Source organism: Pristiophorus japonicus, chromosome 23, assembly GCF_044704955.1.
Source record: "Pristiophorus japonicus isolate sPriJap1 chromosome 23, sPriJap1.hap1, whole genome shotgun sequence".
In the NCBI taxonomy this organism is placed as follows: Eukaryota; Metazoa; Chordata; class Chondrichthyes; family Pristiophoridae; genus Pristiophorus; species Pristiophorus japonicus.
The window spans coordinates 21981568-22053656 of NC_091999.1; the positions used below are offsets into that span (position 1 = coordinate 21981568).

At 46.9% G+C, this 72089-nt stretch overlaps 5 non-coding genes across 5 annotated transcripts; all 5 read left to right on the forward strand.

Annotated features, from left to right (window-relative positions):
- The first annotated feature begins 2403 nt into the window (after positions 1 to 2403).
- On the forward strand, positions 2404 to 2484 carry trnas-aga (transfer RNA serine (anticodon AGA)). The gene has a single exon. It is a non-coding gene; the product is annotated as a tRNA-Ser (tRNA).
- An 8359-nt stretch (positions 2485 to 10843) lies between these two features.
- Positions 10844 to 10924, forward strand: trnas-aga (transfer RNA serine (anticodon AGA)). The gene has a single exon. It is a non-coding gene; the product is annotated as a tRNA-Ser (tRNA).
- A 1877-nt stretch (positions 10925 to 12801) lies between these two features.
- On the forward strand, positions 12802 to 12882 carry trnas-aga (transfer RNA serine (anticodon AGA)). The gene has a single exon. It is a non-coding gene; the product is annotated as a tRNA-Ser (tRNA).
- Positions 12883 to 14761: 1879 nt separating this feature from the next.
- On the forward strand, positions 14762 to 14842 carry trnas-gga (transfer RNA serine (anticodon GGA)). Its single transcript has one exon. It is a non-coding gene; the product is annotated as a tRNA-Ser (tRNA).
- A 5343-nt stretch (positions 14843 to 20185) lies between these two features.
- trnal-uaa (transfer RNA leucine (anticodon UAA)) lies at positions 20186 to 20252 on the forward strand. Its single transcript has one exon. It is a non-coding gene; the product is annotated as a tRNA-Leu (tRNA).
- The last annotated feature ends 51837 nt before the right edge of the window (positions 20253 to 72089 follow it).

Here is a 72089-nt window from a genome sequence, read left to right on the forward strand (position 1 = left end):
TTCTGTCTCTCGTTGTCTCTATGTCGCTGTCTGTCTCTCCCTGTTTGTTGGTTTGTCTCTGCCTCTCAATGTGTCTGTCGACTTCTCATGGTGTCCAGTTCTGTTCACAGTGGCTCGATTATGCTCTGGCAGAACTGGTACACGTCAGTTCCTTGTTAGTTTCGTGGTGAGTATCCCCGCCTGTCACGCGGGAGACCGGGGTTCAATTCCCCGACGGGGAGGCAGTTGTTTCAAAATATAGAACTTTACTTCTGTTTCTTGGAAGAGATTCATATTAAAAGTTCCAGAGCAATATCGAACTGTAAAAATACAGATAGAGGACATTGCCTCGTCCAGATTTTTAGCAAACGGAGAATTTTTCAGGCGTCTTTGGCCGTCTGCTGCACAGAGATGGATGACTGAGTTTTTTCTGATTGACGTTTGAAATGGCAGCGACACAGTAGTCGTGGCCGAGTGGTTGAGGCGATGGACTAGAAATCCATTGGGTTATCCCGCGCAGGTTTGAATCCTGCCGACTACGATTCTCAGCATTTTTCATTCCATTTCACAATTTAATCGGTTCTCTGCCAAACTGATCCTGAGATAGATGGAATAACGTCCCACACCTTTCAACACTGAAATTTTTTTCTCATTTTTATTAATCTGCAATATTCACGATACATCCGTTTCAAAAATCGCAAACATCAGTCAAAGTTTCGACAGTGATTCAGCCTGTCTATCCCTCGAGACGACGAAGGCATCTGTGCATGCCCGTTGGTGCGTGCACATTTTTGGTTATGTGTGTGTGTCTCTGTGTCTGACTATCTCTATTTCTGTCTCTGCGTCTGTGCAACCGTCTGTGGAATCATCACCATGAATTTGGTATGTCCTGGAACTTATAAAACAGACTTGGGGGAAATAATAAGGTTGTGAATTTTGTATCGGCTTTGTTTCAGTGGCAGCATTCTCGACTGAATCGGGAGTTTGTGTGTTCAAGTCTCACTTCTGAGACTTGAGCATTATCATCTTGGCAAACACTCAAGTGCAGCACTTGGGGAATTTTGCAATGTTGAAGCTGTTGACTTTCGGATGAAATGTTAAATTGAAGCTCGGTCTGCACCCTCGGGTGGATATGAAAGTTCCCAGTGCATTACTCGAAAAAGATGAGGAGAGTTGCCCCCGTCTCAATATCACTAAAAATGTTCGTAAATGCTCACTGAAAGCCGATGTGCATGTGTTTGTATGTGGGGTTGGGGTTGAAGCCCAGATTCTCACCGAGACAGAATGCGGGCTTTCACAGAACCAGGATAGCCGAGTGGTTGAGGCGTTGGCCTTGAATTTTAATGGTTTTTTCCCGCGTGGGTTCGCACACCACTCCTGGTATCTCTTTAATTTAACACGGATTTCCTCCCATTCTGATCAGTGAGACCGGATTTTCATCGGTTGAATCAGCAATTTTCTGTAACAATGTGACACTCTGAACCGATAATGAAATGAAATTGTGAAATGCATCTGCGTCGCTCGGTCTCTAACTCTCTCTCTCTCTCTTCAGTGAGTTGTGTATGTGTTTGTATGTTTGAGTCTTTGTCTCTCTCAGTCTGACTACTCTGTCTGTCCCTGTTTCTCTGTTTGTCTCTGTCTCTCAATCTGTCTCTTTCTCACGGTGCCACGTCGGTTCCAATGGGATTCTCTCAGAATCTTTGTCGGACTGGATCTATCTTTCCCATCATTTCGGTCTGTCCATGTCTTTGCCTGTCTCTGTGAGTCCCTGCCTGTAAGCGGAGAAGTATTTCCATCCTTTTCTGTTTTAGTCTCTATCGCTCTCTCTCCATCTGTCTCTCTCCTTGTAACTGTCTTTATCATTGTCTTTCTATCACTCTTTCCCTCTCTCTCTCATAATAGATCACACACACACATCTCTGTATATGCAAATGTTTGAGTCTTTTTCTCACTCAGTCTGCCTCTCCTTCTCAGTCTCACACTTTCTGTCTCTCGTTGTCTCTATCTCGCTGTCTGTCTCTCCCTGTTTGTCGGTTTGTCTCTGTCTCTCAATGTGTCTGTCGACTTCTCATTGTGTCCAGTTCTGTTCACAGTGGCTCGATTACTGCTTTGACAGAATTTGCACACGTCAGTTCCTCGTTAGTATAGTGGTGAGTATCCCCGCCTGTCACGTGGGAGACCGGGGTTCAATTCCCCGATGGAGAGGCAGTTGTTTCAAATCGTAGAATTTTACTTCTGTTTCTTGGAAGAGATTCATATGAAAATGTTTCAGAGCAATATCGAACTGTAAAAATACAGGTAGAGGAGATTGCCTCGTCCAGATTTTTAGCAAACGGAGAATTATTCAGGAGTATTTGGCCGTCTGCTGCACAGAGATGGATGACTGAGTTTTTTCTGAGTAACGTTGAAAACGGCAGCGATCCAGTAGTCGTGGCCGAGTGGTTAAGGCGATGGACTAGAAATCCATTGGTTCATCCCGCGCAGGTTCGAATCCTGCCGACTACGATTCTCAGCATTTTTCATTCCATTTCACAATTTAACCGGTTTTCTGCCAAACTGATCCTGAGATAGATGGAATAACGTCCCACACCTTTCAACACTGACATTTTTTTCTCTATTTTATTAATCTGCAATATTCACGATACATCCGTTTCAAAAATCGCAAACATCAGTCAAAGTTGCGACAGTGATTCAGCCTGTCTATCCCTCGAGATGACGAAGGCATCTGTGCATGCCCGTTGGTGCGTGCACATTTTTTGTTATGTGTGTGTGTCTCTGTGTCTGTCTATCTCTATATATGTCTCTGTGTATGTGCAACTGTCTGTGGAATCATCACCATGAATTTGGTATGTCCTGGAAATTATAAAACAGACTTGGGGGAAATAATAAGGTTGTGAATTTTGTATCGGCTTTGTTTCAGTGGCAGCATTCTCGACTGAATCGGGTGTTTGTGTGTTCAAGTCGCACTTCTGAGACTTGAGCATTATTATCTTAGCTAACACTCAAGTGCAGCACTTGGGGAATTTTGCAATGATGAAGCTGTTGACTTTCGGATGAAATGTTCAATTGAAGCTCCGTCTGCACCCTCGGGTGGATATGAAAGTTCCCAGTGCATTACTCGAAAAAGATTAGGAGAGTTGCCCCCGTCTCAATATCACTAAAAATGTTCGTAAATGCTCACTGAAAGCCGATGTGCATGTGTTTGTATGTGGGGTTGGGGTTGAAGCCCAGATTCTCACCGAGACAGAATGCGGGCTTTCACAGAACCAGGATAGCCGAGTGTTTGAGGCGTTGGCCTTGAATTTTAATGGATTTTTCCCGCGTGGGTTCGCACACCACTCCTGGTATCTCTTTAATTTAACACGGATTTCCTCCCATTCTGATCAGTGAGACCGGATTTTCATCGGTTGAATCAGCAATTTTCTGTAACAATGTGACACTCTGAACCGATAATGAAATGAAATTGTGAAATGCATCTGCGTCGCTCGGTCTCTCCCTCTCTCTCTCTTCAGAGAGTTGTGCATGTGTTTGTGTGTTTGAGTCTTTGTCTCTCTCAGTCTGACTACTCTGTCTGTCCCTGTTTCTCTGTTTGTCTCTGTCTCTCAATCTGTCTCTTTCTCACGGTGCCACGTCTGTTCCAATGGGATTCTCTCAGACTCTTTGTCTGACTGGCTCTCTCTTTCCCATCATTTCGGTCTGTCCATGTCTTTGCCTGTCTCTGTGAGTCCCTGCCTGTAAGCTGAGAAGTATGTCCATCATTTTCTGTTTTAGTCTCTATCGCTCTCTCTCTATCTGTCTCTTTCCTTGTAACTGTCTTTATCATTGTCTTTCTATCACTCTTTCCCTCTCGCTCTCATAATAGATCACACACACACATCTCTGTATATGGAAATCTTTGAGTCTTTTTCTCACTCAGTCTGCCTCTCCTTCTCATTCTCACACTTTATGTCTCTCATTGTCTCTATCTCGCTGTCTGTCTCTCCCTGTTTGTCGATTTGTCTCTGCATCTCAATGTGTCTGTCGACTGCTCATGGTGTCCAGTTCTGTTCACAGTGACTCGATTCCTGCTCTGACAGGATTGGTACACGTCAGTTCCTCGTTAGTATAGTGGTGAGTATCCCCGCCTGTCATGCCGGAGACCGGGGTTCAATTCCCCGACGAAGAGGCATTTGTTTCAAAATGTAGAATTTTACTTCTGTTTCTTGGAAGAGATTCATATTAAAAAGTTCCAGAGCAATATCGAACTGTAAAAATACAGGTAGAGGAGATTGCCTCGTCCAGAGTTTTAGCAAACGGAGAATTTTTCAGGAGTCTTTGGCCGTCTGCTGCACAGAGATGGATGACTGAGTTTTTTCTGAGTAACGTTTAAAATGGCAGCGACACAGTAGTCGTGGCGGAGTGGTTAAGGCGATGGAATAAAAAGCCATTGGGTTATCCCGCCCAGGTTCGAATCCTGCCGACTACGATTCTCAGCATTTTTCATTCCATTGCACAATTTAACCGGTTCTCTGCCAAACTGATCCTGAGATAGATGGAATAACGTCCCACACCTTTCAACACTGAAATTTTTTTCTCATTTTTATTCATCTGCAATATTCACGATACATCCGTTTCAAAAATCGCAAACATCAGTCAAAATTGCGACAGTGATTTAGCTTGTCTATCCCTCGAGATGACGAAGGCATCTGTGCATGCCCGTTGGTGCGTGCAAATTTTTGGTTATGTGTGTGTGTGTCTCTGTGTCTGTCTATCTCTATATATGTCTCTGTGTTTGTGCAACTGTCTGTGGAATCATCACCATGAATTTGGTATGTCCTGGAACATATAAAACAGACTTGGGGGAAATAATAAGGTTGTGAAGTTTTGTATCCGCTTTGTTTCAGTGGCAGCATTCTCGACAGAATCGGAGGTTTATGTGTTCAAGTCGCACTTCTGAGACTTGAGCATTATCATCTTGGCTAACACTCAAGTGCAGCACTTGGGGAATTTTGCAATGTTGAAGCTGTTGACTTTCGGATGAAATGTTCAATTGAAGCTCCGTCTGCACCCTCGGGTGGATATGAAAGTTCCCAGTGCATTACTCGAAAAAGAATAGGAGAGTTGCCCCCGTCGTGGAGCAGTCAGTCGAGGAGGCGGGAGCTCGGAGCAGCGCGAGTCCGGGGTCGGCGAGAGGCCTATAAAGGCCAGCGGGAGTCGAGCAGTTCGAGCAGTCAGTCGAGGAGGCGGGAGCTCGGAGCAGCGCGAGTCCGGGGTCGGCGAGAGGCCTATAAAGGCCAGCGGGAGTCGAGCAGTTCGAGCAGTCAGTCGAGGAGGCGGGTGCTCGGAGCAGCGCGAGTCCGGGGTCGGCGAGAGGCCTATAAAGGCCAGCGGGAGTCGAGCAGTTCGAGCAGTCAGTCGAGGAGGCGGGTGCTCGGAGCAGCGCGAGTCCGGGGTCGGCGAGAGGCGTACCGGTGCAGCTACAGGGAGAAGGCAAAGATACAAAGGTGACGTCACAGCCTAGGGGGTAAGTGATTGGTGAGTAGTTTTTCTTTTTCTTCTTATATTGGTCAGTAACTTTTAACATTGTTATTACCAGTTTAAGTGTATCTAAGGGTTAAGACATGGCAGGAGAGCTCGGTCGGGTGTTATGCTCCTCCTGTACCATGTGGGAACTCAGGGACACTTCCGGTGTCCCTGACGACTACGTGTGCGGGAAGTGTGTCCACCTCCGGCTCCTGACGGACCGCGTTATGGAATTGGAGCTGAGGGTGGATTTACTCTGGAGCATCCACGATGCTGAGAATGACGTGAGTATCACGTGTAGTGGGTTGGTCTTACCGCAGGGAAAGGGTCCACAGCCAGATAGGGAATGGAAGACCAGCAGGAATAGTAGTGCAAGGAAGGTAGTGCAGGGGTCCCCTGTGGTCATCCCCCTGCAAAACAGATACACCGCTTTGGGTACTGTTGAGGGGAATGACTCATCAGGGGAGGGCAGCAGCAGCCAAGTTCATGGCACCGTGGCTGGCTCTGCTGCACAGGAGGGCAAGAAAAAGAGTGGGAGAGCGATAGTGATAGGGGATTCAATTGTGAGGGGAATAGATAGGCGTTTCTGCGGCCGCAACCGAGACTCCAGGATGGTATGTTGCCTCCCTGGTGCAAGGGTCAAGGATGTCTCGGAGCGGGTGCAGGACATTCTGAAATGGGAGGGAGAACAGCCAGTTGTCGTGGTGCACATTGGTACCAACGACATAGGTAAAAAAAGGGATGAGGTCCTACGAAACGAATTTAAGGAGCTAGGAGCTAAATTAAAAAGTAGGACCTCAAAAGTAGTAATCTCGGAATTGCTACCAGTGCCACGTGATAGTCAGAGTAGGAATCGCAGGATAGTGCAGATGAATACGTGGCTTGAGCAGTGGTGCAGCAGGGAGGGATTCAAATTCCTGGGGCATTGGGACCGGTTCTGGGGGAGGTGGGACCAGTACAAACCGGACGGTCTGCACCTGGGCAGGACCGGAACCAATGTCCTAGGGGGAGTGTTTGCTAGTGCTGTTGGGGAGGATTTAAACTAATATGGCAAGGGGATGGGAACCAATGCAGGGAGACAGAGGGAAACAAAAAGGAGACAAAAGCAAAAGACAGAAAGGAGATGAGGAAAAGTGGAGGGCAGAGAAACCCAAGGCAAAGAACAAAAAGGGCCACTGTACAGCAAAATTCTAAAAGGACAAAGGGTGTTAATAAAACAAGCCTGAAGGCTTTGTGTCTTAATGCAAGGAGTATCCGCAATAAGGTGGATGAATTAATTGTGCAAATAGATGTTAACAAATATGATGTGATTGGGATTACGGAGACGTGGCTCCAGGATGATCAGGGCTGGGAACTCAACATTCAGGGGTATTCAACATTCAGGAAGGATAGAATAAAAGGAAAAGGAGGTGGGGTAGCATTGCTGGTTAAAGAGGAGATTAATGCAATAGTTAGGAAAGACATTAGCTTGGATGATGTGGAATCTATATGGGTAGAGCTGCAGAACACCAAAGGGCAAAAAACGTTAGTAGGAGTTGTGTACAGACCTCCAAACAGTAATAGGGATGTTGGGGATGGCATCAAACAGGAAATTAGGGGTGCATGAAATAAAGGTGTAGCAGTTATAATGGGTGACTTTAATATGCACATAGATTGGGCTAGCCAAACTGGAAGCAATACGGTGGAGGAGGATTTCCTGGAGTGCATAAGGGATGGTTTTCTAGACCAATATGTTGAGGAACCAACTAGGGGGGAGGCCATCTTAGACTGGGTGTTGTGTAATGAGAGAGGATTAATTAGCAATCTCATTGTGCGAGGCCCCTTGGGGAAGAGTGACCATAATATGATGGAATTCTGCATTAGGATGGAGAATGAAACAGTAATTTCAGAGACCATGGTCCAGAACTTACAGAAGGGTAACTTTGAAGGTATGAGGCGTGAATTGGCTAGGATAGATTGGCGAATGATACTTAGGGGGTTGACTGTGGATGGGCAATGGCAGACATTTAGAGACCGCATGGATGAATTACAACAATTGTACATTTCTGTCTGGCGTAAAAATAAAAAAGGGAAGGTGGCTCAACCGTGGCTATCTAGGAAAATCAGGGATAGTATTAAAGCCAAGGAAGTGGCATACAAATTGGCCAGAAATAGCAGCGAACCTGGGGACTGGGAGAAATTTAGAACTCAGCAGAGGAGGACAAAGGGTTTGATTAGGGCAGGGAAAATTGAGTACGAGAAGAAGCTTGCAGGGAACATTAAGGCGGATTGCAAAAGTTTCTATAGGTATGTAAAGAGAAAAAGGTTGGTGAAGACAAACGTAGGTCCCCTGCAGTCAGAATCAGGGGAAGTCATAACGGGGAACAAAGAAATGGCAGACCAATTGAACAAGTACTTTGGTTCGGTATTCACTAAGGAGGATACAAACAACCTTCCGGATATAAAAGGGGTCAGAGGGTCTAGTAAGGAGGGGGAACTGAGGGAAATCTTTATTAGTCGGGAAATTGTGTTGGGGAAATTGATGGGATTGAAGGCCGATAAATCCCCAGGGCCTGATGGACTGCATCCTAGAGTACTTAAGGAGGTGGCCTTGGAAATAGCGGATGCATTGACAGTCATTTTCCAACATTCCATTGACTCTGGATCAGTTCCTATGGAGTGGAGGGTAGCCAATGTAACCCCACTTTATAAAAAAGGAGGGAGAGAGAAAACAGGGAATTATAGACCGGTCAGCCTGAACTCAGTAGTGGGTAAAATGATGGAATCAATTATTAAGGATGTCATAGCAGTGCATCTGGAAAATGGTGACATGATAGGTCCAAGTCAGCATGGATTTGTGAAAGGGAAATCATGCTTGACAAATCTTCTGGAATTTTTTGAGGATGTTTCCAGTAATGTGGACAAAGGAGAACCAGTTGATGTGGTATATTTGGACTTTCAGAAGGCTTTCGACAAGGTCCCACACAAGAGATTAATGTGCAAAGTTAAAGCACATGGGATTGGGGATAGTGTGCTGACGTGGATTGAGAACTGGTTGTCAGACAGGAAGCAAAGAGTAGGAGTAAACGGGTACTTTTCAGAATGGCAGGCAGTGACTAGTGGAGTACCGCAAGGTTCTGTGCTGGGGCCCCAGCTGTTTACATTGTACATTAATGATTTAGACGAGGGGATTAAATGCAGTATCTCCAAATTTGCGGATGATACTAAGTTGGGTGGCAGTGTGAGCTGCGAGGAGGATGCTATTAGGCTGCAGAGTGACTTGGATAGGTTAGGTGAGTGGGCAAATGCATGGCAGATGAAGTATAATGTGGATAAATGTGAGGTTATCCACTTTGGTGGTAAAAACAGAGAGACAGACTATTATCTGAATGGTGACAGATTAGGAAAAGGAAAGGTGCAACGAGACCTGGGTGTCATGGTACATCAGTCATTGAAGGTTAGCATGCAGTTACAGCAGGCGGTTAAGAAAGCAAATGGCATGTTGGCCTTCATAGCGAGGGGATTTGAATACAGGGGCAGTGAGGTGTTGCTACAGTTGTACAGGGCCTTGGTGAGGCCACACCTGGAGTATTGTGTACAGTTTTGGTCTCCTAACTTGAGGAAGGACATTCTTGCTAATGAGGGAGTGCAGCGAAGGTTCACCAGACTGATTCCCGGGATGGCGGGACTGACCTATCAAGAAAGATTGGATCAACTGGGCTTGTATTCACTGGAGTTCAGAAGAATGAGAGGGGACCTCATAGAAACGTTTAAAATTCTGACGCGTTTAGACAGGTTAGATGCAGAAAGAATGTTCCCAATGTTGGGGAAGTCCAGAACCAGGGGTCACAGTCTGAGGATAAGGGGTAAGCCATTTAGGACCGAGATGAGGAGAAACTTCTTCACCCAGAGAGTGGTGAACCTGTGGAATTCTCTACCACAGCAAGTAGTTGAGGCCAATTCACTAAATATATTCAAAAGGGAGTTAGATGAAGTCCTTACTACTCGGGGGATCAAGGGTTATGGCGAGAAAGCAGGAAGGGGGTACTGAAGTTTCATGTTCAGCCATGAACTCATTGAATGGCGGTGCAGGCTAGAAGGGCTGAATGGCCTGCTCCTGCACCTATTTTCTATGTTTCTATGTTTCTAATATCACTACAAATGTTCGTAAATGCTCACTGAAAGCCGATGTGTATGTGTTTGTATGTGGGGTTGGGGTTGAAGCCCAGATTCTCACAGAGACAGAATGCAGACTTGCACAGGACCAGGATAGCCGAGTGGTTGAGGCGTTGACCTTGAATTTTAATGGGTTTTTTCCCGCGGAGGTTCGTACCCAGCTTCTGGTATCTCTTTAATTTAACACGGATTTCCTCCCATTCTGATCAGTGAGACCGGATTTTCATCGGTTGAATCAGCAATTTTCTGTAACAATGTGACACTCTGAACCGATAATGAAATGAAATTGTGAAATATATCTGCGTCGCTCGGTCTCTACCTCTCTCTCTCTCTCTTCAGAGAGTTGTGTATGTGTTTGTATGTTTGAGTCTTTGTCTCTCTCAGTCTGACTCACTCTCTCTGTCTGTCCCTGTTTCTCTGTTTGTCTTTGTCTCTCAATCTGTCTCTTTCTCACGGTGCCACGTCTGTTCCAATGGGATTCTCTCAGACTCTTTGTCGGACTGGCTCTCTCTTTCCCATCATTTCGGTCTGTCCATGTCTTTGCCTGTCTCTGTGAGTCCCTGCCTGTAAGCTGAGAAGTATTTCCGTCATTTTCTGTTTTAGTCTATATCGCTCTCTCTCCATCTGTCTCTCTCCTTGTAACTGTCTTTATCATTGTCTTTCTATCACTCTTTCCCTCTCTCTCTCTTAATAGATCACACACACACATCTCTGTATATGTATATGTTTGAGTGTTTTTCTCACTCAGTCTGCCTCTCCTTCTCAGTCTCACACTTTCTGTCTCTCGTTGTCTCTATCTCGCTGTCTGTCTCTCCCTGTTTGTCGGTTTGTCTCTGTCTCTCAATGTGTCTGTCGACTTCTCATGGTGTCCAGTTCTGTTCACAGTGGCTCGATTTCTGCTCTGACAGAATTGGTACACGTCAGTTCCTCGTTCGTATAGTCGTGAGTATCTACGTGGGAGACAGAGGTTCAATTCCCCGACGGGGAGGCAGTTGTTTCAAATCGTAGAATTTTACTTCTGTTTCTTGGAAGAGATTCATATGAAAAAGTTCCAGAGCAATATCGAACTGTAAAAATACAGGGAGAGGAGATTGCCTCGTCCAGATTTTTAGCAAACGGAGAATTTTTCAGGAGTCTTTGGCCGTCTGCTGCAGGGAGATGGATGACTGAGTTTTTTCTGAGTGACGTTAAAAAAGGCAGCGACACAGTAGTCGTGGCCGAGTGGTTAAGGCGATGGACTAGAAATCCATTGGCTTATCCCGCGCAGGTTCGAATCCTGCCGACTACGATTTTAAGTATTTTTCATTCCATTTCACAATTTAACCGGTTCTCTGCCAAACTGATCCTGAGATAGATGGAATAACGTCCCACACCTTTCAACACTGAAATTTTTTTCTCATTTTTATTAATCTGCAATATTCACGATACTTCCGTTTCAAAAATCGCAAACATCAGTCAAAGTTGCGACAGTGATTCAGCCTGTCTATCTCTCGAGATGACGAAGGCATCTGTGCATGCCCGTTGGTGCGTGCAAATTTTTGGTTATGTGTGTGTGTGTCTCTGTGTCTGTCTATCTCTATATATGTCTCTGTGTATGTGCAACTGTCTGTGGAAATCATCACCATGAATTTGGTATGTCCTGGAACTTATAAAACAGACTTGGGGGAAATAATAAGGTTGTGAACTTTTGTGTGGGCTTTGTTTCAGTGGCAGCATTCTCGACTGAATCGGGAGTTTTTGTGTTCAACTCGCACTTCTGAGACTTGAGCATATCATCTTGGCTAACACTCAAGTGCAGCACTTGGGGAATTTTGCAAAGTTGAAGCTGTTGACTTTCGGATGAAATGTTAAATTGAAGCTCCGTCTGCAACCTCGGGTGGATATGAAAGTTCCCAGTGCATTACTCGAAAAAGAATAGGAGTGTTGCCCCCGTCTCAATATCACTAAAAATGTTCGTTAATGCTCACTGAAAGCCGATGTGTATGTGTTTGTATGTGGGGTTGGGTTTGAAGCCCAGATTCTCACAGAGACAGAATGCAGGCTCTCACAGGACGAGGATAGCCGAGTGGTTGAGGCGTTGGCCTTGAATTTTAATGCTTTTTTTACCGCGTGGGTTCGCACCCCACTCCTGGTATCTCTTTAATTTAACACGGATTTCCTCCCATTCTGATCAGTGAGACCGGATTTTCATCGGTTGAATCAGCAATTTTCTGTAACAATGTGACACTCTGAACCGATAATGAAATGCAATTGTGAAATGCATCTGCGTCGCTCGGTCTCTACCTCTCTCTCTCTCTTCAGAGATTTGTGCATGTGTTTGTCTGTTTGAGTCTTTGTCTCTCTCAGTCTGACTACTCTGTCTGTCCCTGTTTCTCTGTTTGTCTCTGTCTCTCAATCTGTCTCTTTCTCACGGTGCCACGTCTGTTCCAATGGGATTCTCTCAGACTCTTTGTCTGACTGGCTCTCTCTTTCCCATCATTTCGGTCTGTCCATGTCTTTGCCTGTCTCTGTGAGTCCCTGCCTGTAAGCTGAGAAGTATTTCCATCATTTTCTGTTTCAGTCTCTATCACTCTCTCTCCATCTGTCTCCTTGTCACTTTCTTTATCTTTATCTTTCTATCACTCTTTCCCTCTCTCTTAATAGATCACACACACACATCTCTGTATATGTATATGTTTGAGTCTTTTTCTCACTCAGTCTGCCTCTCCTTCTCAGTCTCACACTTTCTGTCTCTCGTTGTATCAATCTCGCTGTCTGTCTCTCCCTGTTTGTCGGTTTGTCTCTGTCTCTCAATGTGTCTGTCGACTTCTCATTGTGTCCAGTTCTGTTCACAGTGGCTCGATTCCTGCTCTGACAGAATTGGTAAACATCAGTTCTTCGTTAGTCTTGTGGTGCGTATTCTCGCCTGTCACGCGGGAGACTAGGGTTCAATTCCCCGACGGGGAGGCATTTGTATTAAATTGTAGAATATTACTTCTGTTTCCTGGAACAGATTCATATTATAAAGTTCCAGGGCAATATCGAGCTGTAAAAATGCAGGTCGAGGAGATTGCCTCGTCCAGATTTTTTGCAAACGGCGAATTTTTCAGGAGTCTTTGGCCGTCTGCTGCACAGAGATGGATGACTGAGTTTTTTCTGTGTAACGTTTAACAACGCAGCGACACAGTAGTCGTGGCCGAGTGGTTAAGGCGATGGACTAGAAATCCATTGGGTTATCCCGCGCAGGTTCGAATCCTGCCGACTACGATTCTCAGCATTTTCCATTCCATTTCACAATTGAACCGGTTCTCTGCCAAACTGATCCTGAGGTAGATGGAATAACGTCCCACACCTTTCAACACTGAATTTTTTTTCTCATTTATAATCATCTGCAATATTCACGATACATCCGTTTCAAAAATCGCAAACATCTGTCAAAGTTGCGACAGTGATTCAGCCTGTCTATCCCTCGAGATGACGAAGGCATCTGTGCATGCCCGTTGGTACGTGCAAATTTTTGGTTATGTGTGTGTGTGTCTCTGTGTCTGTCTATCTCGATATATGTCTCTGTGTATGTGCAACTGTCAGTGGAAATCATCACCATGAAATTGGTATGTCCTGGACCTTATAAAACAGATTTGGGGGAAATAATAAGGTTGTGAACTTTTGTATCGGCTTTGGTTCAGTGGCAGCATTCTCGACTGAATCGGGAGTTTGTGTGTTCAAGTCGCACTTCTGAGACTTGAGCATTATCATCTTGGCTAACACTCAAGTGCAGCACTTGGGGAATTTTGCATTGTTGAAGCTGTTGACTTTCGGATGAAATGTTAAATTGAAGCTCCGTCTGCACCCTCGGGTGGATATGAAAGTTCCCAGTGCATTACTCGAAAAAGAATAGGAGAGTTGCCCCCGTCTCAATATCACTAAACATGTTCAGTAAATGCTCACTGAAAGCCGATGTGCACGTGTTTGTATGTGGGGTTGGGTTTGAAGCCCAGATTCTAACAGAGACAGAATGCAGGGTCTTACAGTACCAGGATCGCCGAGTGGTTGAGGCGTTGGCCTTGAATTTTAATGGTTTTTTCCCGCGTGGGTTCGTACCCCACTCCTGTTATCTCTTTAATTTAACACGGATTTCCTCCCATTCTGATCAGTGAGACCGGATTTTCATCGGTTGAATCAGCAATTTTCTGTAACAATGTGACACTCTGAACCGATAATGAAATGAAATTGTGAAATGTATCTGCGTCGCTCGGTCTCTACCTCTCTCTCTCTCTTCAGAGAGTTGTGTATGTGTTTGTATGTTTGAGTCTTTGTCTCTCTCAGTCTGACTCACTCTGTCTGTCCCTGTTTCTCTGTTTGTCTCTCTCTCTCAATCTGTCTCTTTCTCACGCTGCCACGTCTGTTCCAATGGGATTCTCGCAGACTCTTTGTCTGACTGGCTCTCTCTTTCCCATACTTTCGGTCTGTCCATGTCTTTGCCTGTCTCTGTTAGTCCCTGCCTGTAAGCTGAGAAGTATTTCCATCATTTTCTGTTTTAGTCTCTATCGCTCTCTCTCCATCTGTCTCCTTGTCACTGTCTTTATCATTATCTTTCTATCACTCTTTCCCTCTCTCCTAATAGATCACACACACACATCTCTGCATATGTATATGTTTGAGTCTTTTTCTCACTCAGTCTGCCTCTCCTTCTCAGTCTCACACTTTCTGTCTCACGTTGTCTCGAACTCGCTGTCTGTCTCTCCCTGTTTGTCGGTTTGTCTCTGTCTCTCAATGTGTCTGTCGACTTCTCATGGTGTCCAGTTCTGTTCACAGTGGCTCGATTCCTGCTCTGACAGATCTGATGCACGTTAGTTCCTCCTTAGTATAGTGGTGAGTATCCCCGCCTGTCACGTTGGAGACCGGGGTTCAATTCCCCAACGGGGAGGCAGTTGTTTCAAATTGTAGAATTTTATTTCTGTTTCTTGGAAGAGATTCATATTAAAAAGCTCCAGAGCAATATCGAACTGTAAAAATACAGGTGGAGGAGATTGCCTCGTCCAGATTTTTAGCAAACGCAGAATTTTTCAGGAGTCTTTGGCCGTCTGCTGCACAGAGATGGATGACTGACTTTTTTCTGAGTAACGTTTAACAAAGCAGCGACACAGTAGTCGTGGCCGAGTGGTTAAGGCGATGGACTGGAAATCCATTGGGTTATCCCGCTGAGGTTCGAATCCTGCCGACTACGATTCTGAGCATTTTTCATTCCATGTCACAATTTAACCGGTTCTCTTCCAAACTGATCCTGAGATAGATGGAATAACGTCCCACACCTTTCAACACTGACATTTTTTTCTCATTTTTATTAACCTGCAATATTCGCGATACTTCCGGATAAGAAAATGGAAAAATCAGTCAAATTTGCGACAGTGATTCAGCCTGTCTATCCCTCGAGATTTCTAAGGGATCTGTGCATGCCCGTTGGTGCGTGTAAATTTTTAGTTATGTATGTGTGTGTGTCTCTTTGTCTGTCTATCTCTATATCTGTCTCTGTGTATGTGCAACTGTCTGTGCAAATCATCACCATGAATTTGGCAAGTCCTGGAACTGATAAAAAAGACTCAGGGAAAATAATACGGTTGTGATCTTTTGTATCGGCTTTGATTCAGTGGCAGCATTCTCGACTGAATCTGGAGTTTGTGTGTTCAAGTCGCACTCCTGAGACTTGAGCATATAATCTTGGCTAACACTCTAGTGCACCAATTGGGTAATTTTGCATTGTTGAAGCTTTCACTTTCGGATGAAATGTTAAAGTGAAGCTCCGTCTGTACCCTCGGGTGGGTATGAAAGGTCCCAGAGCATTATTCGAAAAAGAATAGGAGAGTTGCCCCCATGTCAATATTCCTAAAAATGTTCGTAAATGCTCACTGAAAGCTGATATGTCTGTTTTTTATATGTGGGGTTGGGACTGAAGCCCAGTTTCTCACAGAGACAGAATCGAGGTTCTCACAGAAACAGGATAGCCGAGTGGTTAATGTGTAGGCCTTAAAATTCAATGGATTTTTTCCCGCGTGGGTTCGTACCCCACTCATGTTATCTCTTCAATTTAACGCGTATGTCCTCCCATTCTGATCAGTGATCCCGGATTTTCATCCGTTGAATCAGCAATTTTCTGTAACTGTGTGACACTCTGAACCGATAATGAAATGAAATTGTGAAATGTATCTGTGTCGCTCGGTCTCTGCCTCTCTCTCTCTCTTCAGATAGGTTTGTATGCTTGATCCTTTGTCTCTCTCAGTCTGACTCACTCTGTCTGTCCCTGTTTCTCTGTTTGTCTCTGTCTCTCAATCTGTCTCTTTCTCACGTTGCCCACGTCTGTTCCAATGGGATTCTCTCAGACTCTTTGTCTGACTGGCTCTCTCTTTCCCATCATTTCGGTCTGTTCATGTCTTTGCCTGTCTCTTTTAGTCCAGCCTTTAACATGATAAGTATTTCCATCATTTTCTGTTTTAGTCTCTATCTCTCTCTCTCTGTCTGTTCCTCTCCTTGTCACTGTCTTTATCATTTTCTTTCTCTCACTCTTACCCTCTCTCTCTTAATAGATCACACATACACACATCTCTGTATATGTATGCGTTTGAGCCTTTTTCTCACTAAGTCTGCCTCTCCTTCTCAGTCTTACTCTTTCTGAATCTTGTTGTCTCTAACTCGCTGTCTGTCTCTCCCTGCTTGTCGGTTTGTCTCTGTCTCTCAATGTGTCTGTCGACTTCTCCAGGTGTCCAGTTCTGTTCACAGTGGCTCGATTCCTGCTCTGACAGAGCTGCTACCTTTAAGTTCCTCGTTAGTATAGTGGTGAGTATCCCCGCTTGTCACGCGGGAGACCGGGTTTCAATTCACTGACTGGAAGCCAGGTGTTTCAAAATGTAGAATTTTACTTCTGTTTCTTGGTAGAGATTCATATTAAAAAGTTCCAGAGCCATATCGAACTGGAAAAATACACGTCGAGGAGATTGCCTCTTCCAGATTTTTAGTAAACGGAGACTTTTACAGGATTTTTTGGCCGTCTGCTGCACAGAGATGGATGACTGAGTTTTTTCTGATTAAAGTTTAAGAAGACAGAGTCGCATTCGAAGTGGCCGAGTGGTTTAGACGATGGATTAAAAATCCATTGGGTTTTCCCTGCGCAGTTTTGAAGCCTGTCCACTACGATTCTCGGCATTTTTTCATTCCATTTCACAATTTAACCAGAACTTTGCAAAACTGATCCTGAGATAGATGGTATAACGTCCCACACCTTTCAACACTTACATTTTTTTCTCATTTTTATTAATCTGCAATATTTACGATACATACGGATAGGAAAACACAAAAATCAGTCAAAGTTGCGACAGTGAGTCAGCCTGTCTATCCCTTTATATGTTGAAGGCATCTGTGCATGTCCGTTGGTGCGTGTAAATATTTGGTTATGTATGTGGGTGTGTCTCTGTGTCTGTCGATCTGTATATATGTCTCTGTGTATGTGCAACTGTCTGTGTAAATCATCACCATGAATTTGGTATGTCCTGGAAATTATAAAAAAGACTTGGGGAAAATAAGACGGTTGTGGACGTTTGTATCGGCTTTGGTTCAGTGGCAGCATTCTCGACTGAATCGGGAGTTTGTGTGTTCAAGTCGCACTCCTGAGACTTGAGCATATCATCTTGGCTAACACTCAAGTGCAGCACTTGGGGAATTTTGCAATGTTGAAGCTGTTGTCTTTCGGATGAAATGTTAAATTGAAGCTGAGTCTGCACTATCGGGTGTGTGTGAAAGGTCCCAGAGCCTTACTCGAAAAAGAATAGGAGAGTTTCCCCCGTGTCAATATTACTAAAAATGTTCGTAAATGCTCACTGAAAGCCTCCAGGTATGTGTGTCTGTGGGGGTGGGGTTGAAGCCCAGTTTCTCACAGAGACAGAATCCATATTCTGACAGGACCAGGATGGCCGAGTGTTTAAGGCGTTGGCCTTAAAATTAAATGCAATGTTTCCCGCGTGTTCTCGTACCTGACTCCTGGTACTTCTTTAATTTAAACGGATTTCCTCCCATTCTCATCAGTGATACCCGATTTTTATTTGTTGAATGTGCAACTCTGTGACACTCTGAGCCGAAAATGAAATGAAATTGTGAAATGTATCGGTGTCGCTCGGTCTCTGCCTCTCTCTTTCTTTAGAGAGGTATGTTTGTGTTTGTGTGTTTTTCGCTCTCAGTCTGACTCACTCTGTCTGTTCCTGTGTCTCTGTCTCTTTCCCACGGTGTCCAGTTCTGTTCCAATGGGATTCGCTTCGACTCTTTGTAAGACTGACTCTCTCTTTGCCATCATTTCTGCCTGTCCATGTCTTTGCCTGCCTCTGTTAGTTCCTGTCTCTAACCTGCTGAGTATTTCCAGCATTAGTGTTTCTATCTCTGACACTCTCTATCTGTCGCTCTCTCTCTCCTTGTCACTGTCTTTATTACTCTCTTTCTCTCACTCTTTCCCTCTACCTTTATAGATCACACACACACATCTCTGTATATGTGTGTGTTTGAGTCTTTTTCTCACTCAGTCTGCCTCTCCTTCTCAGTCTCACATTTTCTGTCTCTCATTGTTTCTATCTCGCTGTCAGTCTCTCCCTGTTTGTCGGTTTGTCTCTGTCTCGCAATGTGTCTGTCGTCTTCTCATCGTGTCCAGTTCCATTCAGAGCTCGCTTCCTGCTCTGATAGAATTCATGCTCGTTAGTATAGTGGTGAGTATCCCCACCTGTTCCGCTGGAGACCGTGGTTCTACTTCCCGACGCGGTGGCAGCATTTACAAAATGCAAAATTTTACTTGTTTCTTGGTGTTGATTCACATTACAAAGTTCCAGAGCAATATAGAACAGTACAAATACAGGAAGAGGAGGTTGCCTCTTCCAGACTTTTAGCAAACGGAGACTTTTTCCGGATTCTGTGGCCGTTTGCTGCACAGAGATGGATGACTGAGTTTTATCTGAGTAACATTTAATGATGCAGCGAGCCAGCAGTCGTGGCCGAGTTGGTAAGACAATAGACAAAAAATCCATCGGGGTTTCTCTGCGCAGTTTTGAATCCTGCTGACTATGTTTCTCAGCATATTTCATTCAGTTTCACAATTTAACCACGTTACTGCAAAACTGATTCTGAGATAGATAGAACAACGTCCCACATCTTTCGATGCAGCCGCTGTTTTCTTTCTTACATTAATCTGCAGTATTCACGATACATACGGATAGAAAAACGCAAAAACCAGCCAAATTAGCCTCAGTGACCCTGCCTGTCTATCCATCTATTTGTCTAAGGCAACCTGTGTGTATCTTGATCTGAGTGTCATGGTACATCAGTCATTGAAAGTTGGCATGTAGGTGCAGCAGGCGTTGAAGAAAACAAATGGCATGTTCGCCTTCATAGCTAGGGGATTTGAGTATTGGAGCAGGAAGATATTACTGCAGTTGTACAGGGCCTTGGTGAGGTCACACCTGGAATATTGTGTTCAGTTTTGGTCCCCGAATCTGAGGAAGGACGTCCTTGCTATTGAGGGAGTACAGCGAAGGTTCACCAGCATGATTCCCGGGATGGCAGGATTGACATATCCGGAGAGACTGGCTCAACTGGGCTGGTATCCAGTGGAGTTTAGAAGAATGAAAGGGGATCTCACAGAAACATATAAAATTCTGACGAGATTGGAGGCTGGAAGAATGTTCTCATTGCTGGGGAGTTTGAGACCAAGGATTACAGTCTAAAAATAAGGGGTAAGCCATTTATGACCGAGATGAGGAGAAACTTCTTCACTCAGAGAGTGGTTTACCTGTGAAATTTTCTACCGCAGAAAGTCGTTGAGGCCAGTTCATTAGATATATTCAAAAGGGAGTTAGATATGGCCCTTACGGCTAAAGAGATCAAGGGGTATGGAGAGAAAGCAGGAAAGGGGTACTGAGGTTGAATGATGAGCCATGATTTATTGAATGGTGGTGCAGGCTCGAAGGGCCGAATGGCATATTCCTGCAACTAATTTCTATATTTCTATATTGATGCATGTGTATTTTTTTTATTGTGTGTGCGTGTGTCTGTGTATGTCTATCTGTATGTATGTCTCTGTGTATGTGCAACTGTCTGTGGAAATCATCACCATGAATTTGGTACATCCCGGAACTTTTAAAACACTTGGGGGAAAATAATACGGCTGTCATCTTTGGTATCGGTTTTGGTTCAGTGGCTCCATTCTCGACTGAATCAGGAGGTTGTGTGTGTAAATCTCACTCCTGAGACTTGAACACATCATCTTGGATGACACTCAAATGCAGTATTTGGGGCATTTTGCATTGTTGAAGCTGTTGACCATCGGCTGAAATTTTAAATTGAAGCTCCATTTGCACCCTCGGGTGGATGTGAAAGTTCCCAGAGCCTTAGTCGGAAAAGAATAGGAGAGTTGCGCCCGTGTCAATATTACGAAAAATGTTCGTAAATGCTCCCTGAAATCCTCTGTGTCTGTGTGTCTGTGGGGGTGGAGCTGAAGCCCAGATTCTCACAGAGGCAGAGTCCAACCACTGACAGGATCAGGACCAGGATGGCCGAGTGGTAAAGGCGTTGGATTTAAGATCTAATGGGTTCAAACCCCACTCCTGGTAATTCCTTAATTAAAAAGAGATTTTTCCCATCCTGCCGAGTGATACCCGATTTTCATCTGCGGAATCTCCAATTTTCTGCAACGATGTGACATTCTGAACCGACAATGAAATTAAATTGTGAAATGTATCTGTGTTGCTCGGTCTCTGCCACTCTCTCTCTTTGGAGAGCTGTGAATGTATTTGAGTCTTTGTCTCTCTCAGTCTGCCTCTCTCTGACACACTCTCTCTGTCCCTGTTTCTCTGTCTCTTTCTCACGGTGTCTCGTTCTGTTGCAATGGGATTCTCTCAGACTCTCAGTCTGACTGCCTATCTCTGTCCCATTATCTCTGTCTGTCCATGTCTTTGCCTGTTTCTGTTAATCCCTGTCTCTAACCTGACAAATATTTCCATTATGTTCTGTTTTTGTCTCTATGTCTCTCTCTCTATCTGTCTTTCTCTCTATCTGTCGCCCTCTTTGTCTCTCTCTTTGTCCCTGTATTTTTATCTGTCATTCCATCACTATTTGCCTCCCTCTCTTTATGGAGCACGCAAATACATCTCTGTGTATGTATGTGTTTGAGTCTTTTTCTCATTCAGTCTGATCCTCCCTTTCAGTCTCAAACTTTCTGTCTCTCTTTGTCTCTATCTCGCTGTCTGTCCCCGTTTCCCTGTTTGTCTCTGGTTCTCAATGTGTCTGTCACTTTCTCACGGTATCCAGTTCTGTTCGAATGGGATTCTCTCAGTCTCTCTGTCTGACTGTCTCACTCTTTCCCATCATCTCTGTCTGTCTATGTTTCTGCCTATCTGTCTCTCTTTGCCTGTCGCTGGTAGTTCCTGTCTCTACCCTGCTGAGTATTTCCATCATTTTCTGTTTATATCTTTGTCTCTCTCTCGACCTGTCGTTCTCTCTCTATCTGTCTCTCTCCTTGTCACTGTCTTTATCACAGTCTTTGTTTCACTCTTTCCCTCTCTCTCTTTATTGATCACACACACACATCTCTGAAAATGTAGGTGTTTGAGTCTTTTTCTCAGAGTCTGCCTGACTTTTCAGTCTCACCCTTTCTGTCTCTCGTTGTCCCTCTATCGCTGTCTATCTCTCCCTGTTTGTCGGTTTGTCTCTGTCTCTCAATGGGTCTGTCGACTTCTGTTCACAGCTCGATGACTGCTCTGACATCGCCCGTACCTTCGTCCGTGTCGTTGTGATTTTGCTCCCCTGTTAAGCAATAGAACCGGGTTCAATTCCCCGACGGAAAAGCAGTTTTTTCAAAATGTCTAATTTTACTTCTGTTTCTTGGTATCGATTCATATTAAAAAGTTACAGAACAATATAGAACAGTAAAAATACAGCAAGAGGCGATTGCCTCTTCCAGATTTTTTTGCAAACAGAGACTTTTTCAGGATTCTGTGGCCGTCTGCTGCAAAGAGATGGATGACTGAGTTTTTTCTGAGTAACATTTAAAGTGCTAGAGCCGAAGTAGTTGTGGTCGAGTGGTTAATGCGATTGGCTTGAAATCCTTTGGGTTTTCGGCGCTCAGGTTCGAATCCTGCTGATTGTGATTCTCTACAATTTAACCAGGTTTTTGCAAAACTAATCCTGAGATCGGTGGAATAACTTCCCACACCTTTCAACACTGACATCTATTTCTCATTGTTATTAATCTGCAATATTCACGATACATACGGATAGAAAAACGCAAACATCAGCCAAAGTAGCGACAGTGACTCAGCCTGTCTATCCCTCGAGATGTCTCAGGCATCTGTGCATGTATATTTTTGGTTATGTATGTATGTGTGTGTCCCTGTGTCTGTCTATCTGTATATATGTCTCTGTATGTGCAACTGTCTGTGGAAATCATCACCATGAATTTGGTATGTCCTGGAACTTTTCAAAAAGACTTGGGGACAATAATACGGTTGTGAAATTTGGTATCGGCTTTGGTTCAGTGGCAGCATCCTCGACTGAAAAACGCAAAAGCCAGACAAAGTAGCGACAGTGACCCTGCCTGTCTATCCAACTATTTGTCTAAGGCAACCTGTGTATATCTTGATCTGGGTGTCATGGTACGTCAGTCATTGATTGTTGGTATGCAGCTGCAGCAGGCGGTGAAGAATGCAAATGGAATGTTCGCCTTCATAGCGAGGGGATTTGAGTATAGGATCAGGGAGGTTTCACTGCAGTTCTACAGGGCCTTGGTGAGGCCACTCCTGTAATATTGTGTTCAGTTTTGGTTTCCGAATCTGAGGAAGGACGTCCTTGCTATTGAGGGAGTATAGCGAAGGTTCACCAGCATTATTCCCGGGATGGCAGGACTGACATATGAGCAGAGACTGGATCAACTGGGCTGGTATCCACTGGAGTTTAGAAGAATGAGAGGGGATCTCATAGAAACAAATAAAATTCTGACGAAATTTCACAAGTGAGAGGCAGGAAGAATGTTTCCGTTACTGGGGAGTTCGAGAACCAGGGGTCACAGTCTAAGAATAAGGGGTAAGCCATTTAGGACCGAGATGAGGAGAAACGTCGACACTCAGAGAGTGGTTAACCTGTGGAATTCTCTACCGTAGAAAGTTGTTCAGGCCAGTTAGTTAGATATATTCAAGAGGGAGTTAGATATGGCCCTTACGGCTCAAGGTTTCAAGGGGTATGGAGAGAAAACGGTAAATGGGTATTGAGGTTGAATGATCAGCCATGATCTTAAAGAATGGTGGTGCAGCCTCGAAGGGCCGAATGGCCTGCTCCTGCAAATAATTTCTATGTTTCTATGTTTCTATGTTGATGCGTGTATATTTTTGGTTATTGTGTGTGTGTGTGTCTGTGTATGTCTATCAGTATGTATGTATCTGTGTATGTGCAACTGTCGATGCAAATCATCACCATGAATGTGGTATGTCCTGGAAATGTTTTAAAAACTTGGGGAAAATAATACGGTTGTGATCTTTGGTATCGGCCTTGGTTCATTGGCTCTATTCTCGACTGAATCGGGAGGTTGTGTGTGTAAGTCCCACTCCTGAGACTTGAGCAGATAATCTTTGCTGACACTCAAGTGCAGTACTTGGGGAATTTTGCATTGTTGAAGCTGTTGACCATCAGCTGAAATGTTAAATTGAAGCTCCGTCTGCAACCTCGGCTAGATGTGAAAGTTCCCAGAGCATTACACGAAAAAGAATAGGAGAGTTGCGCCCGTGTCAATATTACTAAAAATTTTAGTAAATGCTCACTGAAACCCGATGTGTATGTGTGTGTGTTGCTGTGGGTGTGGAGCTGAAGCCCAGATTCTCACAGAGACAGAATCCAGGCGCTACAAAGACCAGGATAGGCGAGTGGTTAAGGCGTTGGCCTTAAAATTCAACGGGTTTTTCCCACGTGGATTCGAACCCCAATCCTAGAATCTCTTTAATTTAACAGAGATTTTTCCCATCCTGCCCAGTGATACTGATTTTCATCTGTTGAATCTGCAATTTTCTGTAACTCTGTAACACTCCAAGTCGATCATGAAATGAAATTGTGAAATGTAGCTGTGTATCTCAGTCTCTGCCTTTCTCTCTTTAGAGAGCTGTGTATGTGTTTGTGTGCTTGAGTCTTTGTCTCCCTCAGTCTGCCTCTCTCTGACTCACTGTCTGTGCCTGGTTCTCTGTTTGTCTCTGTCTCTCAATCTGTCTCTTTCTCACGGTGTCCAGTTCTGTTCCAATGGGATTCTCTCAGACTCTCTGTCTGACTGTCTCTCTCTTTCCCATCCTCCCTGTCCGTGTCTTTGCCTGTCTCATTTTGTCCCTATCTCTAATCTGATGAGTATTTTCATCATTTTCTGTTTTTTAAACATAGAAACATAGAAAGTAACTGCAGGAGTAGGCCATTAGGCTCTTCGAGCCTGCACCGCTATTCAATATTATCATGGCTGATCATTCTTTCAGTTACCCTTTCCTGTTTTCCTCTCCATCCCACTTCATCCACTTAACCGTAAGGACCATATCTAACTCCCTCTTGAATATATCCAATGAACTGGCTTCAACAACTCTCTGCGGCAGGGAATTCCACAGGTCAACCACTCTCTGAGTGAAGAGGTTTCTACACATCTCACTGCTAAATGGCCTACCCCTTATCCTAAGACTATGTCCCCTGGTTCTGGCTTCCCCAACATCGAGAACATTCTTCCCGAATCTAACCTGTGCAGTCCCGTCAGAATCTTATATGATTTTATGAGATCCCCTCTTATCATTCTAAACGCCAGTGACTAAAGGCCTAGTTGATCCAATCTCTCCTCATATGACAGTCCTGCCATCCCTGGAATCAGTCTGGTGAACCTTCGCTGCACTCCCTCAACAGCAAGAACGTCCTTCCTCAGACTAGGAGACCAAAACTGAACACAATATTCCAGGTGTGTCCTCACTAAGGCCTTGTACAACTGCAGTAAGATCTCCTGGCTCCTATATTCAAATCCGCTAGCTACGAAGGCCAACATACCATTTGCCTTCTTTACCGCCTGCTGTACCTGCATGCCCACTTTCAGTGACTGATGAACCATAACACCAAGGTCTCACTGCACCTCCCCTTTTTCTAGTTTTCCGCCATTCAGATAATATTCTGCCTTCGTGTTGTTGCCCACAAAATGGATAACCTCACATTGATCCACATTATACTGCATCTGCCATGTATTTGTCCACTCACCTAATCTGTCCAATTCACCCTGCAGCCTCTTAGCGTCCTCCTCACAGCTCGGACCGCCACCCAGTTTCGTGTCATCCGCAAACTTGGAGATATTACACTCTATTCCTTCAACCAAATCGTTCATGTATATTGTAAAGAGCTGGAGTCCCAGCACTGAGCCCTGCGGCACCCCACTAGTCACTTCCTGCCAGTTTGAAAAGGACCCGTTTATCCCGATTCTCTGCATCCTGTCAGCCAACCAGTTCTCTATCCATGTCAGTACATTAATCCCAATACCATGCGCTTTGATTTTGTGCACCAATCTCTAGTGAGGAACCTTGTCAAAAGCCTATTGAAAGTCCAAATACACCACATCCACTGGTTCTCCCTTGTCCACTCTACTCATTACATCCTCAAAATATTCCAGAAGATTCCTCAAGCGTGAATTCACTTTCATAAATCCATGCTGACTCGGTCCGATCATGTTACTGCTTTCCAAATGGGCTGCTATTTCATCCTTAATGATTGGTTCCAATATTTTCCCCACGACTGATGTCAGGCTAACCGGTCTATAATTAGTTGCTTTCTCTCTCCCTCGTTTTTTAAAAAGTGCCATCACATTAGCTACCCTCTACTCCATACGAACTGATCCAGGGTCGATGGATTGTTGGAAAATGATCATCAATGCATCCACTATTTCTCGGGCCACTTCCTTAAGTACTCTGGGATGCAGACTATCAGGAGCCGGGGATTTATCGGCTTTTAATCCCAACAATTTCCCCAAAACAATTTCCCGCCAATAAGGATATATTTCAGTTCCTCATTCTCACGAGATGCACAGTCCCCTCGTACATTAGGAAGGTTTTTTGTATCTTACTTTGTATAGACAGAACCGAATTATTGTCTCTATCTGTCTTTCTCTCTATCTGTCTCCCTCTTTGTCTCTTTCTTTGTCCCTGTCTTTGTCTCTGTCATTGCATCATATTTGCCTCCTTCTCTTTATGGAGCACACAAACACATCTCTGTGTATGTATGTGTTTGAGTCGTTTTCTCATTCAGACTGACCCTCTCTCTCAATCTCAAACTTTCTGTCTCTCTTTGCCTCTATCTCGCTGTCTGTCTCTCCCTGTTTCCCTGTTTGTCTCTCTCTCAACGTGTCTGTCTCTTTCTCACGATGTCCAGTTCTGTTCCAGTGGGATTCTCTCAGTCTCCCTGTATGACTGTCTATCTCATTCCCATCATCTCTGTCTGTCTATGTCTCGACCTGTCTGTCTCTATTTGCCTGTCTCTGTTAGTTCCTGTCTCTAACCTGCTGAGTATTTCCATCATTTTCTGTTTATATCTCTGTATATCTCTCTATCTGTCGCTCACTCTTCATCTGTCTCTCTCCTTGTTACTGTCTTTATCACTGTCTTTCTCTCACTGTTTCCCTCTCTCTCTTTATATCTGCATGTGTGTGTGTTTGTGTCTTTTTCTCACTCAGTCTGCCTCTCCTTCTCAGTCTCACACTTTCTGTCTCACGTTGTCTCTATCTTGCTGTCTGTCTCTCTCGGTTTGTCTCTGTCTCTCAATGTGCCTGTCTACTTCTCATGGTGTCCATTTCTGTTCTCAGCTCGATTTCTGCACCGACAGAATCCACACCCGTCAGCTCCTCATTCGTGTCTTAGTTAATATCCCTCTCTGTCACGCGCGAGGTAGGCGTTCAATTCCCCGACCAGGATGAAGCTTTTTTAAAATGTTGAATATTACTTCTGTATGTCCTGAAACTTTATAAAAAGACTTGGGGAAAATAATACGGATGTTAACTTTGGTATCGGCTTTGGTTCAGTGGCAGCATTCTCGACTGAATAAGGAGGTTGTGTGTGTAAGTCCCACTCCTGAGACTTGAGCATATAATCTTGGCTGACACTCAAATGCAGTACTTGGGGGATTTTGCATTGTTGAAGCTGTTGACTTTCGGATAAAATGTTAAATTGAAGCTCCGTCTGCACCCTCGGGTGGATGTGAAAGTTCCCAGAGCATTACTCGAAAAAGAACAGGAGAGTTGCCCCTGTATCAATATTACTATAAATATTCGAAAATGCTCATTGAAAACCTGTGTCTGTGAGAGTGGAGCTGCAGCCCAGATTCTCCCAGAGACAAAATCCGAATACTGACAAAACCAGGATGGCCGAGTTGTTAAGGCATTGGATGGCAAATTCAATGGGTTTATACCTGCATGGGTTCGAACCGCACTCTTGGTAAATCTTTAAATTCAAACCGATTTCCTGCCATCCTGCTCAGTTATACCCGAATCTATTCTGTTGAATCTGCATTTGTCAATAACTTTGTAACATTCAAACAAATGGGATTGTGCAATGTATCTGTGCCTCTCACTCTCTGTCTTTAGAATGCTCTTTATGTGTTTGAGTCTGACTCTCTGTGTCTGAGGAATTAGAAGCTGAATTTAGGGGGCTGGGAGCTAAATTAACAAATCGGACCTCAAAGGCAGCAATCTCAGGGATAGCTACCACTTTTCAGAGTAGGAATCACAGCACAGTTCAGATGAATGTGTGTTGCAGAAGGGAGGGATTCAATTTCTTGGGACATTGGAACCGTTCTCTGGGAGATGGGACCTGTGCAAACCGGACGGTCTGCACCTCAGCAGAACCAATGTCCACGAGGGAGAGTTTGCTCGTGTAGTTGGGGAGAGGTTAAACTGATATGGCAGCGGGATGGGAACCTTTGGGGGCAGGAAAGTAAGGGTGGAGGGCAGAGAAACCCAAAGGAAAAATCAAAAAGGGCCACATTGCAGCAAATGTCTAAAGGGACAAGGTGTGTTAAGATAACAAGCCTGAAGGCACTGTGCCTCAATGCGAGGAGTATTCGTAATAAGGTGGACAAATTAACTGCACAGGCAGCAATTAATGAATATGATGTAATTGGCATCACGGAGAAATGGCTCCAGGGTGACGAAGGCCGGGAACGCAACATCCAGGGGTATTCACCAGTCAGGAAGGATAGACACAAAGGAAAAGGAGGTGGGGTGGCATTGCTGGTTGAAGAGGAAATTAATGCAATAGTCAGGAAGGACATTTGCGTGGATTCTACGTGGGTGATCTGTGGAATATCAAAGGGAAAAAACGCTAGTGAGAGTTGTGTGCCACCAAACAATCGTCGTGAGTTTGCTGACAGCAGCCAACAAGAAAGTAGGGATGTGTGCAATAAAGGTACATCAGTTATCATGGGCGACTTTAATCTACACATAGATTGGGCTAACCAAACTGGTAGTAATACGGTGGAGAAGGATTTGCTGGAGTGTATTAGGGATGGTTTTCTCGACCAATATGTCGAGGGACCATCTAGAGGGCTGGCCATCCTCGACTGCTTGATGTGTAATGAGAAAGGACTAATTAGCAATCTTGTTTTGCGAGGCCCCTTGGGGAAGAGTAACCACAATAAGGTAGAATTCTTTGTTAAGGTGGAGAGTGAAACAATTAATTCTGAGACTGGGGTCCTGAACTTAAGGAAAGGTAACTTCGATGGTATGAGACATGAATTGGCTAGAAGAGACTGAGAAATGATACATAAAGGGTTGACGGCAGATAGGCAATGGAAAACATATAAAGATCACATGGATGAACTTCAACAATTGGACATCCCTGTCTGGAGTAAAAATAAAATGGGGAACGTGGCTCAACCGTGGCTAACAAGGGAAATTAAGGATAGCGTTAAATCCAAGGAAGAGGCATATAAATTGGTCAGAAAAAGCATCAATCCGAGGACGGGGAGAAATTTAGAATTCAGCAGAGGAGGACAAAGGGTTTAATTAGGAGTGGAAAAATAGAGTATGAGAGGAAGCTTGCTGGGAACATAAACACTTCTATAAATATGTGAAGAGAAAAAGAGTAGTGAAGGCAAACGTAGGTCCCTTGCAGTCAGATTCAGGTAAATTTATAATAGGGAACAAAGAAATGGTAGACCAGTTGAACAAATACTTTGGTTCTGCCTTCACGAAGGAACTGGCGCATAATCTTCTGGAAATGGTCCGTGACTGAGGGGCTAGTGAGAAGGAGGAACTGAAGAAAATCCTTATTTGTGGGAAATTGTGTTAGGGAAATTGATGGGACTAAAGGCCGATAAATCCCCGGGGCCTGATGGTCTGCATCCTAGAGTACTTAAGGAAGTGGCCCTAGAAATAGTGGATGCATTGGTGATCATTTTCCAACAGTCCATCGATTCTCGATCAGTTTGTATGGACTGGAGGGTAGCTAATGTAACACCACATTTTGAAAAAGGAGGGAGAGAGAAAACGGGTAATTATAGACCAGTTAGCCTGACATCAGTGGTGGGGAAAATGTTGTAATTAATTTTTAAAGATGAAATTGCAGCCCATTTGGAAAGCAGTGACAGGATTGGTCCAAGTCAGCATGGATTTATGAAAGGAAAATCATGCATGACAAATTTTCTAGAATTGTGTGAGGATGTAACTAGAAGAGTTGACAAGGGTGAACCAGTGGATATGGTGTAGTGGGACTTTCAAAATACTTTTGACAAGGTCCCACACAAGAGGTTGGTGTGCAAAATTAAAGCACATGGTATTGGGGGTAATGTATTGACGTGAATAGAGAATTCGTTGGCAGACAGGAAGCAGAGAGTCGGGATAAACGGGTTATTTTCATAATGGCAGGCAGTGACTAGTTGGGTGCCGCAGGGCTCAGTGCTGGGACGCCAGCAATTTACAATATACATCAATGATTTAGATGATGGAATTTTGTATCATATCTCCAAGTTTGCAGATGACATTATGCTGGATGGCGGTGTGAAATGTGAGGAGGATGCTAAGAGGCTGCAGGGTGTTTTGGGCAGGTTAGGTGAGTGGGCAATTGCATGGCAGATGTCGTGTAATGTAGATAAATGTGAGGTTAAAACACGAAGGCAGAATATTATTTGAATGGCGGCAGATGAGGAAAAGGAGAGGTGCAACGAGATCCGGGTGTCATGGTACATCAGTCATTGAAGGTTGGCATGCAGGTGCAGCAGACAGAAAGAAGGCAAATAGCATGTTGGCCCCATATCTTGGGGATTTGAATATAGCAGCAGGGCGGTCTTGCTGCAGCTGTACTGGGCCTTGGTGAGGCCTCACCTGGAATACTGTATTCAGTTTTGTTCTAATCTGCGGAAGGACGTTCATGCTATTGAAGGAATGCAGCAAAGGTTCACCAGACTGATTTCCGGGATTCGAGGACTGACAAATGAGGAGAGATAGGATCGACTGGGTCTGTATTCACTGGAGTTTAGAAGAATGAGAGGGGACCTCAGAAACATTCTGAAGGGACTGGGCAGGTTAGATGCACGAAGAATGTTCCCGATGTTGGGGAAGTCCAGAACCAGTGGTCATAGTCTGAGGACAAGGGATAAGCCATTTAGGACCGAGATGAGGAGAAACTTCTTCACTCAGAGAGTTGTTAACCTGTGGAATTCTCTTCCACAGAACGTTGTTGATGCCAGTTCATCAGATATATTCAAGAGGGAGTTGGATATGGCCCTTAAGTTAATGGGATCAAGGGGTGTGGAGCGAAAGCTGGAAAGGGGTACTGGGGTGAATGATCAGCCATGATCTTATTGAATGTTGTTGCAGGCTCGAAGGGGCGAATGGTCTATTCCTGCAACCTTTTTCTATGTTTCTATGTTTCTATGTTTCAGGTTGCATGCATCTAATGGCCCAGTGTGTTGTGCCATTTCTTTTAACTGGGTGCTATTTATTGAATCTGTAACTTGCCCGGTTTGTATCTAATCCATATTGTGTCTCACCTGACCAATCATCCATCTCCCATAGGCATGACATGTGTCTCTTTTCCTGTCCTCGGCATCGTCCTCTCAATTCCTGCTTATTTAGCTCGTTAATTGTTCGTGAAATGGCCTTCCAATACGGATACATCCTGTAGCATTTTTTTGGGATGTTTTGGATCCTAACTGTGAAGATTCTATCCCAATCCTGGTCTGTTTCCTGATTAGTAAATCCGTTGTTCCCCTCAAACTATCTACACTTGCCTGGATCGCCTGTATATCTGGTGCACCTACTAGAGATGTCCCTGTACAGTTAATACGTCATTTGCTATAGACCTCCTCTTTCTTCCTTCTTTGTGTCTCAGCTGCTTGTGTTACTCCCTTGCTCCAGATGTGTCACTAGCTATTCTCAGGATTGTGTCTAGCAATCATGTTTACAATGCTTTAGTCTTGTGGCTAATTTTTTCTGGCTGTTCAAATTAAGCTCACAGGTCACATTTCATGCTGGACATTGTCAAATAACAACATTACTTCTGTTCCAGGTTTAACTACCACGCATAACTTCCACGCAATTTCCCAAGGTTTATTCCCCTGGTTTACAATATTCAGGTAACATATTTTACACAATTTATTTAAAAATACTTTTACTGAGCTAGAAGCTTTTGCATCAAGTGTTTACACAAAGGAATATGGGGCGTACTTCCCCAGTAATTTTTTTTTAAACCAACATGCATTTTTTATCTTTTGCTTAACAAATCTATCCTTTGTGCATTTCCTAGCTCCAGAACATATCTTCCGAATAACTCCACAACTGGGTTTCTAAATTAAAAAGTAATTCAATTCTAGGTTCATACTTTCTTAAAACTTCCCTCATACAGGACAACACTGCAAAGGGTTAAAAAAAACTTTCACTCTGTCTGAAAAAGTGGGTGGAGCCAAAACAGCAGACAGCTCCACCACTTTCTGAAGCAGGCTTTCAGACACATGAAAAATTCATTAATTCCCACCTCAAATATTCCACAGTCAAAAATCACACAATCACTTTCATTCAAAGACAGACATTCACAAAATTCTCTCTTCATTCAACAAAGCTAATTGTTTGGCCGGCTCTAATTTCGGATCCATACTTCACTTAAGGTAGTCAGTAACAGTTTTTATTATGTTCTTCGGAAAAATATCTACTAAGCTAGTCTTCTGGCCCCCAATGTAACCTTTATTTTCCTCTGCTCCTAATCATAACCCTGTTAGTGTGGGGATACAAATTTGGGGCAAATTCCTCTGTGCATTCCCTTCTGTCATCTATATCTATTTTTATACTTACATCCTCTTGTCTTTTGTCACTTTTTCTGTCCATCTCACCTTCGGGTATCTTTCTATTCATCTTTCCGGCTGTTAAACTGCTCTTTTTCGCTTCATCATATCCTGCCTTAACCATCTTCTTAACCTTTTCAGATTTATCTGTCAGAAACTCTTCTGGTGGTTTATACATCACCCCTCCAAATGCCTTGGCAGATTCCTTTGCCATTTCTTACACAGGGGCTTTTTCCCCAGTTCCCGTTTTACCATCTTTACTTAAGCGGAACTATTTACACCGAGGCTTTTACCCCGATATCCCGTACACGTACTTATTCTCCGACACATGTATTTACTTATAGTGTCCTGACGCACCCCTCAACTGGATTTACTGGCTGCATGGACTCTGCTTCAGATTCGTTGGATCTGGTTACTTTGCGAGGAGAATTCCTCAAGGTAATTCTCTACTCACTCGTTGTTAGGTTGGTGGGCTTTTTGAGTCTAATCTGCCCGTCCAGTAGATCCTGCTGACTGCGCCAAGTTGTTAGGGTTAACTTCAAACCACCACTCGGAGTCCGTTAGCCTTAAAGTAAATGCAGTTTTTATTAATAAAAGATACAAGCTGGCAGGGGAGCTATCCTTGAAGGAATGCTCAGAGAAACTGCCAGAGACATCTTATTTTATACAGTTTCAGATTATAGTCTTACGTAATTACGCAAGTTACAATTAATATGTGCTGATTGATTAATACATGATTATCTGGTAGGTTGCTTCCTCCAATCTGGCCTCTATATGTTTAATTGGTAATTCAGGATACATGTTGTTGTGATTCTTTTTATTTAACTTGTATCTTGTATAGAATTCAAATCCTATGTTATCTGTGTCTGTGCCCAGCTCCCAAGGCCTTTGGTCTATGAATTGGAACATCTGACCCTGTGCGGAAGGCATCTCACACATGCTTCTCACAGTCTGAAAAACAGGCTGTGGGATCCATTTAAAAATCTGTTAATTCCATTTCAAAACATCCCAATTATTATTATTAATTGTAATTACGATTTGTGATCTGCCCTTTCAGTCGATTATGAGGTATCTTATCGAAGGCCTTTGGGAAATCTAGATAAATTACATCTACTACATTCCGTTAGTTTACCCTATCTGATACTTCTTCGAAAAATTCAAAGAATTTGGTCAATTCAAGACTTTCCCTTTTATAATCCATGCAGACTATTCATTTTTGGTTTCTAGTTGTTCTTCCACTTTCTCCTTTAGTAGGGATTCCATTATTTTTCCTACCAACGATGTTCAGTTGACTGGACTATAGTTCCTCAGACACGTTCCATCTCCCTTCTTAAAAATAGGTATTACATTAGGTATCTGCCAATCCTCCGGCACTGCACCTTATTCTAACGAAATATTAAATATATTTATTAATGCCTCTGCTATCTCTTCCCTCGATGTAATTCGTCCGAAGCAAGCATTTTATCCTTTTTCGGTTTGATTAGTTTAAATAATATTTTCCTTTTGTTCTTATTAAATGCAGTTATTTCATTTCTAATATCATCCAATGTCATGTCCACCTTTTTGTCTCCCTGATAAATACTGATGCAAAGTAATTGTTTAATATTTCTACCTATCTCTGCCTGTGTACAACCTTCTGAGCCACGTACCTTGGTATGTATTGTGGATGTCCTCCACGCAATCTGTATCCTTATCGTTAAAGGTAACGAGTATATCGTACCTTTTGGACAAGAGCAGTGTCTCATTCTCAGCCTCTCCTCAGTTCTCACTACACGGCACCCAACCAGCCACGAACTTTCCTGAACCTGGGTTTTTTTGTGGGATGTGACTGTTTTCTGGATTAAACTTTCCAGAAATCAATTATCATGTGTGTTTCAGAATGTGTCGAGCTCGCACTCCAGCCCAATTACTCTGAGCCAGAGAGAATAAAGCAGAGACATTTCCTGCAGATGTTGGAATGCGGGACAGATTTGCTGTCCACAAACTCTCACAGATTACAGTCTCGACTCATTGCCTACCCTGCCATCTTTAGTTATTTAAAAATGTATTTGCTTATTTACGCACTGAATTGATTTAAATAGTTAGTTTTTATTCAAACGGTTATTTATAATTCTATTAATTAATTAGGTTATATAGTTAAATTATTAATTTAATAAAGTGTTGTTATTGTTCCCAGGTCTTAGTTTAGACCAAGCTTCGAGAAAAAGGCAATACTCACCAAACATTCATCTACCTGCTGTATTTGGGAGACCAAAGTAGCACCTCCTTCCATCACTGTTCCCATTCCAATTCTCTCCAAATTCCGTTCAATATCACTGTGCTGAACACACTGTGCATCAGCAGTTCGTGTTTATTCTTATCCCTTTGGAGCCACACACAAGTTGTCTCAGCTCTATGCCCATTGCTCGCAGTAATTAGCACATATTGAGGACTAACACTTACAGCTGACTGATATTTAACTACCACTAACAGGCAGTTACTGCTAACTACATTTGTTAAAGTTCTAAGTTCAATTCAAAACGTTAAACTAAATTTCCCTTCTTACAGCTAATACTCAGCCAGACTCACCAAGGACTTACCATTGAATCCCACTCGCTCCCCATTCCCAAGTTTAACACTCTCTTTGTGCCCTCCGTTTAAGATCAGGATTTGGTGATAGAGTAAACTCTGGCATGGTGTGCTGGGCCGAAAGGGGACGGGGTGGTGAAGGTCGCTCTGTAAATTTGCAGTCTACAGGCAGTCGGGCTGCTGACTCCACGAGCCCCCAGGGAAACCACAAGAAACAGGCTCAGACCAACGTGCAGCCGTGGCCACCAAATGACCTCTTTCTATGTTGCAGACGTTAAGTAACTCTATGTAAGGTGATGTGTGAAGGAGAAGGGATATCTGAAATGCGATTGTGGGTCAACCACAGACCAGGGCTTGGTCAGAAGGGCAGGTCTGTGATGTCACAATGCTCAGGCAAAGTGTCATGGGGGTTTCACCGCTGTATTACTTCACAGGTACAGCAATACCTAGCAACAAACTCGTTACCACCCTCTTTGAACACTGTATATTATGGGCTATGTTTAGCAAGGAGAATTTACAAAGAGAGTGAGGAGGAGCTGAGTTCAATTTGCGGGGATCACTTCATCCTGCAGATCACTGCATTGTTCAGGCAGATTTACAAAGGAACGTTACAGTGGTGAATGTCACTGGGACATACTCCGTCTGCAGGAGACCCTTTAATCCCAAAGGTAGATTATCTGAAAGAAGGATTCGTCGCTATCAGCAGGCGCTGGGGCTGCTCAGGTTAAACCCCACTGGGAGAAAAACACAAGGAGCCTGTAAAAGGCTGAAAGCACTGAGCTTTGAGCCTTTGAAAGCCTCCCTCCCTGGCTGTTGTTTGGTCCCAGGCCATTTCCACCGTGGTTTCCCTGGGAGTGCTGGGACTGAGCGGCTCTTCCGCCCGTGGACGGTACAGTAACAGAGACACATTCCCCACGCCTTTGGGTAACCACATCAGACCCGAGCCTGGCGGTCGGGAGCTTTATAAACCTGTCCCAGGCCGCACCAGAGGTCTTAGCGGGGTTAAAACCTGCAGGGGCCCAGCTGTACTGATCCCCGTGGACTTCCCCACCTCTATCATTTTTGTTAGTCGCTGAATCCGGGCGGTGAAAGATGAAAACAGGCCTCACTGTGTGTGTATCACAGAGATGAGCGGATTGGGCAGAACACCCGCCCAACACATTGTGTGATTCTCATTATTTAATACATTTAAAAATTACAGTAAAGGGATATTTCACCACATTCTTCAACTCCTCTCTGAATTTTACAGCATAAATACATGTGTTGATGCATCAACTCAGGAGCTGAAGCATAAATCCCAATTCCTGTATATAATCAGGTAGATATGCAGAAAGAAATTGTAACGAATACAATCGATTAACCACAGAAGAGCACAGAAACACTGCCCACAAGAGGATACAATTGCCGGATATAACAAAGAGTAAAATGATGGATTTCCTTCGCATCTCCATCTCTGGGTCACTGGGACCCTCCCCACTAATGTGGGCCCGGAGTCGCCTAAGAGCTCTGCTTGATACCAAAAGTGTTTGACAGTTAAAGCATTGAGCAGAAGAATCAGAACAAATGGAAAAACGGTGTAATAATATAATGAAGGAATTGAATTACTGCCCATGCTAGTGACGCATAGACATCCCATATAACAAAACCAAACCAGGGATTATTGGAAATCTGATACATACCTCCAAACATAAACTACCAGAAAGTGTTCTTTGCACAGAACAGCGCACTCACTGTTCCCACAACCCCAGTCACCGTTTTCTCGGTGCAATATTTGGGTTTGAGCTTCTGACAACAAATGGCTATACATCGATCAAAGGTAAAATCAACTGTGAACCAGAAGGAACAGTCTGTGACTGCGTAAAGCAGGATGGCATGGATATTACACACTTTAATGTCCCACATGAACTCAAAAGCGGTTGAATAACGAATAGGAATCTGCCTGGATATCAGGTCGAGGATAACGACCAGTAGATCCACCGCTGCCATTGCCACCAGGTAACGGCTAACACACTTGGAGAGACCGCACCTTCGTCGAGACAGGATCATTATTGTCACTAAGTTCACTGCAGGGAAGAGAAAAACAGGGAATTTATATTTCAGCTTGAGAGCAATAACAGCTGTCTCTAACAATTACGTGTGAAATGTGTCAGGATTAAATGAACGAGCCAATGGGACTTGTGGTGTGTGGGTCAGGACTGATGAAATCATCGGATGGGACGTGTGCTGTTTGGCACAGGTACAGAAAGAATCAATGTATGGGACGTGTGGATGGTGGGACAGGAACTGAATGTACCAGTGGAAGGGATGTTTGGGTGTTGTGACAGGGAGTGAGTGAAGCTTTGGATCTTATGTGAGGGTGCTGGGTCATGACCGAAATAATTAATGGATTGGACTTTTGCCGGGTGGGTAAAGCGCTGAATGAGACTCTAATATAACGCCATATCCAAGTCAGAGGAAGCAATACTTCAGCACAAGAAGACGTGAACGTGAGCCTTGCCCACGTCCCACCATAGCCTCAAGAAGTCCCTCAACTTCTCCATCGCCATCATGCTCTGCGGGGCACCGGAGCGGTCCCTCGCCTCGAGGGTGCAGTTAAAATCTCCCCCGAGGACAATGCAGTCGCCGACGTCGAAGGAGCCAAGAAGAGCGGACACCTCTTCAAAGAAGCGCGTTTGCTGCAGTCCGGGCTGAGGGGCGTACACGTTCACGAGATGGAGCTGCACGTCCCCCAGGCAAACCGTGACGTGCAGCAAGCGGCTGGCACGGGCTCCTCGACCCCCAAGATCTCCGGCTGAAAATGCGGGGCCAACATGATGGCCACCCCACTAGAAGTGGCGGTGAGGTGGCTCATGCGGACCTCTCCTTGCCATTCCAGGAGCCACGTGGCTTCGTCTCCCGGAACGGTGTGGGTTTCTTGCAGGAAGCACACCGCATATTTCGCCTCCTGCATGAGCGAAAAATTGTTTAATCTACGGTGTGCTTCTCTGCCGCCGTTGATGTTGAGGCTGGCTATGGTTATCTTCATGACAAAAGCATAGTGCAAACTCTACCTAACCTATTGTTGACCTCCACTCCTTCAGCAGCCCAGCGAGGAACCCTTTGAGCCGGCGCAGCTCAAGGCCTTGCGCTTTTGATCAGGGCCCGCCTGCGGCCATGGTTTTAGAGGCGGCGCGGATGGACGCGATGAGCAGCCCCGGCTCGGATCATCTTTCCCGGGACAGATGGGTTCGGTTGCGGCGACCCTGGCTCTCGACCAAAAATTCCCGGAGTTCCTTTGCAGGAATGAGGAGGCTCTCCCGAGTCCCCCATCGACCGCACGAGGTACAGCAAACGGCCCGGCCGCTCCATCCGACCCTGGCTCTGCCCCGATCCCACCTCCAGGATCGTCGGCCGAGCAGTCCGCACTGGGCTCTTTTAAAAGTGGTGCTGGGTCAGGAAGCGACAGCGGAAGGGGTTCCTACTCCGCCCCAGGAACCGGGCAACACGGAGAGACCTGGTCAAAGTAATGTTCCAGGTCCTCCAAGTACCCCAGCTCCAAAGTAGGGGGCGAGGATTGTTGTTCTTCCCCCTCCCCGCCGCCACCCTCCGGCCCAGCGTGTACAGATTCATTAAAATTGTTAATACTGTGTATTTCTGCTGGGTCGATCAAATCCCGGGGGAAGTTGGTTAATAGCTGGGCGGGCTCAGGTTCGGCCTTTTCGGCCCCGCCCACCTCAGTCCCCGGGACGCTCGACCCAGCGGCATCGTATTCCTCCGCTGGCCCCACGCCCTCCACGACAGGTAGATCTTCCACGCCATCCACGGGAGGCAGAGGCTGGGCAGCCTCGACTGCCCCTCCCTCCCCGGGGACAGATTCCTCCCGTCTACGGCGCAGTTTGGGGGCGCTGGTGGGGGACGCGGGACACGCGGCGGGCACCGACTCCTCCGCGGAGGGATGTTGTTCCCCCTCCGCCTCATTGGAGCGGCGCCTCCTTTTGTTCCTAGGGGTGCACGGAGGCAGGGAGACCTCCATGTCTGCCGAGGCCTCCCGCTCCGCCCCCCACTTTTTCTTATCTTGCCCGCGCCCGAGCCCCTCTGCGGTATTGGTCAAGGGCTCAGGGCACCCCGCGCTCGCCGGTGACGGGGTTGGGCTGAGCGCGGTGGTCAAACTTTCTGGTGCACCGAGGGGACCCGCCTCGTGATGTTTCGCCTTCCTCCGCGCCTTCTTTCCGTTCCGACGCTCTCCCTCCCCCCCGCCAGAGGCCATGAAAACAAATGTCCCCGACGATGCCCGCGGACCTATGGCTCCCGGCACGTGGACGCTACTAGGGGGAGGGGTGGCGGCGGCGCCAGCCTTGGCTGCCTTCGGTGGTTTGGTTGTCTTGGAGGCGGGGCAGTTCTTGCGAACGTGCCCCAATTCCCTACAGGCATGGCACCGCACGCCATCCGACGTCCAGAAGACGCGGTAGGCAGTCCCCTCGTGCACCACATTAAAATTGCCCTCTGTTGTCTCCTTCCGCGCCTGCCGTACAAAGAGCTGATGGCGGAAGGAGAACACATGGCGCAGACTGTTCTCCCTGAGGCCGAGCGGTATGGGGTTGAGCCCTGACCTTACCTCCCCCGGTTGGTGCAGGTGAGGGAGGAGGGGCTCAGCGGGAACAAAGGGCGGGACGTTTGAAATGAAGACCCTCTGCGCGGTGGCCTCGAGAGGGTCCACCGGCAGGAACGTCCCGCCCACCGTGAGCCCCTTTCGAGGGCCAGGGACACCGCCCACTCCGACCCCAGGAAGAATACAGCCTTCCCAGTCATCTTGGAGGCTGCGACAATGGCCGAGGGGCCGACTACCCCAGCCATCACCCGCACGCACTCCTCAATGCTCATTGTGGGGTGAATGTAGCTCGTGACCCCGTTTTTCTTAGTAATTAGTCTGAATGGTGGCAGGGCAGCAGGTGGCGCAGGAGGCGCCGTGGATGTGGACACCGCCTGTGCATAAGTCTTAGCTGGCCCTGCCACCGGCGTGGATGGGGTCGCCATCACGGGGTCCCTTTAAGGGCTACACCCACCCCAGAGTCACAGGCCTCAATGGTCTTAAATTGGCCTCGTTTGAATTTATGAGCAGAGGAGCTCTGAATGAGGCACACCTCTCCCCCAGTTGACAATTGGGGAGGGGCCTTGCTCCCTCTGCTCAGTTGTCTGAATTTTTTTTCCAATTAAGGAGGAAAGGAGCTCTCAGAGAGAGAGGGGAGAGACAGAGAGAGAGTGGGTGGTGGGAAAGAGGGAAGTTGTGAGGGCAGGTCTCCCCACACAGTGATGGGTGGGTGTTTTTCTGGGGCGCACTCCCTAGATGATGGAAAACAAAGCAAGGCACAGTCTTATGGGATGGTCTTCGGGTGGGAGGAGAAGATGTCTTCATCTGGGACAGCTGGAGCCACCCAGGCACACACGCCCAACGATGTTTAATAGGGTGATTAGTAAATCTTCAGCCAGGTAGCTCCAGCTATCCCAGGCTAGGCAATGGGGGAGGGGTGCTTCAGTGGTGTGTGGGGCCTAGCTGTGAGCAAGACCCACACACACTTCCACACACACACCCCCCGCGATGTTCCGTGCCTCGAAGAAAATCTTCTTTTCTCCCCCCACCAATAAAACAATGTATTTCGGGGAATGCACCAACACCCACCTGTAGAATGTTGTAGAATCTTCCTCCTTCCACACAGGTTGTTGCTCTTTTCCCACTGTCTCCAACTCTCTGTAGAAGTAAATAATGTTGTTGAAATTTTCAGCTCTCCTCCTCTCCCTCCGGACGTTGTATTGTAGCAAGCCAGCCCTTTCCTCCTACTTCTGGGCTGGTCTCAGAGCTCACTCTCGGCCTTCCAGACAGGAGCTTCAGCAGGGAGTTCCTTCTCTCTCAGCAGCACAGCTCCAACTGAATAGGCCACACCTCCAAAGCTCCACCATTGGTCCACAGATCCCTGAAGGGAGCAGGTCAGCTGGATAAGGTGGTTAAGAAGCCATACAGAATGCTTGCCTTTATTGGCTGAAGCACAGAATACAAGAGCACAGAGGTTATGCTTCAATTGTATAACACTCTGGTTAGGCCACAGCTGGAGTTCTGGTTGCTGTATTATAGGAAGGATGTGATTGTACGAGAGAGGGTACAGAGATTTACTTGGATGCTGCCTGGAATGCAGCATCTTAGCTGTGAGGACAGATTGGATAGGCTGGGTTTGCTCTCATTGGAACAGTGGAGGCTGAGAGGAGACCTCATTGAGGTGACAACATTTTGAGAGGCCTGGATATAGTGGATAGCAAGGGTCTATTTCCCTTGGTGGAAGGGTCAATTACGAGGGGGCATGGTTTTAAGGTGGTTGGTGGACGGCTCAGAGGTGATTTGAGGGGAGGCTTCTTCATGCAGAGGGTTCTGTGGGTCTGGAACTCACTGCCTGGAAGGACGGTGGATGCAGAAACGCTCACCACATTTAAAAGGTGCTTGGATGGGCACTTGAAGTGCCGTAATCTGCAGGGTTACGGACCTAGAGCTGGTAATTGGGATTAGACTGGATAACCTCCTGTTGGCTGGCGCAGATACGAAGGTAAGTACTGCAGCGAATCGAATATGGCCAGGGTGATCTCCTGGGCTCGTTTCGATCGCCTGGATGGGTCAGAGAGGAATTTTCCCAGATTTTGTTTTCCCCCAAATTGGCCTGGGTTTTTATCTGGTTTTGCCTCTCCCAGGAGATCACATGGCTCCGGTTGGGGTGGAGTGTAGAATGTTTCAGTTTAAGGGGTGTCGCAGTTGTGTGAGGCAGACTGGTTGGCCCGGGTGGTCTTTACCTTTCCGCCATTGTTCATTGCTCACAGGTTTATATGTAACCTTCAGGGCTACTGACCGAGGGCCGTGCGGCTCTTTATCGATCGGCGTGGACACGATGGGCCGAAATGGCCTCCTGCACTGTAAATTTCTACGTTTCTACCAATTACTTTAAATCTATGCCGCTAGTTATTGACCCCTCTGCTAAGAGGAATAGGTCCCTCCTAACCACTCCATCTCGGCCCCTCATAATTTTAGAAACATCAATAAGTTCTCCCCTCAGCCTTCTCTGTTCCAAAGAAAATAACCCCAGCCAATCCAATCTTTCCTCATACCTAAAATTCTCCAGTCCTGGCATCACCCTGGTAAATCCCTTCTATACCTTCTCTTTTCTGTAATGTGATGACCAGAATTGCACGCAGTATTCTAGCTGTAGCCTAACTAGTGTTTTATACAGTTCAAGCTCTTGTATTCTATGCCTCGGCTAATAAAGTCTAGTATCCCGTATGCCTTCTTAACCACCTTATCGACCTGTTCTGCTACCTTCAGGGATCAGTGGACAAACACTCCAAGGTCCCCCTGTTCCTCTACACTTCTCAGTGTCCTAACATCTATTGTGTATTCCTTTTCCTTGTTCGCCCTCACCAAATGCATTACCTCACACTTCTGCAGATTGAATTCCATTTGCCCCTGCTCTGCCCACCTGACAGGTCCATTGATACATTCCTGCAGTCTACAGCTTTCTTCTTCATTATCAACCACACGGACAATTTTCGTATCATCTGCAAGCTTCGTAGTCATAACCCTGACATTCAAGTCTAAATCATTGATGTATACCAGAAACATCCTTCCAGTCACAAAAACACCCATTGACCATTAACCTTTGCTTCCGAACTCAGCCAATTTTGGATCCAAGTTGCCACTTTGCCTTGTATCACATGGGCTATTACTTTCATGACCAGTCTGCCATGTGGGATCTTATCATAAGCCTTGGTAAAATCCATATACACAACGTCAAACACAACACCGTCATCGACCCTCCGTGTGACCTCCTCAAAAAATGCAATCAGGTTAGTCAGACACGACCTTCCACTAACAAATCCGGACTGAATGTCCCTGATTAATCCCGGTCTTCCTGAATGAAGATTTATCCTGTCCCTCAGAATTTTTTCCAATAATTTAAAGTCCAAACTGGGGGAACTGAATTTTATTATGTCATGCTATCGAGATTGGGGCCAGAGGGACAATAAATAATAATAAATACATTATTTTTAAAATCGGTGATCAGACCTGCAGTGTGATCAAAATCTCCAGATAACGCAAAAATGGGGAGCGTGGGGCTCTGTGAAGAGGACTGTAAGTGAGCTCAGTCTGAATGCACAGGTTTGTAAATGGGCTGGATGAATGGCAGATGAAATTTAGTGCAGAGAAATATGATGCAAAACATTTTGGAAGAAAAATGGAGGAAATGTACATTAAATGGTAACATTTTAAAAGGAGTGGAGGGGTAGAGAGATTTGGGGATGTAAAAGTCCCTTTTCTTATTAATTAGCGAGTTCCTGAGTCCAGTGTCAGCAACTTTAATACCTTAATAAGAAATAAGGAAGGATAGAATAAAAGGAAAAAGAGGTGGGGTAGCATTGCTGGTTAAAGAGGAGATTAATGCAATAGTTAGGAAAGACATTAGCTTGGATGATGTGGAATCTATATGGGTAGAGCTGCAGAACACCAAAGGGCAAAAAACGTTAGTGGGAGTTGTGTACAGACCTCCAAACAGTAGTAGTGATGTTGGGGAGGGCATCAAACAGGAAATTAGGGGTGCATGCAATGAAGGTGCAGCAGTTATAATGGGTGACTTTAATATGCACATAGATTGCGCTTGCCAAACTGGAAGCAATACGGTGGAGGAGGATTTCCTGGAATGCATAAGGGATGGTTTTCTAGACCAATATGTCGAGGAACCAACTAGGGGAGAGGCCATCTTAGACTGGGTGTTGTGTAATGAGAGAGGATGAATTAGCAATCTCGTTGTGCGAGGCCCCTTGGGGAAGAGTGACCATAATATGGTGGAATTCTGCATTAGGATGGAGAATGAAACAGTTAATTCAGAGACCATGGTCCAGAACTTAAAGAAGGGTAACTTTGAAGGTATGAGGCGTGAATTGGCTAGGATAGATTGGCGAATGATACTTAAGGGGTTGACTGTGGATGGGCAATGGCAGACATTTAGAGACCGCATGGCAGAACATTCCTGTCTGGCGTAAAAATAAAAACAGGGAAGGTGGCTCAACCGTTGCTATCTAGGGAAATCAGGGATAGTATTAAAGCCAAGGAAGTGGAATACAAATTGGCCAGAAATAGCAGCGAACCCGGGGACTGGGAGAAATTTAGAACTCAGCAGAGGAGAACAAAGTGTTTGATTAGGGCAGGGAAAATGGAGTAGGAGAAGAAGCTTGCAGGGAACATTAAGGCTGATTGCAAAAGTTTCTATAGATATGTAAAGAGAAAAAGGTTAGTAAAGACAAACGTAGGTTTCCTGCAGTCAGAATCAGGGGAAGTCATAACGGGGAACAAAGAAATGGCAGACCAATTGAACAAGTACTTTGGTTCGGTATTCACTAAGGAGGACACAAACAACCTTCCGGATATAAAAGGGGTCGGAGGGTCTAGTAAGCAGGAGGAATTGAGGGAAATCTTTATTAGTCGGGAAATTGTGTTGGGGAAATTGATGGGATTGAAGGCCGATAAATCCCCAGGGCCTGATGGACTGCATCCCAGAGTACTTAAGGAGGTGGCCTTGGAAATAGCGGATGCATTGACAGTCATTTTCCAACATTCCATTGACTCTGGATCAGTTCCTATCGAGTGGAGGGTAGCCAATGTAACCCCACTTTTTAAAAAAGGAGGGAGAGAGAAAGGGAATTATAGACCGGTCACCCTGACCTCAATAGTGGGTAAAATGATGGAATCAATTATTAAGGAAGTCATAGCAGCGCATTTGGAAAATGGTGACATGATAGGTCCAAGTCAGCATGGATTTGTGAAAGGGAAATCATGCTTGACAAATCTTCTGGAATTTTTTGAGGATGTTTCCAGTAAAGTGGACAAAGGAGAACCAGTTGATGTGGTATATTTGGACTTTCAGAAGGCTTTCGACAAGGTCCCACACAAGAGATTAATGTGCAAAGTTAAAGCACATGGGATTCGGGGTAGTGTGCTGACGTGGATTGAGAACTGGTTGTCAGACAGGAAGCAAAGAGTAGGAGTAAATGGGTGCTTTTCAGAATGGCAGGCAGTGACTAGTGGGGTACCGCAAGATTCTGTGCTTGGGCCCCAGCTGTTTACACTGTACATTAATGATTTAGACGAGGTGATTAAATGTAGTATCTCCAAAATTGCGGATGACACTAAGTTAGGTGGCAGTGTGAGCTGCAAGGAGGATGTTATGAGGCTGCAGAGCATTTTGGATAGGTTCGGTGAGTGGGCAAATGCATAGCAGATGAAGTATAATGTGGATAAATGTGAGGTTATCCACTTTGGTGGTAAAAACAGAGAGACAGACTATTATCTGAATGATGACAGATTAGGAAAAGGGGAGGTGCAACGAGACCAGGGTGTCATGGTACATCAGTATTTGAAGGTTGGCATGCAGGTACAGCAGGCGGTTAAGAAAGCAAATGGCATGTTGGCCTTCATAGCGAGGGAATTTGAGTACAGGGGCAGGGACGTGTTGCTACAGTTGTACAGGGCCTTGGTGAGGCCACACCTGGAGTATTGTGTACAGTTTTGGTCTCCTAACTTGAGGAAGGACAATCTTGCTATTGAGGGAGTGCAGCGAAGATTCACCAGACTGATTCCTGGGATGGTGGGACTGACCTATCAAGAAAGACTGGATCAACTGGGCTCGTATTCACTGGAGTTCAGAAGAATGAGAGGGGACCTCATAGAAACGTTCAAAATTCTGACGGGTTTAGACAGGTTAGATGGAGGAAGAATGTTCCCAATGTTGGGGATGTCCAGAACCAGGGGTCACAGTCTCAGGAAAAGGGGTAAGCCATTTCGGACCGAGATGAGGAGAAACTTCTTCACCCAGAGAGTGGTGAACCTGTGGAATTCTCTACCACAGGAAGTAGTTGAGGCCAATTCACTAAATATATTCAAAATGGAGTTAGATGAAGTCCTTACTACTCGGGGGATCAAGGGGTATGGCGAGAAAGCAGGAAGGGGGTACTGAACTTTCATGTTCAGCCATGAACTCATTGAATTGCGGTGCAGGCTAGAAGGGCTGAATGGTCTGCTCCTGCACTTATTTTCTATGTTTCTATGTTTCTATAAGATGAGCAGTTTCTCCGTCATTCACCGTATCTTATACTGATCCACCAATCAGAGTAAAGATGCAAGTCCCGCGTGTCCACAGTAACTGACACCAGGTCAGCCCGCTGGATGGAACCTCGGGCGCCCTGAGCTTGATCTCCGGTGTCTCCAGTCCCCACTGCCCCCTTACATCAGTCTCCCCTCACTTTTATACCCTGCACTGATCCACCTCTGGCACCGGACTCTTCTTTGTCTTCTCTGCTGGGTTTGGGCAGGAAGTGAGGAAAAGACAGCTGGAACTTCTCTAATCTGTGATTTACAAGGACACTTTCCCTGGTTCCCAGCACTTACTTTTCTTCAGTAATTTTCTCATTATCCCTAAACTACCCTGCCTGCTGTTAGTTCTTATAGTTTCACAATTATAGGTATAAACATTTCACATTATAATCTAATCTATTCTATTACTCACACTGGTTTAAGCTTGGAAGAAGCACTGAGGGTAGCAAGGGCACAGAATGTACTCTGGGTGGGGAAATTCAATGTCCATCACCAAGAGTGGCGTGGTAGTACCACTACTGACTGAGCTGCTCGAGTTCTGAAGGACATATCTGCCAGACTGGGCCTGCAGCAGATGGTGAGAGAACCAACACGAGGAAAAAACCTACTTGACCTGATCCTCACCAATCCACCTGTCGCAGATACGAACAATGACGGACAGGTAAAGACCATCGGGTACATCCAGCCTGTCCCACATGGAGCTGCCTTTGTCTATGACAGCATTGGTAGCAGTGACCACCGCACACAGTCATTGTGGAGACAAAGTCACACCGAACACACTCTCAAATGTGTTGTGTGGCACCATCACCGTGCTAAACGGGATAGATGCAGAACAGATCTAGCAGCTGAAAACGGGGCATCCTTAGGGTACTGTGGGCCATCAGCAGCAGCAGCATTGTATTCCACCACAATCTGTAACCTCATGGTCCGGCATATCCCTCACGCTAACATTACCACCAAGTCTGGTTCAATTAGGAGTGCAGAAGAGCATGCCAGGAGCAGCACCAGGCGTACCGAGAAATGAGGTGCCAGCCTGGGGAAGCTGCAACACAGGACTACATGTATACTAAGCAGCGGGAGCAGCATGGTATAAACAGGGCTAAGCAATTCCACAATCAATGAATCAGATCAAAGCTCTGCAGTCCTGCCACATCCAGTCGTGAATGAACACAAGAACATACATAACAAGTAGGAGCAGGAGTAGGTCATACGGCCCCTCGAGCCTGCTCCGCCATTCAATAAGATCACGGCTGATTTTCTACCACAACTCCACTTTCCAGCACTATCCCCATATCCCTTGATTCCCTTAATATCCTATGCTGGGTTTAGCTCCACACTCACTGGTTCCCCTCCCTCTCCTCCCCTGAAGGTGCTGACTCTGGCTGGGTTCAGTTCTACACTCAATGGTTCCCTTCCCTCTCCTCCCCTGAAGGTACTGACTCTGGCTGGGTTCAATTCTACACTCACTGGTTCCCCTCCCCTGAAGGTGCTGACTCTGGCTGGGTTCAGTTCTACACTCACCAGTTTCTCTCCAATATGTGACCCATGTGCCCAAACTCCATGTGTGAACCTCGACAGTGAGTGTCGACTGGCTAATGCACTGTCCTCACCTGAGGCCTCACACGTGCATTTTCCAGTAAGGCCACCGGACCCTCCTCCCAATGGCTCAGTGGATAAAGGCATGTCGGATCTGTTCCCCACCCCCCCTCACCCCAACTGTAAAATGGATTGTCGAATGGAATATAAAACCCACGGGCGGTGGGACGGGTTAATAAAAAACAAACCTCAGTAGAAACACCAAAAGGTTGGGCTATACAGTAAGGGGTTCATTGAAACATTGCAGCGAAACGATGATTCATTGAGAGACTGGAAGGACATCCTCAGAGACAATGATACAGGACACCTGCCATCGATCTAATCAACACAGGCAATAGCATCAAACGCCGGCCATGCACACCTTTAATGGTTCCTGGTCCCTGTCAAGAAGGAAGAGGGACATTCATACATTCCTCAACTGTGGAGCCAGACCTGTTCCCAAGGAAGGTTTGCATTGTACTACACAGCAGGAGAGCTGATCGTGGCCCTGTCTGGGTCAGGGAGTGAAATACACTGATGATCAAGAGGTTATTAACCATCGGAAGAGTCGACAGGGGAACAGCAGGAAATATGTTTGATGCTGCGATTATGAAGCCCCATAAAAAGAGGACCACTTCGGAGCGAGGACAGTGCAGTGAAGGAGGATGCAGGGTGGTCACCTGGTCCCGGCCTACAATCCACACCACAACCACCAGATGTGTGGGTGATTATAAGTTTCAGTCAAACCGTCGGGGAATTTGTCCGAGTCGTTTTATAATCGCAGTCGAATCGCGGAAGGGCGTTAAACTGTGATATTTCCTGTTAGGTTTCAGGTAACCTTGTGGAGGGGGTTTTATTATGGGTTCGGTGTTATTCCAGTCGGAATCTCAGGGAGGTTGTGTGCTGGGGAATAACGCAAGTTCAATAAACATGCAAGTTCAAGGTTGAGCCAAAACCCTGTGCCGAGTGTATTTTGTTCTTGTAAATCCTGAAGTCAAGAACTGTTGGTGAGGGTTTAGCGAATCTCTCACATGCACCACCCAGTGTGACTGAGTCATAGTTCCACCATTCAATTAGATCGTGACTGATCAGTATCTTAACTCCGTCTACCTGCCTTGGTTGCATCACTCTTAATACCCTTGCCCAAGAAGAATCTATTAATCACAGTTTTGGAATTTTCAATTGGGCCCCAGCCTGAGTTTTATGGGGAACAGAGTTCCAGATTTCCACTACCTTTAAGAACATTAGAAACAGGAGCAGGAGTAGGCCATACGGCCCCTCGAGCCTGCTGCACCATTCAATAAGATCCAGGATGATCTTGTACTTCAGCTCCACTTTCCCGCATTATCCCCGTATCCCTCGATTCCTTTAGTGTGCAAACAGCTTTCTATCTCAGCTCTGAATATACTCAATGACTCAGCATTCACTGTCCTCTGGGGGAGATAATTCTAAAGATTCACGACCCTCTGAGTGCAGAAATTTCTCATCAGCTCAGTCCTAAATGGCCGAGCCCGTATCCTGAGACAATAACCCTTAGTTATCGACTCTCGAGCCAAGAGAAACAGATTCTCACCATTTGTGTGATGAAGTGCTTCCTGACATCACCTCGGAACCTCAGTGGTGGGAAAATTGTTGGAAACAAATCCTGAGGGACAAGATAAATCTTCATTTGGAAAGACATGGATTAATTAAGGACAGTCAGCATGGATTAGTTAAGGGAAGGTCATGTCTGACCAAATTGATTGAATTTTGAGAGGAGGTAACCGTGAGGGTCGATGAGGGTAGTGTGTATGATGTAGTGTATATGGATTTTAGCAATGCTTTGGATAAAGTCCCACATGGCAGACTGGTCACAAAAGTAAAATCCCATGGGATCCAGGGCTAAGTGGCAAGTTGGATCCAAAATTGGCTCAGGCTGGAAGCAAAATGTAATGGTACATGGGTGTTTTTGTGACTGGAAGGCTGTTTCATAACATTTGAATTAGGAACAGGTGTAGGCTATCTAGCCCCTCGAGCCTGATCTTCCATTCAAAAAGATCACGGCTGATCTGGCCGTGGACTCAGCTCCACTTACCCGCCTGCTCCCCATAACCCTTAATTCCCTTATTGGTGAAAAATCTATCTATCTGTGATTTGAATACATTCAATGAGCTAGCCTCAACTGCTTCCTTGGACAGAGAATTCCACAGATTCACCAATGTCTTGGAGAAGAAATTCCTTCTCAACTCGGTTTTAAATTGGCTCCCCCGTATTTTGACGCTGTGCCCCCTAGTTCTAGTCTCCCCGACCAGTGGAAACAACCTCTCTGCCTCTATCTTGTCTATTCCTTTCATTATTTTAAATGTTTCTATAAGATCACCCCTCATCCTTCTGAACTCTAACGAGTAAAGACCCAGTCTACTCAATCTATCATCATAAGGTAACCCCCTCATCTCCGGAATCAGCCTCGTGAATCGACTCTGTACCCACTCCAAAGCCAATATATCCTTCCTTATGTAAGATGACCAAAACTGCACGCAGTACTCCAGGTGCGGCCTCACCAATACCCTGTACAGTTGCAGCAGGACCTCCCTGCTTTTGTGCTCCATCCCTCTCGCAATGAAGGCCAACATTCCATTTGCCTTCCTGATTACCTGCTGCACCTGCAAACTAACTTTTTGGGATCGGTCAGTTCCTCGATTATATAGTGATGAGTATCCCCGCCTGTCACACGGGAGACCGGGGTTCAATTCCCCGACGGGGAGGCAGTTGTTTCAAAATTTAGTCCGAAAAGAGTTTCATGCACAAGGATCAATGGTGGAGCTTTGGAGGCGTGGCCTATGCAACTTGGAGCCTGGAGTAGTGAGAGAAGGAAGGCCTGTCTGGAAGGCCTGGAGTGAGCCCTGAGACCAGCCCAGGAAGAGGAGGAAAGGGCTGGCTTGCTACAATACAACATCCGGAGTTAGAGCAGGAGAGCTGAAAAATTTTACTACAACTACAGAGAGTTGGAGAGAGGGGGAAAAGAACAACCTGAGGAAGCACCATCCAGTGTGGAAGGAGGGAGAGTCATTTCCACATCTTCGACTGGTGGGTGTGTTTTGGTGCATTCCCCAAAAGACTTTGTTGTATCGGTGGGGGGAGGAAAGAAGACAACTTGAGGGCCGGAACATCGCGGGGTGTGTGTGTGTGTGTGGAAGTGTGTGTGGGGGTCTTGCTTACAGCTGGGCCCCACACACCACTGAAGCACCCCTCCCCCATTGCCTAGCCTGAGATAGCTGGAGCTACCTGGCTGAAGCATCTTTATTCACCCTATTAAACATCGTTGGGAGTGTGTGCCTGGGTGGCTCCAGCTACCCCAGGTGAAGACATCTTCTCCCCCCACCTGAAGACCACTCTACAAAGACTGTTTTTTGCCATCTGGGGAGTGCACCCCAAAAAACACCCATCCACCGCTGTGAGGAGAGACCTGCCCTCGCAGCTTCCCTCCTTCCCAACCCCTTCCTCTATCTCTCTCTCTCTGTCTCTCCCCTCTCTCTCTGAGAGCCCTTTCTTCCTAATTTCTTTAAAAAAAAACACAATCAAGACAGCTGAGCAGAGGGAGCAAGGCCCCTCCCCAATTGCCAACTAGGGGAGAGGTGTGCCTCTTTCAGAGCTTCTCTGCTCATACATTCAAACGAGGCCAATTTAAGACCATTAAGGCCTGTGACTTTGGGGTGGGTGTAGCCCTTAAAGGGACCCCGTGATGGCGACTCCATCCACGCCGGTGGCAGGGCCAGCTAAGACTGCGCCTCCTGCTGCCCTGCCCCCATTCAGACTAATTACCAAGAAACACGGGGTCAAGAGCTACACTCACCCCACAATGAGCATTGAGGAGTGCGTGCGGGCGATGGCTGGGGTAGTCGGCCCCTCGGCCATTGTCACAGCCTCCAAGATGTCTGGGAAGGCCGTGTTCTTCCTGGGGTCGAAGCGAGCGGTGTCCCTGGCCATTGAAAAGGGGCTCACGATGGGCGGGACGTTCCTGCCAGTGGACCTTCTCGAGGCCACCGCGCAGAGGGTCATTTTATCGAACGTCCCGCCCTTTGTTCCCGCTGAGCTCCTCCTCCCTCACCTATACCAACTGGGGGAGGTAAGGTCGGGGATCAACCCCAGGCCGCTCGGCCTCAGGGAGAACAGCCTGCACCATGTGTTCTCCTTCCGCCGCCAGCTCTTTGTCCGGCTGGCGCGGGAGGAGACAACAGAGGGCAATTTTAATGTGGTGCACGAGGGGACTGCCTACCGCGTCTTCTGGATGTCGGACGGCGTGCGTTGCCATGCCTGCAGGGAGGTGGGGCACGTTCGCAAGAACTGCCCCGCCTCCAAAGCCGCCAAACCACCGAAGGTGGCAAAGGCTGGCGCCGCCGCCACCCTTCCCCTTAGTAGCGTCCACGAGCCGGGAGCCATAGGTGCGCGGGCATCGTCGGAGGTCTTTGATTTCACGGCATCCGGCGGGGGGGAGATCGAAAGGAAGGCGCGGAAGGCGGCGAAACATCGCGAGGCGGGTCCCCTCAGTGCGCCAGACAATTTGTTTACCGCGCTCAGCCCAACCCCGTTACCGGCGAGCGCGCGGTGCCCTGAGCCCGTGCCCGAGCTCTTGAACAATACCGCAGAGGGGTTCAGGTGCGGGCAACATAAGAAAAAGGGGGGAGTGGAGCGGGAGGCCTCGGCAGACATGGAGGTCTCCCTGCCTCTGCGCCCCCCCAGGAACAAAAGGAGGCGCCGCTCCAATGAGGCGGAGGGGGAACATCATCCCTCTGCGGAGGAGTTGGTGCCCGCCGCGTGTCCCGCGTTCCCCACCGGCGCCCCCAAAACTGCGCCGTAGGCGGGAGGAATCTGTCCCCGGGGAGGGTGAGGCAGTCGAGGCTGCCCAGCCTCTGCCTCCCGGGGATGGCGTGGATGATCTGCCTGTCGTGGGGGGCGTGGGGCCATTGGAGGAATGCGTAGCCGCCGGGTCGAGCGTCCCGGGGACTGAGGCGGGCGGGGCCGAAAAGTCTGAACCTGAGCCCGCCCAGCATTTATCCAACTGCCCCCGGGATTTGCTCGACTCGGCAGAAACTGAAAATGTTAATAATTTTACAGAACATCCACACGCTGGGCAGGGGGTTGGTGGCGGGGAGTGGGAAGACCACCAACCCTCGTCCCCTACTTTGGAGCTGGGGTTCTTGGAGGACCTGGAGAATTACTTTGGCCAGGTCTCTCCGTGTTTCCCGGTTCCTGGGGCGGAGGAGGAACCCCTTCCGCTGTCGCTTCCTGACCCAGCACCAATTTTAAAAGAGCCCAGTGGGGACTCCTCTGCCGACGATCCTGGGGGTGGGATCAGGGCAGAGCCAGGGCCGGTTGGAGCGGCCGTGTCATTTGCCGTACCTCGTTCGGTCGACGGGCCGGCTGCTGGCAGTGACCTCCCGGAGGGGGATGTGGATTCGGTGGGGGACGAGGGAGAAGATCTTGAGTCCATCGCCAGTGAGGTGGTGGATCTCCTCGTGCTCGTCGCTGAGTTCCCCCTCATTCCTGTAAAGGAACTCCGGCACTTTTTGGCCCAGAGCCAGGGTCGCAGCAACCGAGCCCATCTGGCCAGGGAAAAATGGCCCGAGCCGGGCCTGCTCGTCGCGTCCGTCCGCGCCAACCGCTAAAACTATGGCCGTGGGCGGGCCCTTATCAAAGCCGCAAGGCCTTGAGCTGCTCACACTCTCTCCGTCCCCTGTGTCACTGACACTCCGTCAGTACACTGTGTTACTCACACTCTCTCAGCACCCTGTGTTACTCACACCCCCTCAGTACCCTGTGTTATTCACACTCCCTCAGTACCCTGTGTTACTGACATTCCCTCAGTAACCTGTGCTACTCACACACCCTCAGTACCCTGTGTTACTCACACTCCCTAAGTATCCTGTGTTACTCACAGACCCTCAGTACCCTGTGTTACTCACATGCCCTCAGTGCACTGTGTTACTTACACTCCCTCAGTACCCTGTGTTACTTACACTCCCTCAGTACACTGTGTTATTCACACTCCCTCAGTACCCTGTGTTACTGACATTCCCTCAGTAACCTGTGTTACTCACACACCCTCAGTACCCTGTGTTACTCACACTCCCTAAGTATCCTGTGTTACTCACAGACCCTCAGTACCCTGTGTTACTCACATGCCCTCAGTGCACTGTGTTACTTACACTCCCTCAGTAACCTATGTTACTCACACACCCTCAGTACCCTGTGTGACTCACACTCCCTCAGTACCCTGTGTGACTCACACTCCCTCAGTACCCTGTGTTACTCACACTCCCTCAGTACCCTGTGTTACTCACACTCTCTCAGTACCCTGTGTTACTCACACTCCCTCAGTACCCTGTGTTACTCACACTCCCTCAGTATGCTGTATTACTCACCTGTACTCAGTGCACTGTGTTTCTCACACTCCCTCAGTACCCTGTGTTACTCACACTCCCTCAGTACCCTGTGTTAATCACATACCCTCAGTAACCTGTGTTACTCACACACCCTCAGTACCCTGTGTTAATCACACCCCCTCAGTAACCCGTGTTACTCACACTCCCTCTGTCCCCTGTGTTACTCACACTCCCTAAGCACCCTGTGTTTCTCACAATCCCTTAGTAACCTGTGTTACTCACACTCCCTTAGTACCCTGTGTTACTCACACTCCCTCAGTACCCTGTGTGACTCACACTCCCTCAGTACCCTGTGTTACTCACACTCCCTCAGTACCCTGTGTTACTCACACTCTCTCAGTACCCTGTGTTACTCACACTACCTCAGTATCCTGTGTTACTCACACACCCTCAGTACCCTGTGTTACTCACAATCCCTCAGTACCCTGTGTTACTCACACTCCCTCAGTACCCTCAGTATCCTGTTCACTCACACTCCCTCAGTCCCCTGTGTTACTCACACTCCCTCAGTACGCTGTATTACTCACACTCCCTCAGTACCCTGTGTTACTCACACTCCCTCAGTACCCTGTATTACTCACACTCCCTCAGTAACCTGTGTTACTCACACTCCCTCAGTACCCTGTGTTTCTCACAATCCCTCAGTAACCTGTGTTACTCACACTCCCTTAGTACCCTGTCTTACTCACACTCCCTCAGTACCCTGTGTTATTCATACTCCCTTCGTACCCTGTTTTATTCACACTCCCTCAGTACCCTGTGTTACTCACACTCCCTCAGTATGCTGTATTACTCACCTGTACTCAGTGCACTGTGTTTCTCACACTCCCTCAGTACCCTGTGTTACTCACACTCCCTCAGTACCCTGTGTTAATCACATACCCTCAGTAACCTGTGTTACTCACACTCCCTCAGTACCCTGTGTTAATCACACCCCCTCAGTAACCCGTGTTACTCACACTCCCTCTGTCCCCTGTGTTACTCACACTCCCTAAGCACCCTGTGTTTCTCACAATCCCTTAGTAACCTGTGTTACTCACACTCCCTTAGTACCCTGTGTTACTCACACTCCCTCAGTACCCTGTGTTATTCACACTCCCTTAGTACCCTGTGTTACTCACACTCCCTCAGTACCCTGTGTTGTTCACCCACTCTCAGTACCCTGTGTGACGCACACTCCCTCAGTACCCTGTGTTACTCACACTCCCTCAGTACCCTGTGTTACTCACACTCTCTCAGTACCCTGTGTTACTCACACTACCTCAGTATCCTGTGTTACTCACACACCCTCAGTACCCTGTGTTACTCACAATCCCTCAGTACCCTCAGTATTCTGTGTCACTCACACTCCCTCAGTACCCTGTGTTACTCACACTCCCTCAGTACGCTGTATTACTCACAATCCATCAGTACCCTGTGTTACTCACGCTCCCTCAGTAACCTGTGTTACTCACACTCCCTTAGTACCCTGTGTTATTCACCCACCCTCAGTACCCTGTGTGACTCACACTCCCTCAGTACACTGTGTTACTCACACTCCCTCAGTACCCTGTGTTATTCACACTTTCTCAGTACCCTGTGTTACTCACACTACTTCAGTATCCTGTGTTACTCACACACCCTCAGTACCCTGTGTTACTCACAATCCCTCAGTACCCTGTGTTACACACACTCCCTCAGTACCCTCAGTATCCTGTGTCACTCACACTCCCTCAGTACCCTGTGTTACTCACACTCCCTCAGTACGCTGTATTACTCACACTCCCTCAATACCCTGTGTTACTCACACTCCCTCAGTATCCTGTGTTACTCACACTCCCTCAGTACCGTGTTACTCACACTCCCTCAGTACCCTGTGTTTCTCACAATCCCTCAGTAACCTGTGTTACTCACACTCCCTTAGTACCCTGTGTTACTCACACTCCCTCAGTACCCTGTGTTACTCACAATCCCTCAGTAACCTGTGTTACTCACACTCCGTTAGTACCCTGTGTTACTCACACTCCCTCAGTACCCTGTGTTACTCACACTCCCTCAGTACCCTGTGTTTCTCACAATCCCTCAGTAACATGTTTTACTCACACACCCTTAGTACCCTGTGTTACTCACACTCCCTCAGTACCCTGTGTTTCTCACAATCCCTCAGTAACCTGTGTTACTTACACTCCCTTAGTACCCTGTGATACTCACACTCTCTCAGTACCCTGTGTTACTCACACCCCCTCAGTACCCTGTGTTATTCACACTCCCTCATTACCCTGGGTTTCTCACACTGACTCAGTCCCCTGTGTTACTCACAATCCCTCAGTAACCCGTGTTACTCACACTCCCTCCGTCCCCTGTTTTATTCACACTCCCTGAGTACCATGTGTTATTCACACTCCCTCATTGCGCTGTTTTACTCACACTCCCTCAGTACGCTATGTTACTCACAATCCTTCAGTATCCTGTGTTATTCACACTCCCTCAGTAATCTGTGTTACTCACCCTCCCTCAGTACCCTCTGTTACTCACAGTCCCTCAGTCCACTGTGCTACTCACACATCCTCAGTCCCCTGAGTTACTCACAATCCCTCAGTACCCTGTGTTAGTAACACTCCCTCAGTACCTATGTTACTCACACTTTCTCAGTACCCTGTGTTACTCACACTACTTCAGTATCCTGTGTTACTCACACACCCTCAGTACCCTGTGTTACTCACAATCCCTCAGTACCCTGTGTTACACACACTCCCTCAGTACCCTCAGTATCCTGTGTCACTCACACTCCCTCAGTACCCTGTGTTACTCACACTCCCTCAGTACGCTGTATTACTCACACTCCCTCAATACCCTGTGTTACTCACACTCCCTCAGTATCCTGTGTTACTCACAGTCCCTCAGTACCGTGTTACTCACACTCCCTCAGTACCCTGTGTTTCTCACAATCCCTCAGTAACCTGTGTTACTCACACTCCCTTAGTACCCTGTGTTACTCACACTCCCTCAGTACCCTGTGTTACTCACAATCCCTCAGTAACCTGTGTTACTCACACTCCGTTAGTACCCTGTGTTACTCACACTCCCTCAGTACCCTGTGTTACTCACACTCCCTCAGTACCCTGTGTTTCTCACAATCCCTCAGTAACATGTTTTACTCACACACCCTTAGTACCCTGTGTTACTCACACTCCCTCAGTACCCTGTGTTTCTCACAATCCCTCAGTAACCTGTGTTACTCACACTCCCTTAGTACCCTGTGATACTCACACTCTCTCAGTACCCTGTGTTACTCACACCCCCTCAGTACCCTGTGTTATTCACACTCCCTCATTACCCTGGGATTCTCACACTGACTCAGTCCCCTGTGTTACTCACAATCCCTCAGTAACCCGTGTTACTCACACTCCCTCCGTCCCCTGTTTTATTCACACTCCCTGAGTACCATGTGTTATTCACACTCCCTCATTGCGCTGTTTTACTCACACTCCCTCAGTACGCTATGTTACTCACAATCCTTCAGTATCCTGTGTTATTCACACTCCCTCAGTAATCTGTGTTACTCACCCTCCCTCAGTACCCTCTGTTACTCACAGTCCCTCAGTCCACTGTGCTACTCACACATCCTCAGTCCCCTGAGTTACTCACAATCCCTCAGTACCCTGTGTTAGTAACACTCCCTCAGTACCTATGTTACTCACACTCCCTCAGTACCCTTTGTTTCTCACAGTCCCTCGGGACCCTGTGTTACTCACACTCCCTCAGTACCCTGTGTTTCTCACAATCACTCAGAAACCTGTGTTACTCACACTCCCTTAGTAACCTGTGTTACTCACACTCCCTCAGTACCCTGTGTTACTCACACTCCCTCAGTACCCTGTGTTAGTCACATACCCTCACTACGCTGTATTACTCACATGCTTTCAGTCCCCATGTTAGTGACACTCCCTCAGGTCCCTGTGTTACTCACACTCCCTCAGTACCCTGTGTTGCTCACAATCCCTCAGTACTATGTGTTACTCACACCCCCTCAGTACCCAGTGTTACTCACAACCCCTCAGTACCCTGTGTTAATCACTCTCCCTCAGTATGCTTTGTTACTTATAATCCCTCATTAGCCTGTGCTACTCACATTCCCTCAGTACCTTGCATTTCTCACAATCCCTCAGTACACTGTGTTACTCACACTCCCATGTCCCCTGTGTTACTCACACTCCCTCAGTACCATGTGTTTCTCACACTCCCTCAGTACCATGTGTTTCTCACACTCGCTCAGTACCCTGTGTTACTCACACTCCCTCATTACCCTGGGTTTCTCACACGGCCTCAGTCCCCTGTGTTACTCACAATCCCTCAGTACCCTGTGTTACTCACATTTCCTCAGTACCCTGTGTTACTCACACTCCCTCAGTACCATGTGTTACTCACACTCCCTCAGTAACCTGTGTTACTCACACTCCCTCATTACCCTGGGTTTCTCACACGGCCTCAGTCCCCTGTGTTACTCACAATCCCTCAGTACCCTGTGTTACTCACATTCCCTCAGTACCCTGTGTTACTCACACTCCCTCAGTACCCTGTGTTACTCACACTCCCTCAGTACCCTATGTTACTCACACTACCTCAGTATCCTGTGTTACTCACACTCCCTCAGTACCCTCAGTATCCTGTGTCACTCACACTCCCTCAGTCCACTGTGTTACTCACACTCCCTCAGTACGCTGTATTACTCACACTCCCTCAGTACCCTGTGTTACTCACACTGCCTCAGTACCCTGTGTTACTCACACATCCTCAGTACCCTATGTTACTCACACTCCCTCAGTACCCTGTGTTTATCACAATCCCTCAGTAACCTGTGTTACTCACACACCCTTAGTACCCTGTGTTACTCACACTCCCTCAGTACCTTGTGTTATTCACACTCCCTTAGTACCCTGTTTTACTCATACTCCCTCAGTACCCTGTGTTACTCACACTCCCTCAGTATGCTGTATTACTCACCTGTACTCAGTACACTGTGTTTCTCACACTCCCTCAGCACCCTGTGTTACTCACACTCCCTCAGTACCCTGTGTTAATCACATACCCTCAGTAATCTGTGTTACTCACACTCCCTCAGTACCCTGTGTTAATCACACCCCTCAGTAACCCGTGTTACTCACACTCCCTCAGTATCCTGTGTTACTCACACACCATCAGTAACCTGTGTTACTCACACTCCCTCAGTCCCCTGTGTTAATCACACTCCCTCAGGACACTATGTTACTCACACTTGCTCAGTACTCTGTGTTACTCACAATCCCTCAGTATCCTGTGCTACTCACACTCCCTCAGTACCCTTTGTTACTTACAATCCCTCAGTACCCAGCATTACTCACACTCCCTGAGTACCCTGTGTTACTCACACTCCCTCAGTATCCTGTATTACTCACACTCCCTCAGTACCCTATGTTACTCGCAATCCCTCAGTACCCTGTGTTGCTCACAATTCCTCAGTACCCTGTGTTACTCACACTCTCTCGGTACCCTGTGTTACCCACACCACTCAGTATCCTGTGTTACTCACATTCCCTCAGTACCCTGTGTTATTCACCCTCCCTCAGTAACCTGTATTACTCACACTCCCTTAGAAATCTGTGTTACTCACACTCCCTCAGTACCCTCTGTTACTCACAATCCCTTAGTACCTTGTGTTACTCACAGTCCCTCAGTAACCTGTGTCACTCAAAGTCCCTCAGTACCCTGTGTTACTCACAATCCCTCAGTCACCTGTGTTAATCACACTCCCTCAGCACCCTGTGTTACTCACACACCCTCAGTACCCTGTGTTACTCACATTCCCTCAGTACCCTGTGTTTCTCACAATCACTCAGAAACCTGTGTTACTCACACTCCCTTAGGAACCTGTGTTACTCACACTCCCTCAGTACCCTGTGTTACTCACACTCCCTCAGTACCCTGTGTTACTTACACACCCTCACTACGCTGTATTACTCACATGCTTTCAGTCCCCATGTTAGTGACACTCCATCAGTATCCTGTGTTACTCACAATCCCTCAGTACCATGTGTTACTCACACTCCCTCAGTACCCTCAGTATCCTGTGTCACTTACACTCCCTCAGTACACTGTGTTACTCACAATCCCTCAGTAAACTGTGTTACTCACACTCCCTCAGTTCCCAGTGTTACTCACACTCCCTCAGTACCCTGTGTTCCTCAAACCACCTCGGTCCCCTGTGTGACACACAATCCCGCAGTGCCCTGTGTTACGCACACTCCCTCAGTACCATGTGTTACTCACACTCCATCAGTATTCTGTGTTACTCACACTCCCTCATTACGCTGTATTACTCACATGCCCTCAGTACCCTGTGTTACTCACACACCCTCAGTACCCTGTGTTACTCACACTCCCTCAGAAACCTGTGTTACTCACACTCCCTTAGTAACCTGTGTTACTCACACTCCCTCAGTACCCTCTGTTACTGACACTCCCTCAGTACCCTGTGTTACTTACACACCCTCACTACGCTGTAGTACTCACATGCTTTCAGTTCCCATGTTAGTGACACTCCCTCAGGTCCCTCTGTTAATCACACTCCCTCAGTACCCTGTGTTACTCACAATCCCTCAGTACCATGTGTTACTCACACTCCCTCAGTACCCTCAATATCCTGTGTCACTCACACTCCCTCAGTACACTGTGTTACTCACACACCCTCAGTATCCTGTGTTACTCACACCCCCTCAGTAACCTGTGTTACTCACAATCCCTCAGTACATTGTGTTACTCACACTCCCTCAGTTCCCATTGTTACTCATACTCCCTCAGTACACTGTGTTACTCACAATACCTCAGTAACCTCTGTTACTCACACTCCCATGTCCCCTGTGCTACTCACACTCCCTCAGTACCATGTGTTTCTCACATTCCCTAAGTACCATGTGTTTCTCACACTCCCTCAGTATCCTGTTTTACTCAAACTCGCTCAGTACCCAATGTTACTCACAATCCTTCAGGACACTATATTACTCGCAATCCCTCAGTACACTGTGTTGCTCACCATCCCTCAGTATCCTGTGCTACTCACACTCCCTCAGTATCCTTTGTTACTCACACTCTCTCAGCACCCTGGGTTACTCACACCTCCTCAGTACCCTGTGTTACTCACACCCTCTCTGTAGCCTGTATTACTCACCATCCCTCAGTATCCTGTACTACTCACACTTCCTCATTACCCTGTGTTACGCACACTCCCTCAGTACCCTGTGTTACTCACACTCCCTCACCATCCTGTGTTACTCACACACCCTCAGTACGCTGTATTACTCAAACTCACTCAGTACACTGTGTTACTCACACTCCCTCAATAACCTGTATTTCTTACAATCCCTCAGGAACCTGTGTTCTCACACTCCCTCAGTACACTGTGTTACTCACACTCCCTCAGTACCCTGGGTTACGCACACTCCCTCAGTACCCTTTATTACTCACACTCACTCAATACATTGTGTTACTCACACTCCCTCGGTATCCTGTGTTACTCACACTCCCTTAGTACACTGTGCTACTCACACTCCCTCAGTACCCTGTGTTACTCACACTCACTCAGTACAGTGTTACTCACACTCCCTCAGTACCCTGTGTTACTCACACTCCCTCAGTACCCTGTGTTTCTTACAATCCCTCAGCTCCCTGTGTTACTCACACTCCCTCAGTACCCTGTGTTACTCACAATCCCTCAGTACCTGTGTTACTCACACTCCCTCAGTACCCTCAGTATGCTGTGTCACTCACACACCCTGAGTACCCTGTGTTACTCACAACCCCTCAGTCCCCTGTGTTACTCACACTCCCTCAGTACCCTTTGTTAATTAAAATCCCTCAGTACCCAGCATTTCTCACACTCCCTGAGTACCCTGTGTTACTCACACTCCCTTTGTATCCTGTGTTACTCACACTCCCTCAGTACCCTAAGTTACTCGCAATCCCTCAGTACCCTGTGTTGCTCACAATTCCTCAGTACCCTGTGTTACTCACACTCTCTCGGTATCCTGTGTTACCCACACCACTCAGTATCCTGTGTTACTCACATTCCCTCAGTACCCTGTGTTATTCACCCTCCCTCAGTAACCTGTATTACTCACACTCCCTCAGAAATCTGTGTTACTCACACTCCCTCAGTACCCTCTGTTACTCACAATCCCTCAGTACCTTGTGTTACTCACAGTCCCTCAGTAACCTGTGTGACTTAAAGTCCCTCAGTACCCTGTGTTACTCACAATCCCTCAGTAACCTGTGTTACTCACACTCCCTCAGTACCCTGTGTTACTCACACACCCTCAGTACCCTGTGTTACTCACATTCCCTCAGTACCCTGTGTTTCTCACAATCACTCAGAAACCTGTGTTACTCACACTCCCTTAGGAACCTGTGTTACTCACACTTCCTCTGTACCCTGTGTTACTCACACTCCCTCAGTACCCTGTGTTACTTACACACCCTCACTACGCTGTATTACTCACATGCTTTCAGTCCCCATGTTAGTGACACACCCTCAGGTCCCTCTGTTACTCACACTCCCTCAGTACCCTGTGTTACTCACAATCCCTCAGTACCATGTGTTACTCACACTCCCTCAGTTCCCAGTGTTACTCATACTCCCTCAGTACACTGTGTTACTCACATTACCTCAGTAACCTATGTTACTCACACTCCCATGTCCCCTGTCTTACTCACACTCCCTCAGTACCATGTGTTTCTCACACTCCCTCAATACCCTGTGTTACTCACACTCGCTCAGTGCACTGTGTTACTCACACTCCCTCAGTTCCCAGTGTTACTCATACTCCCTCAGTACACTGTGTTACTCACACTACCTCAGTAACCTCTGTTACTCACATTCCCATGTCCCCTGTGTTACTCACACTCCCTCAGTGCCATGTGTTTCTCACATTCCCTCAGTACCATGTGTTTCTCACACTCCATCAGTATCCTGTGTTACTCACACTCCCTCAGTACCATGTGTTTCTCACATTCACTCAGTACCATGTGTGTCTCACACTCCCTCAGTATCCTGTTTTACTCAAACTCGCTCAGCACCCAATGTTACTCACAATCCTTCAGGACACGATATTACTCGCAATCCCTCAGTACACTGTGTTGCTCACCATCCCTCAGTATCCTGTGCTACTCACACTCCCTCAGTATCCTTTGTTACTCACACTCTCTCAGTACCCTGTGTTACTCACACCTCTTCAGTACACTGTGTTGCTCACGACCCCTCTGTACCCTGTGTTACTCACCATCCCTCAGTATCCTGCGCTACTCACACTCCCTCAGTATCCTTTGTTACTCACACTCTCTCAGTACCCTGTGTTACTCACACCTCCTCAGTACCCTGTGTTACTCACACCCACTCAGTACACTGTGTTATTCACACTCCCTCAGGACACTGGGTGTCTCACACTTCCTCAGTCCCCTGTGTTACTCACATTCCCTCAGTACCCTGTGTTACTCAAACACCCTCAGTACCCTCTGTTACTCACACTCCCTCAGGACCCTGTGTTACTCACACTCCCTCAGTATCCTGTGTTACTCACACACCCTCAGTACCTTCTGTTACTCACACACCCTCAGCACCCTGTGTTACTCAAACTTCCTCAGTACCCTGTTTTATTTACACTCCCTCAGTACCCTGTATTACTCACGCTCCCTCAGTACACTGTGTTTCTCACAATCCCTCAGGAACCTGTGTTACTCACACTCCTTTAGTACAGTGTGTTCCTCACACTTCCTCAGTACCCTGTGTTACGCACACTCCCTCAGTACCTTGTGTTACTCACACTCCCTCACCATCCTGTGTTACTCACACACCCTCAGTACGCTGTATTACTCACACACCCTCAGTTACCTGTGTTAATCACACTCCCTCAGTATCCTGTGTTACTCACACTCCCTCAGTCCCCTGTGTTAGTCACACACCCTCAGTCCCCTGTGTTAGTCACACTCCCTCAGTACCCTGTGTTACTCACAACCCCTCAGTCCCCTGTGTTACTCGCACTCCCTCAGTATCCTTTGTTACTCACACTCACTCAGCACTCTTTGTTAATTACAATCCCTCAGTAGCCTGTGCTACTCACATTCCCTCAGTACCCTGCGTTACTCACAATCCCTCAGTAACCTGTGCTACTCGCACTCCCTCAGTATCCTGTGTTACTCACACTCGCTCAGTCTGCTGTGTTACTCACAGTCGCTCAGTCCAATGTGTTACTCAAACTCCCTCAGAACTCAGTGTTACTCACACTCCCTCAGTACCCTATGTTACTCGCAATCCCTCAGTACCCTGTGTTGCTCACAGTTCCTCAGTACCCTGTGTTACTCACACTCTCTCGGTACCCTGTGTTACCCACACCACTCAGTATCCTGTGTTACTCACATTCCCTCAGTACCCTGTGTTATTCACCCTCCCGCAGTAACCTGTATTACTCACACTCACTCAGAAATCTGTGTTACGCACTCTCCCTCAGTACCCTCTGTTACTCACAATCCCTCAGTACCTTGTGTTACTCACCGTCCCTCAGTAACCTGTGTGACTCAATGTCCCTCAGTACCCTGTGTTACTCACAATCCCTCAGTACCCTGTGCTACTCACACTCCTTCAGTACACTGTGTTACTCACACCCCCTGTGTCCCCTGCGTTACTCACACTCCTTCAGTACACAGTTAATCACACTCCCTCAGTACCCTGTGTTCCTCAAACCACCTCGGTCCCCTGTGTGACACATAATCCCGCAGTGCCCTGTGTTACGCACACTCCCTCAGTACCATGTGTTACTCACACTCCATCAGTATTCTGTGTTACTCACACTCCCTCATTACGCTGTATTACTCACATGCCCTCAGTACCCTGTGTTACTCACACACCCTTAGTACCCTGTGTTACTCACACTCCCTCAGAAACCTGTGTTACTCACACTCCCTTAGTAACCTGTGTTACTCACACTCCTTCAGTACCCTCTGTTACTGACACTCCCTCAGTACCCTGTGTTACTTACACACCCTCACTACGCTGTAGTACTCACATGCTTTCAGTTCCCATGTTAGTGACACTCCCTCAGGTCCCTCTGTTAATCACACTCCCTCAGTACCCTGTGTTACTCACAATCCCTCAGTACCATGTGTTACTCACACTCCTTCAGTACCCTCAATATCCTGTGTCACACACACTCCCTCAGTACACTGTGTTACTCACACACCCTCAGTATCCTGTGTTACTCACACCCCCTCAGTAACCTGTCTTACTCACAATCCCTCAGTACATTGTGTTACTCACACTCCCTCAGTTCCCATTGTTACTCATACTCCCTCAGTACACTGTGTTACTCACAATACCTCAGTAACCTCTGTTACTCACACTCCCATGTCCCCTGTGTTACTCACACTCCCTCAGTACCATGTGTTTCTCACATTCCCTAAGTACCATGTGTTTCTCACACTCCCTCAGTATCCTGTTTTACTCAAACTCGCTCAGTACCCAATGTTACTCACAATCCTTCAGGACACTATATTACTCGCAATCCCTCAGTACACTGTGTTGCTCACCATCCCTCAGTATCCTGTGCTACTCACACTCCCTCAGTATCCTTTGTTACTCACACTCTCTCAGCACCCTGGGTTACTCACACCTCCTCAGTACCCTGTGTTACTCACACCCTCTCTGTAGCCTGTATTACTCACCATCCCTCAGTATCCTGTACTACTCACACTTCCTCATTACCCTGTGTTACGCACACTCCCTCAGTACCCTGTGTTACCCACACTCCCTCACCATCCTGTGTTACTCACACACCCTCAGTACGCTGTATTACTCACACACCCTCAGTAACCTGTTATTCACACTCCCTCAGTCCCCTGTGTTACTCACACTCCCTCAGTATACTGTGTTACTCACTCTCCCTCAGTCCCCTGTGTTAGTCACACTCACTCAGTACCCTGTGTTACTCACACCCGCTCAGTACCCTGTGTTACTCACAATCCCTCAGTACACTGTGTTACGCACACTCCCTCAGTTCCCAGTGTTACTCATACTCCCTCAGTACACTGTGTTACTCACACTTCCTCAGTAACCTCTGTTACTCACACTCCCATGTCCCCTGTGTTACTCACACTCCCTCAGTACCATGTGTTTCTCACACTCCCTCAGTTCCCTGTGTTACTCACACTCCCTCAGTACACTGTGTTACTCACACTCCCTCAGTTCCCAGTGTTACTCATACTCCATCAGTACACTGTGTTACTCACACTACCTTAGTAAGCTCTGTTACTCACATTCCCATGTCCCCTGTGTTACTCACACTCCCTCAGTGCCATGTGTATCTCACATTCCCTCAGTACCATGTGTTTCTCACACTCCCTCAGTATTCTGTGTTACTCACACTCCCTCAGTACCATGTGTTTCTCACATTCAGTCATTACCATGTGTGTCTCACACTCCCTCAGTATCCTGTTTTCTCAAACTCGCTCAGTACCCAATGTTACTCACAATCCTTCAGCACACTATATTACTCGCAAGCCCTCATTACACTGTGTTACTCACCATCCCTCAGCATCCTGCGCTACTCACACTCCCTCAGTACCCTTTGTTATTCACACTCCCTCAGTATCCTGTGTTACTCATAATCCCTCAGTACACTGTATTACTCACATGCCCTCAGTACACTGTGTTACTCACCATCCCTCAGCATCCTGCGCTACTCACACTCCCTCAGTACCCTTTGTTATTCACACTCCCTCAGTATCCTGTGTTACTCACCATCCCTCAGCATCCTGCGCTACTCACACTCCCTCAGTACCCACTGTTACTCACACTCCCTCAGTCCTTTTTGTTAGTCACACTCCGTCAGGACACTGTGTTACTCACACTTGCTCAGTACCCTGTGTTACTCACAATCCCTCAATACCCTGTGTTACGCACACTCCCTCAGTACCCTGTGTTACTCAAACACACTCAGTACACTCTGTTTCTCACACTCCCTCAGTACCCTGTGTTACTCACACTCCCTCAGTATCCTGTGTTACTCACACACCCTCAGTACCCTCTGCTACTCACACACCCTCAGCACCCTGTGTTACTCACACTTCCTCAGTACCCTGTGTTATTCACACTCCCTCAGTACCCTGTGTTACGCACACTCCATCAGTCCCCTGTGTTACTCACACACTCTCAGTACACTGTGTTTCTCACAATCCCTCAGGAACCTGTGTTACTCACACTCCTTTAGTACAGTGTGTTCCTCACACTTCCTCAGTACCCTGTGTTAAGCACACTCCCTCAGTACTCTGTGTTACTCACACTCCCTCACCATCCTGTGTTACTCACACACCCTCAGTACGCTGTATTACTCACACAGCCTCAGTAACCTGTGCTACTCACACTCCCTCAGTATCCTTTGTTACTCACACTCTCTCAGTACCCTGTGTTACTCACACCTCCTCAGTACCCTGTGTTACTCACACCCCCTCTGTACCCTGTGTTACTCACCATCCCTCAGTATCCTGCGCTACTCACACTCCCTCAGTACCCTTTGTTATTCACACTCCCTCAGTATCCTGTGTTACTCACACTCCCTCAGTACGCTGTAATACTCGCATGCCCTCAGTACACTGTGTTACTCACACTCCATCAGTATCCTGTGTTACTCACACACCCTCAGTAACCTCTGTTACTCACACTCCCTCAGTCCACTTTGTTAGTCACACTCCCTCAGTATCCTGTGTTACTCACACTCCCTCAGTATCCTGTTTTACTCAAACTCGCTCAGTACCCAATGTTACTCACAATCCTTCAGGACACTATATTACTCGCAATCCCTCAGTACACTGTGTTGCTCACCATCCCTCAGTATCCTGTGCTACTCACACTCCCTCAGTATCCTTTGTTACTCACACTCTCTCAGCACCCTGGGTTACTCACACCTCCTCAGTACCCTGTGTTACTCACACCCTCTCTGTAGCCTGTATTACTCACCATCCCTCAGTATCCTGTACTACTCACACTTCCTCATTACCCTGTGTTACGCACACTCCCTCAGTACCCTGTGTTACCCACACTGCCTCACCATCCTGTGTTACTCACACACCCTCAGTACGCTGTATTACTCACACACCCTCAGTAACCTGTTATTCACACTCCCTCAGTCCCCTGTGTTACTCACACTCCCTCAGTATACTGTGTTACTCACTCTCCCTCAGTCCCCTGTGTTAGTCACACTCACTCAGTACCCTGTGTTACTCACACCCCCTCAGTACCCTGTGTTACTCACAATCCCTCAGTACACTGTGTTACGCACACTCCCTCAGTTCCCAGTGTTACTCATACTCCCTCAGTACACTGTGTTACTCACACTTCCTCAGTAACCTCTGTTACTCACACTCCCATGTCCCCTGTGTTACTCACACTCCCTCAGTACCATGTGTTTCTCACACTCCCTCAGTTCCCTGTGTTACTCACACTCCCTCAGCACACTGTGTTACTCACACTCCCTCAGTTCCCAGTGTTACTCATACTCCCTCAGTACACTGTGTTACTCACACTACCTTAGTAAGCTCTGTTACTCACATTCCCATGTCCCCTGTGTTACTCACACTCCCTCAGTGCCATGTGTATCTCACATTCCCTCAGTACCATGTGTTTCTCACACTCCCTCAGTATTCTGTGTTACTCACACTCCCTCAGTACCATGTGTTTCTCACATTCACTCATTACCATGTGTGTCTCACACTCCCTCAGTATCCTGTTTTCTCAAACTCGCTCAGTACCCAATGTTACTCACAATCCTTCAGCACACTATATTACTCGCAAGCCCTCATTACACTGTGTTGCTCACCATCCCTCAGTATCCTGTGCTACTCACACTCCCTCAGTATCCTTTGTTACTCACACTCTCTCAGTACCCTGTGTTACTCACACCTCCTCAGTACCCTGTGTTACTCACACCCCCTCTGTACCTTGTGTTACTCACCATCCCTCAGCATCCTGCGCTACTCACACTCCCTCAGTACCCTTTGTTATTCACACTCCCTCAGTATCCTGTGTTACTCATAATCCCTCAGTACACTGTATTACTCACATGCCCTCAGTATCCTGTGTTACTCACACACCCTCAGTAACCTCTGTTACTCACTCTCCCTCAGTCCTTTTTGTTAGTCACACTCCGTCAGGACACTGTGTTACTCACACTTGCTCAGTACCCTGTGTTACTCACAATCCCTCAATACCCTGTGTTACGCACACTCCCTCAGTACCCTGTGTTACTCAAACACACTCAGTACACTCTGTTTCTCACACTCCCTCAGTACCCTGTGTTACTCACACTCCCTCAGTATCCTGTGTTACTCACACACCCTCAGTACCCTCTGTTACTCACACACCCTCAGCACCCTTTGTTACTCACACTTCCTCAGTACCCTGTGTTATTCACACTCCCTCAGTACCCTGTGTTACGCACACTCCATCAGTCCCCTGTGTTACTCACACACTCTCAGTACACTGTGTTTCTCACAATCCCTCAGGAACCTGTGTTACTCACACTCCTTTAGTACAGTGTGTTCCTCACACTTCCTCAGTACCCTGTGTTAAGCACACTCCCTCAGTACTCTGTGTTACTCACACTCCCTCACCATCCTGTGTTACTCACACAGACTCAGTACGCTGTATTACTCACACAGCCTCAGTAACCTGTGCTACTCACACTCCCTCAGTATCCTTTGTTACTCACACTCTCTCAGTACCCTGTGTTACTCACACCTCCTCAGTACCCTGTGTTACTCACACCCCCTCTGTACCCTGTGTTACTCACCATCCCTCAGTATCCTGCGCTACTCACACTCCCTCAGTACCCTTTGTTATTCACACTCCCTCAGTATCCTGTGTTACTCACACTCCCTAAGTACGCTGTAATACTCGCATGTCCTCAGTACACTGTGTTACTCACACTCCATCAGTATCCTGTGTTACTCACACACCCTCAGTAACCTCGGTTACTCACACTCCCTCAGTCCACTTTGTTAGTCACACTCCCTCAGTATCCTGTGTTACTCACACTCCCTCAGTATCCTGCTTTACTCACACACCCTCAGTACCCTCTGTTACTCACAATCCCTCAGTAGCTTGTGTTACTCACACTCCCTCAGTATCCAGCTTTACTCACACACCCTCAGTACCCTCTGTTAATCACACACCCTCAGCACCCTGTGTTACTCACACTTCCTCAGTACCCTGTGTTATTCACACTCCCTCAGTACCCTGTGTTACTCACACTCCCTCAGTACACTGTGTTGCTCACAATCCCTCAGGAACCTGTGTTACTCACACTCCTTTAGTACAGTGTGTTCCTCACACTTCCTCAGTACCCTGTGTTAAGCACACTCCCTCAGTACTCTGTGTTACTCACACTCCCTCACCATCCTGTGTTACTCACACACCCTCAGTACGCTGTATTACTCACACAGCCTCAGTAACCTGTGCTACTCACACTCCCTCAGTATCCTTTGTTACTCACACTCTCTCAGTACCCTGTGTTACTCACACCTCATCAGTACCCTGTGTTACTCACACCCCCTCTGTACCCTGTGTTACTCACCATCCCTCAGTATCCTGCGCTAATCACACTCCCTCAGTACCCTTTGTTATTCACACTCCCTCAGTATCCTGTGTTACTCACACTCCCTCAGTACGCTGTAATACTCGCATGCCCTCAGTACACTGTGTTACTCACACTCCATCAGTATCCTGTGTTACTCACACACCCTCAGTAACCTCGGTTACTCACACTCCCTCAGTCCACTTTGTTAGTCACACTCCCTCAGTATCCTGTGTTACTCACACTCCCTCAGTATCCTGCTTTACTCACACACCCTCAGTACCCTCTGTTACTCACAATCCCTCAGTAGCTTGTGTTACTCACACTCCCTCAGTATCCAGCTTTACTCACACACCCTCAGTACCCTCTGTTAATCACACACCCTCAGCACCCTGTGTTACTCACACTTCCTCAGTACCCTGTGTTATTCACACTCCCTCAGTACCCTGTGTTAATCACACTCCCTCAGTACACTGTGTTGCTCACAATCCCTCAGGAACCTGTGTTACTCACACTCCTTTAGTACAGTGTGTTCCTCACACTTCCTCAGTACCCTGTGTTAAGCACACTCCCTCAGTACTCTGTGTTACTCACACTCCCTCACCATCCTGTGTTACTCACACACCCTCAGTACGATGTATTACTCACACAGCCTCAGTAACCTGTGCTACTCACACTCCCTCAGTATCCTTTGTTACTCACACTCTCTCAGTACCCTGTGTTACTCACACCTCATCAGTACCCTGTGTTACTCACACCCCCTCTGTACCCTGTGTTACTCACCATCCCTCAGTATCCTGCGCTAATCACACTCCCTCAGTACCCTTTGTTATTCACACTCCCTCAGTATCCTGTGTTACTCACACTCCCTCAGTACGCTGTAATACTCGCATGCCCTCAGTACACTGTGTTACTCACACTCCATCAGTATCCTGTGTTACTCACACACCCTCAGTAACCTCTGTTACTCACACTCCCTCAGTCCACTTTGTTAGTCACACTCCCTCAGTATCCTGTGTTACTCACACTCCCTCAGTATCCTGCTTTACTCACACACCCTCAGTACCCTCTGTTAATCACACACCCTCAGCACCCTGTGTTACTCACACTTCCTCAGTACCCTGTGTTATTCACACTCCCTCAGTACCCTGTGTTACTCAGACACTCTCAGTACACTTTGTTTCTCACAATCCCTCAGGAACCTGTGTTCCTCACACTCCTTTAGTACTGTGTGTTCCTCACACTTCCTCAGTACCCTGTGTTACTCACACTCCCTCACCATCCTGTGTTACTCACCCACCCTCAGTACGCTGTATTACTCACACACCCTCAGTAACCTATGTTACTCACACTCCCTCAGTCCCCTGTGTTAGTCACACTCCCTCAGTACCCTGTGTTACTCACAACCCCTCAGTCCCCTGTGTTACTCACACTCCCTCAGGATCCTGTGTTACTCACACTCCCTCAGCACTCTTTGTTAATTACAATCCCTCAGTAGCCTGTGCTACTCATATTCCCTCGGTACCCTGCGTTATTCACAATCCCTCAGTACCCTGTGTTACTCACACTCCCTCAGTACCCTGTGTTACTCACACACTCTCAGTATACTGTGTTTCTCACAATTCCTCAGGAACCTGTGTTCCTCACACTCCTTTAGTACAGTGTTTTCCTCACACTTCCTCAGTACCCTGTGTTACGCACACCCCCTCTGTACACTGCGTTATTCACACTCCCTCATTACCCTGGGTTTCTCACACTGCCTCAGTCCCCTGTGTTACTCAC